The 72,089-nt window shown below is 36.2% G+C and overlaps 1 protein-coding gene and 1 pseudogene across 1 annotated transcript; both read left to right on the top strand.

The window, feature by feature from the left end:
• The first annotated feature begins 26,342 nt into the window (after window positions 1–26,342).
• Window positions 26,343–49,606, top strand: LOC111919384 (formate dehydrogenase, mitochondrial-like; annotated as a pseudogene).
• A 2,256-nt stretch (window positions 49,607–51,862) lies between these two features.
• Window positions 51,863–52,525, top strand: LOC111919383 (uncharacterized). The gene has a single exon (XM_023914973.1). It carries the CDS (start codon window positions 51,863–51,865, stop codon window positions 52,523–52,525), a length of 663 nt encoding a protein of 220 aa, XP_023770741.1.
• Window positions 52,526–72,089: the final 19,564 nt, after the last annotated feature.

Here is a 72,089-nt window from a genome sequence, read left to right on the forward strand (position 1 = left end):
CCTTAAAGGAGGATCACCAAAAGAGTGAGCGCATAGTGGGTCATGTGTCCTATATTGATTATGATAGTCTAGGATTGGTCACTATGAATCAGAGGCTTTGAGTTCCATAATTCAGTGGTACTCGGCAGATTCTGATGGAGGAGGCATATAAGTCAATGTTTTCTATCCATCCAGGAGCGATGAAGATGTACAAAGACCTTCGACTTGATTATTGGTGGCCTTGCACGAAGCGGGATGTGGCTTGGTATGTGGAGATGTTCCTGACTTGTAGGAAATTCAAGGCCGAGCATCAGTGACCTGACGACAAGATGAAGTTGTTGGCTATCCCTGTTTGGAAATGGGAAGAGATCATGATGGACTTCATCATGAAGTTACCACAGACAACGCAAGGGGTGGATTGCACTTGGGTCATCATGGATTGATTGACCAAGAGTGCGCATTTTATCCCTATTCAGGAGATCATCTTGGCAAAGAAGTTAGCAGACATCCATATCTGTAAGGTAGTCGCACGTCACAGAGTCCGGATATCAGTGGTTTTAGACCGGGATGTGCGTTTCACTTCCCGATTCTGCAAGAGATTTCATGAGGATTTGGGTACTCATTTATACCTCAACATAACTTTTCATCCGTAGAGGATAATCATAGTGAGTAGACTAGTCAGACTTTATATGATATGTTTCGGGCGTGTGTTTTGGACTTCGAGGTAGTTGGGATTCGTATCTCCCATTGGTTGAGTTCTCATACAACAACAGCTACCAAGTCAGGATCGGTCGACCTCCTTTCAAGAGGCTCTATGGGAAGAAGTGTCGGACCCCGATTTGTTGGGGCGAGGTCGGCCAGCGAGTCATGGGTAGCATGGAGTTAGTGTTCCGGACTACCGAGTTGATACAACAGGTGTATAGGAGATTGGAGAGTGGATAGAGTCAACAGAAGAGCTATGCGGATCGACGACGATTCGATCTCGAGTTTCAGGTTGGTAACATGGTAATTTTGAATGTGTCATGTTGGAAAGGTGTCATCCGATTTCGGAAGCTAGGCCCTATATATATTATGTTCAAGGTTGTTGCCAGGGTGGGGCAGATTGTGTACCGTTTGGAGTTACCCAATGAGATCAGTCAGAATTATAACACGTTCCATGTCTCAGCTGCGGAAATGCTTGGTTGATGATTCCACAGTAGTGCCATTGGAGGATATTTAGATTGATGAGGGCCCAAACTATATAAAGGGACTAGTTGCGATCGTCAATAGGAACCTGAAGGCCTTACGAAATAAGGAAGTGGGTTTGGTGAAGGTGCAGTGGCAGCACGGTAAGGGTTCATGGTGGAAATGGGAAGCCGAGGAAGAGATGAGTGAGAGTTATCCAGAGTTATTTGCACCAGAGGACTTCAAGGATGAAGTATGATTCATGTGGGGAAGGGGTGTAACACCCGTTTCAGGTATGAGCTGATCCATTATATTTTAAGTCTTCATTTAGGGTGGCCACGACATGGTGGAGCCTTACCATGACCTAGCGATATTTTCAAGGATCGCGTGATTTAAAGAATCGCCACGGCGTGGCCATATGTGCTATGAGGTGGCATCTTATTTTAATGAAACACTAATTTATGGGCTTTTCACCCTATTTAAAGGTATGAGGAGGCTAGGTTTTATTCATCCTCAGCCCCCATGACCCTCAAGCTTCAGAAACCCTAACCCTAATTCCTTCTTGTGAGTTGTGAGCCTTTTTTGGTGATTTTGGTTTCTTTAGAAGGAATAAGAGGCGTTGGAAAAGATTGTGGTGCTTCTTGGTTGGAGTGAAGATCTCTATTGGGCATCTATGGACTTTTGTAAGTGTCTAAGATCTTGCTTTATGCTTCTATGATGATAGATCTAAGGTTTTGTCCTATTTTCTTCTTGTGTGACCAAGTTAGAATGGAAGGATTCTGTAAAGTTGGCGACTTTATGGATCCTAGAGGTCCCTTTGAGATCATATATTGTAGATCGAATGTTCCATGGTGTATGTTACCCTATGCATGAGTTTGAAGCCTCTTTATCACTCTTATTGACCTAAAATAGAGGAGATATGCATTGGACATGCATGTCCATAAAACAACCTATTTATGGATCTTAGGGTAAAGGAAAATCCTTCTGGAAGGTTTGGGCTTATGTCTTTTGTGATTAAGGACTTAATGGTTGAGTTGTACTTCTTGATTACCTTTAGAACGTAGGTTTAGAGATCTAGTCTTAATGGAGTGTATTAATGGATAAAGTTTTAACTTTATCCATCAATGTGTTGGGAAGAAGTAAATTTGGGTTTTTAGGCGCTTGAAAACGAGTTAAAAGCAGCTTAACTCGAATAAGCCATTCAGACTGGTTGCCACCGCGTGGCACTAGGCCGCCACGAGGTGTCAACCAATGATTAGTCGTCTGTTTTGTCATTTTTTGCCCACAGCATGACCAAAGGAAGGCCACAACATGGAAGGGTGTTAATGGCATTTTAACTTCCTTGACTTGGATCCAAATCGGGTTTAGACCCATGGGTCATGACGTGGTCAAAGATGGCCATGATGTGGAGGTCAACTAAATTTGACTCTGTCTTGCACCGTTCACTCTTTGACCTAAATTGACTTTTGTTCAACTCTTAGTTTTTGGAAGTTGGACTAAGGGTTTACCTTATATGAATGTATAGGTGGGGTATAACACCTGTATTTCGGCAGCGAGAGTAGTAGCAGTTGATTATCGTCTGAGATGTGAGTCTCTTCACTGTACTTGTGGGTCAAAGGCACCAATGTCGGCCCAATGCATTATACTTGTAGGATGTTAGATGTCTTTGTGACTCCTACATGTGTTATATGTATGTCGGGTGGGGCCCATTATATAATACCAAGCAGGGCCTAATAAATATCGGGCTGCCCCGATACATGTATGGTATGTGGTATCTTAGGGAACTTACTAAGCTTTGTACTTATGGCTTATGTTTATGTTTCTGGTACTTCTGGTTCTAAGGGGAAGAGTTCGACGTGATTGCATCGCATCCACCGGTGTTCTGCATTTTATGACTTTGTTTTGTACCATGGTGAATACCGGATACTTTTCTATACATTAATGGGCTTTTGGAGTAAATGAATGGTTGATTTGGTTGACTTAAAACCAAAATTTTTACTTAGTATTTTTTGGATGTTACAGATTAATTATTAATCAGAATTAATCTAGAATTAATTTGGGATTAATTGGAATTAATTAAAAGTATAAGGGATGAATTGTAATTATTCAATATTTGAACAATAGAGACAATTCTAGACTGTTTCTAGGATTGGACAATTTCTTTGGGCCTTTTAGGGTTTTTGGAATATTCCAGATTACTGATATGGATAAGAATTTGAATAGATTAAAATATTATTATTTTAAAATTCAAATAAAGGTTTAGCCTTGTGATTCCCTAGCTATAAATATTACCCACCAACTTTCAAATTGTGTTCACTCGACATTACCTAAACACATGAATGAAAATTCTCTCATATCTCCTCTATCCTCCTCATTCTAGGGTTTCTGGTTTTAGGTGTGAGCCGTTAGAGACATTATCCTTTTGGTTCTAGCTTTCCAAGACCAACAAACACAAGAGATTGGAGTGGTTTGTTAACTACAACAAATCAAAGGTATGTAACCCTAATTCTTGTATTTCGATTATGCTAGGGTTTCATTAGGGTTCTTGATATTCATTATATGTTTCTATCAATTAGAGAAAACATTGATCATTATAGGTTTCATGTGAACTTAAGTGTTAAGATTTTTAGCTTTACATGTTTTTTTGATAACCTATAAAACCTGAGTGGTATCAGAGTCATTGGTTTCTATTGATTTGTGCATGAAATGAATTGATCTTGATTACGGTTTATCAAAATTAAACCCTTTCCCTTGAAAATTTCTACTTTTCTTGGGTTTCTTGAAACCCAAGCCTCTAAGCCTTATTTTTGAAAATTGCCTACGGTTTCCCAGGGTTTCTAGTTTCCTTATCTTTTTATTTTAAATGCCTTAGAATTTGAACAGTTAAAACTAGGTAACCCTTAACCCTAATTTTCGATAATTAGAAGGATAGGATTAAATGTGAATTATTTAATTAATGTTTTAATTAAGATAATTATTTAATTCCTAAATGATTTAATTAATTTAAGTACTTGTTTAATTAAAGGATAAAGATTAAATCCTAATTGGTTTAAATTGACTAATTAACTATATGATTAATTTTGATAAGTAATATTTAAACCTTGTATTTTGAAAAGTGTTACAACACACCTTATATATTATTAAAAGTCTAATTACTATATGTATAAGAAAAGTCAGTCGAATGAGTAGTACGCCTCATTTACGAAGCCATGCTATAAAGGGGGTATACGTAAGTTCTTCTCACTATATTATGTACTTCAATATATATCCTGTGTATGTTAGGATATAGTTACCCTGTAGGACAAAATTAGGCCACTAGACTAGCTTAGTTAGTTTCCTATCGTGTTGAATTGTTTGCATGCTGTATAAGTATTAATATATATTTGAGAGCTGAGGGCGGACTAGCTTTTTGCTGAAGGCCAATAGATTCGGGCAAGCCAGCGTTACGCTGAAGGCCAATTTGCGGACCGGATCTGTAATGCCCCATGTCAGGTAAATGTTAATTAATTAAACTCATTCATTTCGAATCTTGGACCCGAGTATGCTGGGCGTACATAGGGTACGCCGGGCGTACTCCAATACATGCATGAGGCAAGGTGTCCCCCTCGTACGCTGGGCATACCCATGCGTACACAGGGTGTACGTCAGTCAGGGGCAAACCCTAATTTTCAGGGTTTGCACCCTATTCAAACACATTAAGTCCCTCAAATCATCACTTTATCATCCTCCGTTGCCTCATTGAGCTATACCTCGAAACCTTAATCCACTTTTCAAGAGATTGACCATTGAGTGTGTGTTTTGGTGTGTGTGGTGCATATTGAAGAAGAATGAGACTTGTAAAGAAGCATTGGACAAGAGGGAGCTTGTAGATCCAGAGACTAATCCCTCTTTCCAGCTTTTTTGAGGTATAAAACTCCTACCTTGATGACTCTATGTGTTAGATCTAGTTTAGGGCTTTCTTTTATTATTTTATGGCCCCTTGAGTCATCCCTATGAGTATGAGCTATTGTAGGAGCTTAAAATTTTATATCTTATCGTTTTTCATGGTGTTGATGCATAAAAATGTCATCTTGATGGATTATGATGAACCATGTAAAGGTTGGTGTCCATTCTTTGAGTATAAAGTGTTTAAGTTGGTTCTAGAACCTTTTAAGGCATGCAAAAGCATAAAGTTTGAAACTTTATGACTTAATACATTTTATTGAGCTTAGATCTGAAGTTGGACGTTAGGTCTTAAGGCATTAAGACCTTAATAAAAAGATTCGGTCTTGGACGTGTACGCCTAGCGTAAGTCTTGGTAAGCTGCACATACTGTGTCTTGGCCATGAAGCCTTCCCCTATGAAAATTAGTGGTATACAGGGCGTAGAAGAGAGTACGTAGGGCATACTCTATCAGACCACCCGTTCTGGCCTTTTGCTTGGATTGTTGTGGGCTTTAGGGTTTTGGGCCCTTGTTGGGCCACAAGCCTTCCGTGTTGGGCCTTTATGGACTTGGGGCCATATTAGGCATCAAGTTTCTTTTAGACATTGGGCTAGTCTTGATTTGGGCCTTGGTATGTTAGGCCCACTAAGCCTTTTTCCCTTAAAGTCGGGGTTTTGGATTTGGACTCTCAGGTAGGGTTAATGACCTAATTGCTGATTATGTTTCTATTATTTGTGATTTAGTGAGAGGACTTCACGGTTCAATAGACCGAGTGTGATTTGTTTACTTTTAGACTGAGGTGAGTTTCCTTCACTATACCCGTGGGTCGAAGGCACCAATGTCGGCCTGCTGAATTATGTTTAGAGGTGTATAGTTTTCCTTGTGACAATTTCTTGCTATGTTTGTATCTGCATGTTGTCTTTCTGACTCTTGCTGTTATGAATATATGCTAGTTGTAGGGGGTGAAATAGACCTGATATAGGTTGAAAGAGATTGAAGGGGTTGAAACTATACCTGATAACAGTTGAAAGAGACCGAAGGGGGTGAAATAGACCCAGTACTGGTTGAAAGAGACCGAAGGGGGTGAAATATACACAATACCGGTTGAAAGATACTGGATGGGGTGAAATAAACCTAATTATGTTTTAACTGTTATGCATGTATGGTATGGGGTATTTTGTGGGGAGCTCACTAAGTTTTGTGCTTACGGTTTCCAGTTTATGTTTCAGGTACTTCCACCTCGAATGGGATGGCTGACTTGATCGCACCACATCTGCCATGTTTTCCGTATTATGTGATTTTGGGATTTTTTTTACTCTGTTGTTATTACACTATGATACACTCTTGGTTGTTTTTACATGATTATTGGATATTTTGGGATTAACTAAAAATGAAAATTTTATCTAAAATTTTGGGATGTTACAAGCTCTACGCTAAAGGCAAACTGGGGCGGACCAACCTTATTTTGTAGGTCATTATGTGTATGCATTGTCTATGTATTGTGGCATATGGTATCTTGATGGAATTCACTAAGCCTCGACTTACAATTGTTGAATAACTTCTTTTCAGTTTGTTCTTCAGATCGAGGAAATGCTCACACATGACTGTACTTGCATTGATGGTATTAATAATATTTTAAAACTTCCACTAAAATGCTCTCTTTTATAAGTAGATATGTAATAAAATGATTTGTAAGACTTATGATTTAATTAAATAAAACAAAAAAAAAATATCTTGAAATTCGTGACGTTACATTAGAATTGGGAATAATAATCAAAAGCGATTAGTGGAACATGAAGGTGGATCAAGTATAGGGGTGAGCATTTGGACCGGTCGACCGGACCGGACCGTTTTTTGTGGACCCCAGGGCCGGTTCTCGGTTCTAAGATTTCATCAAAACCGGCCCGGTTTTTTCCCCGGTTCGGTCCGGTTTTTACTGGGTTTAGAACTGGTTAGACACAATTAAAAAAATTAATTTACTCAGATTTGTTGCTTTGAGTCTTCGACGCCTTAGAGTTGACAGTCCCTTTCCCATAACTACGTAGCCGCTACCAATTACAGACGCAAAGAAAGATCACTTTGATCATCGAAATCCTAGCGTGAACTCGGACGTAACCCTTCTCTCAAGTCTCAACATCGCAAGTCACAAGTCTTGATTTTTCAGGTTTTTTCCTTCTCAGTTCTCTCAACGATCTCAACCTTCTCAGATTCTCCCACTCTAGAGTTTCGATTCAAGTGAAAATCGATTTCTGTGAAACTCAAGTGTCGATTCAGAAGTAATGGAATCAAAAATCTGGAATGCTAATTGGATTGGAGATGATGATGATGAAACTCAAGTAAGGGTTACGATTTTTGGTTGTTTTTTTGTTAATTTTTGTTGAATTAACAAAGAATGTTGTTATATTTAGTTGAATTCTTGTCAAAAAAAATTTATTGTTATTATATGTAAACTAGGGTTATGATTTTTGTTGATTTTTGTTAATTTTTGTTGAATGTCATAAAGTATTTTGTTATATTTAGGTTATTTGTTGTCAAAAAGTTTTTTTTTGTGATTGTATGTAAACTAGGATTACGATTTTTGGTTGAATTTTGTTAATTTTTGTTGAAAGTTATAAAGTATGTTGCTATATTTTGTTGATTAATTGTGAAAAAGTTTTTGTTGTGACTATATGTAAACTATGGTTACCATTTTTTGTTACTTTTTGTTGAATATCATAAAGTATGTTGTTATATTTAGGTTATTTGTTGTAAAAAAGTTTTTTTTTTTTTTTTTTTTTTTTTTTGTGATTGTATGTAAACTAGGGTTACGATTTTTAGTTGAATTTTGTTAATTTTTGCTGAAAGTTATAATGCATGTTGCTATATTTTGTTAATTAATTGTGAAAATATTTTTGTTGTAACTATATGTAAACTAGGTTACGAATGTTGACGAAGAGGAATTTAATAAGAATACACCACAAATTAATTTAGTTGACGATTCGGCAAAAGATGATCAATCAAATTTTAACAAACGAGAAAGAAAAAATAAGAAAACGAAAACAATTCGCAAAAAAAAAAAAACAAGTGGCAAAGAAACATCCTCTTGTTGGGACACATCTGATAAAGTTATGATAGAAGAGGATGATAGTGTCAAAAGAAGATATGAAAAAAAGTCATTGGTGTGAAAGACTACTAAAGGCGGATGTGGAAAGAAACGAGACTTCTAGTTTACTCAAACACGTAGGTAGGTGTCAAAAAACCCGGATAAGCTACAAGAGCAAACTCAAACCAAATTGAATCTAAAGAAGGAGTCAAATGGGGAGACTAGTGTTAAAACATGGAAACACGACGACGCTAGGATCAAAAAATCATTACTTAACCTTTTTGTGGTAGGCGAGCTACCTTTCAAGTTCGTTGAAAATGAGGCTTTTGTGGAATACAGCAACGCACTTAATGCTAAGGTCGTGTTGCCATTTAGACATACAATATCCTAGAATGTTTACAAGTTTTACATAGAAGAAAGAACCAAAAATGCTTCAATTTTTAAGTAACCCAAACACCACTATACATTTGACAACGGACACTTGGACATCTTCTTGTTAAATGACTACTTACATGGTGGTCACGACTCACTTCATAGATGAGAATTGCATAATGCACAAGAGCGTTATAAAATTTAGGGAGATAGATAGCCATAAGGGAGAGGATATGGGCCGAGAATTACTCGATTGTATTCGCGGATGGGGAATGAAAAATGTCATGACCATTACCTTGGACAACGCCACTACAAACGGCAAGGCAATTGACTTTTTGGTCAAAAAGTTGCCCAATCTTTACGATGGTGGAAAACATTTCAAGTTAGGTGTATGGCCCACATTTTAAACCTTATCGTAAAGGATGGACTAAAATACCAAAACTATCATGTTGAGTGTGTCCAAAAGGCGGTACGGTATATTATATCGTCACCACAAAGAATAAACAAGTTCAAGAAGGCGATGAAAGATTGTGACTTACAAACGAAGAAGTTTCTGTGTGGTGACACCCCTACCCGATGGAACTCGACTTTTGAGTTATTGAAGTCCGCATACCAGTTACGAGAGGCATTTATGGAATTTGGCGTAAGAGGTAATATTTATTTTTAAGTTATATTTCATCTTTTCAACAATATTTTAAAATTTTTGTAATGTGTGGAATTTTTTAAACAACCATAACTGATTCGTTTTAAGTCGGATTGACACGCAGTTTTTTCCAACATTGAATTTACAGTTTGTAGATGAATTTAGACTATAATTTTGTTGATTTTGGTATTATATTCAATGAGTTGTTTTATTTCAAAGTTGAGCTATCAAAGCTGAAAATTTTCAGCTTTTCAGCAACATTTTAAAAATTTTGTAATTTGTGGAATTTTTTAAACAACCATAACTCATTTGTTTTAACTCGGATTGACACACAGTTTTTCCCAACGTTTAATTTATAGTTTGTATATGAATTTAGACTATAATTTTGTTGATTTTTGTATTATATTCAATGATTTATAGTCTTTTAAAGTTGAGCTATCAAAGCTGAAAAATTTCAGCTTTTCAGCAACATTTTTAAAATTTTGTAATCTATGAAAATTTTTAAACAACTATAAATCATTCGTTTTAAGTCGGATTGACCTGCGGTTTTTTCCGAAATTTAGTTTACAATTTGTAGATGAAATTAGACTTTAATTTTGTTGATTTTGGTATTATATTCGGTGAGTTACAATCCTTCAAAGTTGAATTATCAAAGTTGAAATATTTCAGCTTTTTAGCTATTATTTTAGACTATAATTCTGAATTTTATTTATCTTCGACAGATAAATCATATGAAAGGGATCTCAGTAGAGTACCGTAATATTATGACTTTGAAGTTTAACCGAAATGGTGAAGTTCTTTGAAAAATTCATGATAAAAACAAAGCTTGTTTCGGCTACGTCAAAACCTTTGGTAAATCTTTTTATCCATGAAGTCTTAGATGTGGACATACATTTAAGAAAGTGGTCAACCAAACAAATGTTTCTCGAAATGGTAAAAGACATGAAGACGAAATACGACAAGTATTGGGGTGCATACAAAAAGATGAACGATTTTATGTACTTTGCGGTTTTACTTGATCCTATCACCAAATCACCTTTTTTGTTACATGCTTTTAAAAAAATGATTGGGTACATGGAAGTGATGGAACCACCATTGACCCCCGCGGACATAGACATAAAAACACGTCAAATGGTCCGAGATATTGAGAATAGAATGTAGAATTTATTTATGGCCTACTTGAAACGATTTGACAACGGTGGATTATCTCAACAAGAAGCGAGTAAAAAAGTCATTGATGTTGATGATGATAACGATTTTTTCGGTGATTTTCTTTGTACGGGAGGTAGCAACTCGGATCCAACAGATAACGAGTTTCAAACTTATTTGAAAGATAATATAGTTAATTATAAAAAAGATTTTTCAATTCTCGGGTGGTGGAGAGTAAATGCGATTAGGTTCCCGACAGTTGCTCGGATGGCGAAAGATGATTACTTTTTTTAGTATTTCATAGTTTCTTTATAAATTAATGTTGTTACAATTTAATTCTTTTTTGTTAGATATATTGGCGATACAAATCTCAAGTGTGGCGTCCGAGTCCGCGTTTAGCACATGTGGTAGTGTTGTAAGTAAGTATCAGACTAGTTCATCGACTTTGATAGTTGAAGCTTTGTTATGCACCCAAGATTTGGTGAGAAAATCTACAAATCCGATAATTGACAATGTTGATGACATCTTGAACGATGATGATATAGCTTTGGGTAAAAAAATTACAATCTTTGTTCTTTTTTTTTTTACAATTATTACTTTTTATTAAATAGTAACAACATTTTCATTTGTGTTTATGTAGAGATTGCACAAGCTTTAAACATGTTAGATATGGATGGAAATGATATGGGGAAGAGGCCAATGGAAGATTAGATTATGAGTTAATGAAGTTTGTTAGTTTGATTGATTTTAAAGTTTAAACTATGATTTTTGGTGTTATGGTAATACTTTTGTATGTTTGTCTTATGATTGTTAACTTTTGTTGGTAAACTTGATTTATATGTTAGTTGCTTTTATTTGGAAAATTAATTTTGCAAGTTATGCATGAAACATAAACATAATCATTTTTACAAGTTGTATCATATCAAACTCAACAACATATTTGTTTTAACGAGTTCTATCAAACCCAAAACCTTATTTTAACGACTTGTACTCTATGAAATTAAAGTTGTACCGGTCCAAACGGGTCCAAGAACCAGAAAACCTGGACCTGGACCCAGACACGGACACGGACACAACTCATACGGTCTAGTTCATGGTCCATAAAATTCTCCATAACCGGTCCGGTCCAAGAGCCGGTCCGGTTCGGTCCGATCCTAATGCTCACCCCTAATCAAGAGTAAGTAATAACTGAAATAAAGCCAACAACAAAGCAGTGGAAGATTTAACAGTTTCATACTATATCACCAATTTTCTAAGGAGTTAGATGAGGAGGAGTTGTGGAAAGTATGTAACAAGTATGGGAAGGTAGTGGATGTTTACATAGCCCATAAGTTATCTAAGCTATGTAAGAGATTCATGTTTGTTTGGTGCTCGAAGGTGGAGGATCATAAAGAATTGGAGAGGCGTTGGGCTCCAATTTGGATGGAACACTTTCATCTTTTTGCATCGACTGCATAGTTTTCACAATTAAGTAGTTCCATTAATTTTAACAATTTGATTGAAATAATTCAACAAGTTTCAATAATATTTTGTAGTTTCAAATATATAGTTAAATTCTTTTTCAAAAAAAGTAATGCATATGCTTATATTCCCATTTCTATGTCAATCTTGCGTCCAATCTCATAATGATAGTTCTAATAGGCACATGCACGATATCCATTCTACATATTGCAATTTGTATGATCGTTTAGATATACAAGATTAGGCTCGCGTAGAGTTAGCATAAAGCACCCTACACACTTTCTATGGCCGCTCGATTTATAAATTCAGTACATTGTGAACCATCACACAAAATAAGTTATGCATATACTTCTTTTACAATTCCTAGGCCAATCTTGAGTCCAATATCATAATGATAGTTATAATTAGGGCTCATGCACAATAGTCATTCTACATAATACACTTTCTATGATCGTTAAAATTTACAAGATTACGCTCATGTAGAGTTAGCATAAAGCACCCTACACACTTTCTATGACCACTAAAGTTATAAACCTGGTACATTGTGAACCATCACACAATGCCCATACAAAGGGTAGTTATTACCTTATGCATGTTAGTTATGGATAGAATTTCACCACTACAACAAAAAGTTCCAAATTAAGCATCCATAAGTGTCACACTGATCCACGATCCTAAGTGAATGCACATGTAAATATGAAAAAAAAAATTCAAAACAACATAATAGGATTTAGTAAGAAAAAAATATTTGAACATGTTTTTCATGAATGCAATTATACATATAGTATCCAAGTAGCATAGATTATCAAAAAATACAACAAATCAAATTCATTAAAGTATAATACCAACATGTATTCTTGGTATATTCCACCTTAGCAAATGTAGTTATAGGACTTTACTCCTAATATGGTTTAAACTCTTAGTATTAACCTATAGTTAACATTAATTCAATTACTTAATGATTAATTACATTTAAAATATCTAATTCAAAGTCAACACCCCTAAACAGGGATGTAAATGGGTCGGGGATGGGGGCGGGGTTGGCCTTCCCTATTCCCGTCCCCGAGTGTCTTACCTTGTCCCCATCCATATCTACAACAGATGCAGGTAATTGAATCCCTACCCCTTTGTATTTTGAGCCTATCCTCGGTTCTTCTCAGATCTATCCCGGCCTAACCCCAATTTATCGACATAAACAAACTCAAATTATGGCTAGACTTGAATTAGATAGATTTCTGAAATTATATATATATATATATATATATATATATATATATATATATATATATATATATATATATATATATATCTGTAAAAAATTTAAAATATATGAATAATAACTTTGAATTTTTTTTTATCAATAATCTAAATCATGTTTCAAACATAGAGTAAATAAAATTCCTATACTTAATAAACAACAGAAAATAATAATCAAGATTCATATAGATCGATTTAATACGCAAACCGTTGAAAGAATACAAGAATTATATTTGATATTCATGGAGTGGTGATGGTTATGATAAGACTCAATGACATAATGAAATTAACTTGAACTTCGAACCAAATATTTAACAATAATTAAACTCATACACAAACAAGTTCATATGTTGTTGGTAGAATCGCTAATACATATGTTGTTACATCAATATAACTCCCAACTCTGGTAACCGATTTAGCTAGGAATACTCGATCTCAGTCGAGGCGGGTTAACCGGGTTCCCCAATGGGTTAGATCAAATTTCCAAGCGTACCCCTAAAATACTCGTCTTTCTTCACACTTAAGCTTAAGGAAGGTAATGGAAGTAAATGTTTTTGAACTGAAAAAAAAAATGATGTTTGTACAAATGCATAGACTTATGCAGTCGAGTGGATTTATGCCTAAAAGTTCACTCGGTTTAGTGGGTCATTAGACATATACAATTACACGATTTTTCCACTTTAAGCTTCTAAAACATGTCTAAATCACCTATAATCCTTTCCATTCCACTTATATTGATGTAACACCCCAACTTTTACGAATCAAATTACTATGGTTTAAAATATTTTCTAACCTTGATATCATATTTATCATAAATGGTCCCAAATTTTATACAATTTATGAAATCATGTTATAATGATTTATCAATTACATAAATTGGGTGTTACAACAACCTAAATCATGTTTCAATCATAGAGTAATAAAATTCCAATACTTAATAAACAACATATAACAATAATCAAGATTCATATACAACGATTTAATACACAAAACGTTGAAAGAATACAAATTATGATTGATATTCAATGATTGGTGATGGCTATGATAAGAATCAATGACATACAAATGAAATTATCTTGAACTTCTAACTAAATATGTAATAATAATTAAACTCATACAAAAACAAGTTCATACGTTGTTGCTAGAATCGCTACTAATGCATATGTAGTTACATCAATATAACTTTCGGTTCTGGTACCCTATTTAGCGTGGAATACTCAACCCCAGTCGAGGTTGGTTAACCGGGTTCCCCAACAGGTTAGATCAAATTTCCAAGCCTATCCCTAAAATACTTGTTTTTCTTCACTCTTAAGCTTAAATAAGGTAATGGGAATAAATGTTGTTGAAATAGACAAAAAATGATGTTTGTACAAATGCATAGACTTATGTAGTTGAGTGGATTTCTACCTAAAAGTCCACTCGGTTGAGTGGGTCATTAGACGTGTACAACTACACGCTTTTTGCACTTTAAGCTTCTAATACATGTCTAAATCACTCAAAATTCTTTCCATTCCACTTATATTTGATGTAACACCCCAACTTTTACAAATCAAATTACTATGGTATTAAAACGTTTCCAAACCTTCATATCGTATTTATCAAAAAATGGTCCTAAATTTTATATTATTTATAAAATCATGTTACAATGATTTATCACTTACATAAGTAAAGTGGGTGTTACAATCAATACAGACAAACCATAGAAAATCAATGGATATACTGTCTCTATTGAAACTATGTAAAACTTTGTACTTTAACACTTCACTACTATCAATATTGGCATAATCCTCTAATGCTTTGTACATGTATTTGGAATATATGAAATTCAACATAATATATATTCAAATTGCCAAATCCTAAATATATAAGATTTATATAAAATCCTTCCAACCCAAAGTCAATCAGTTCCACATTAAACATTTAAATTAATGTTTAAACATTCTATTCATTTCGAGTAATATATCTTATACATTTATTGTGACATCCTCAATTTTCATGGTCCCAAAAGACCTTTTTATTTATGCTTATTTTAAATTAGAGCGATCTTTATAAATGAGGAATTTTTCCAATATATAGTATTTCTGAAGAAAATGTTTATCATTGATTATTAAAACTCAAGATTTCATAACTGATACAAAACATAAGCCTAAATGTTACAGACCTTACATTAACTTATTGAACTAAACGCATAAACACCTCGACTCTATCAATGGATTGTACTTTCGTAGCGGTACCTGTGATACAAAGAAACTAAGTGGGTCAGGCTTGGGAGCTTGGTTAGTACATAGGGTTTTCAACCTATAATATTGTAAATTTATATTTTTCACAATAAACAAATTATCTCGATTACCTATTCCCGTCATTCTTACTCTCTAATACCTAATGCTAATCTCAAGACACCTACCCTAAAGGATCTTTATGAGTAGAGAATACCGCTTTGGGGGAATTCGTAGCAATATGTTTCAACAAGTCAACCCTGAGGGGGATAGAGTACCCAAACGAACAACTTTCTTTTTCCCTGAAAAGTTTGATCGTTAACACCTATAGGTGGCGAACCTGGTAGTGTTCGACTAGGCTGCCTAGAATAGTCAATGGTCGTCACCTATATTTTGTTAGATGACTAGTCCCAGTAATATAATGTGTGACCTCTTACCATTACCTTATTTTCCCAAATATCCTTTACTACCCAACCATTATTTTATTTTTCCCAAAACCCTTCACTACCTAATGTGAATATGATAAAGTAATTTATATAAGTAAAATTATATCATATTATAGCAAAAATATCAAGTACATAGATAACAGGCATATATAACATTTAATAGATACGTCATATCAATGTGTAAGTTGAAAGTAACTATGCACTCTCCTGATTAAGTGGATGACTGTTGATTTGGGCAGAGCTTCGCCTAACACCTTGAATTTTACCCTTGACATGACCTATGTATGATTATTACTAAGTGTTAGTTTGATATTCCATATAATTAATGATAGTCTAGATTCCTCAATAGTCCCAATGTCTACATCAAGATCTATCAAGTATGGAGTAACCAGTTAGGATCATATTGGAGGTAGGGCCCGTTTGGTATACATATTATACTTTTTGGAAATCCCACTTTAAAAACCTCACTCAATATAGCCTTAACATCACTCTCGTAAGTAGATCAATCATTATAATTACTTGGAATTACTAATAAATCTTATTTATAATAAAACTTATAAATATAAGTTACACTTAAATTAGGACAAATGAAACTTAACTTACAGAGATTTCTAACGAGAATAGGTAATAATGCGGGAAGAACTTTGGCCCGGGAACTTCTATTTCTCTAGCTCCCTGATGCCACAGGGCCTTGCTAAAGTAGTCAGGAAGTATAAAGTAAAAGGGTCTAAAGGTTTGACTGAGTTCCACAATGGATCTGGAGAAAATGTATGAGGAATGATCTGGGGAATGCTCCTATATATAAGTTGGTACATAAGGAGCACCGTGCCTTTTGAGACGCGTGCCACACACTTGTTCGGGGAAGGGTAATGTGGCTTGCTCTGGATGGTGACACTTGGCAGAAATTTGGTGGAGTGTCAGATGCGCATCGCGTGCCCTTGTGCATGTGAAATATTATATTTTCAAAAGTTTATATCATTTTCAAACGAACTCCATATTTTTATGTTCTTTATATCCACGCATATCTGTCGATGAGTGCTAGAACTATCGTTTAGACTCCGTCGGCTAGTTCGCAATTCATTTTTAATGCTATATTTTTAAGAGGCTTAGATTGTCAAAGTTTGTATAAAAATCATAACTTTCTGAAACGATAATCGTTCTCGACCGTGCATATAGGGAACATCCAGATCCGACTTCACTTTGCACTTTTCACACCACCTTGTTTCACTTTTATCCTCAGACTTCCTATTGTTGGGGTCAAATTTCGAGAATTTGATCTTCTTATTCGAGTTTGAAGACCCTTCAGACTTCCTCTTTTCTCTAAATTCAGTCCTATCAGTGATCCTCCTCTTGATCATATTTTCCACAAATCTTGCAAGATAAATGGATGCCTCAAAAGTTGGTGCCTGCTTAACTGATAGAGAATACTCCCACAATAGTGTCCCTTGGAGTACCTATCAATTTTGACAATTTATCCGGAACAACACGTAAGGCGAACTCTAATTTGTCAGTGAAAGCATTTGTATAATCATTAAGAAACATGCTTCCCTTCTTCAATGTTAAGAGTTGATTTTCTAACTCCAACAAATTTTTTGTTGAGCAGAACTTGTGCTTGAAGTGGGTCAAGAATTCTTCCCATGTTAATTGTAGAGGCTTGTTAGGACTTAAATGTTTTCCCGATGTATCTTTGTACCCTTGAATTGCCTTACAACGTAGGTGGCCTGCAACTTGCCCGTGCATCCATAGGTTGTGAAGCCTAGATCCATTTCTGAAATCCAGTCCAGGACTCCTACTCGATCCTATTTCCCACTAAAAAATGACTGCTTGCAACTTGTGAAGTCCTTATACTTGCAGTAGCCTCTAGGCTCATTATTCCTTCAGATCTCTGAGTCTTCTAGAGGAGGGAGTGGTCCTTGATGACTTTCCGAGTCAGTTTTCCCTTCCTAGACCATTGTTGGACAATAGGGAACCGGTCCATTTTTGATTCGTTCAACAACTATCAGTTTGTTGATCACTAGCACTTCGCCTTTAATAGTTGCTAGCCCCTGAGTTAGGAGATCCATAAACTCGCGCCTTTTCCGATCTAGCATGTTTTGCATCATCAATCGAACTTCCTCCATCAGTAATTGAGCAACTCTTGCTTCACCATTCTAGGGTGCTGGACCTCCTTCATTATTAATGACTCTATCGCTCCTCGTGATCGTCATGTCGTTCTATACACGTAAGTTGGCATAGTGACACTTTACTATATATATATATATATATATATATATATATATATATATATATATATATATATATATATATTCATTTAGCACATATTAGTAATTAAGGCATCTCCTTATAGTATGCTAGTGCTCATTCGTATAGAAATTTAGGCATCTATCCTAAAGCATGCTATCATATAAATCATTTAGGACATAATAACAATTAATGTGCATTCCCTAAAGTATTCTAGTGTTGGTGTCAATTCATGTATACTACCTAAAATAAAATAGACACTCACCTCACATTCATTTCTTAGCATTCTAAGTTTAAGTCTAGAAATCCTCAAAATTCCTAGTTCGCTTAAACTAATGCTCTGATACCAACTGTGACATCCCCAATTTTCATGGTCCGAAAAGACTTTCTTGTTTATGCTTATTTTAAACCAGAGTGATCTTTATATATGCAAAATTTATCCCATAAAAATTATTTCCGAAGAAAATGTTTTTCATTGATTATGAAAACTTGGGATGTCATAACTGATATAAAACATAAGCATAAACATTACAAGACTTACATTAAATTATTGTACTAAAAACCTAAACTCCTCTAATCTCTCGATGTATTGTACTTTCATACCGCTACCTTTGACAAAAGGAAACTGAGTGGGTCAGACTTGGGAGTCTGGTGAGCACATAGGGTTTTCTACCTACAATATTGTAATTATATATTTTTCAGAATAAACAAATTATCCCGATTACCCATTCTTGTTATTCTTACTCTCTAGTCCCTAATGCTAATCTCAAGATACCTACCTTAAATGATCTTTGTGACTAGACAATATCGCTTTGGGAAATCTGTAGCAATATGTGTCAACAAGTCAACCTGGAGGGTAATAGTGTAACCAAACTAACAACTTTCTTTTTCCCTGAAAAGTATGATCATCAACACCTACATGTGGAGAACCTGGTAGCGTTCCACCGGACTACCTAGAATAGTCAGTGGTTGTCACTTATACTTTTTAAGATAACTGGTCCTGGTATTGCAATGCGTGACCTCTCAACATTATCTTATTTTCCCACATACCCTTTACTACCCAACCTATTATTTTATTTTTCCCAAAACCCTTCACTACCCAATGCGAATATGATAAAGCAATATATATATATATATATATATATATATATATATATATATATATATATATATATAAAAGGAAAATTATATCATATTATGTCACAAATATCAAGTACATATATAGCATGCACATATAACATTTAAAAGATACTTCATATATATATATATATATATATATATATATATATATATATATATATATATATATATATAAATATATATATATATATATATATGTGTGTGTGTGTGTGTGTGTGTAAGTTGAAAGTAACTATGCACTCACTAAATAAAGTGGATGACTGGTGATTTGGGCAGAGCTTCGTCTAACACCATGACTTATCCCTTTGAGGTGACCTAGGTATGATTATTACTAAGTTTTAGTTTGATATTGTTTATGACTAATGATAGTATAAATTCCTTAACAATCCCAATGTTTACATCAAGATTTATCAAGTAAGGAATGACCAGGTAGGATCATAACGGAGGTAGGGTCCGTTTGGTATATAGAGTATACTATTTGGATATCCCACTTTAAACAACTCACTCAATCCAGCCTAGACATCACTCTCATAAGTAGATCAATCAGTATAATGAATTAGAATTACTAATAAATATTATTTATAATAACAATTATAAATATAAGTTACACTTAAATTAGGACAGGTGCATCTTAACTTACAAAGATTTCTAACGAGAATCGGCAATAACGCAAGCATAACTCTGGCCCGAGAACTTCTATTTCTCCAGTTCTCTGATGGCACAGGGCTAATGGTTTAACAGAGTTCCACATAGATTCTACAAAATGTGTGAGAAATGAGATGAGGAACGCTCCTGTATATAGGTTGGGACATAAGACGCATTGCGCCTTTTGAGACGCACAACGTACACTTGGTCGGGGAAGGGTGATGTGTCTTGCTCTAGGTGGTGACACGTGGCGGAAATCTGCTGGAGTGTCAGACGCGTGCCATGTGCTTTCTCGGTGTGTGTTGATGCGCGTGCAGAATATCATATTTTAAAAAGTTCATATTTATTTCATAGGATTTCTGTTTTCGATTTTCTTTATATCCATGTGTAGCTATTGATGAGTACTACAACTTTTGTTTAGACTCCGTCGGCTAGTTCTCAATTTATTTTTGAAGCTATATTTTTAACAGGCTTAGACTATTAAAGTCCATATAAAAATCATAACTTTCTCATATGATATCCGTTCTCGACTGTCTTTATATCGATGTACAGATATTAACAAGATCTTCAACTCTCGCTTAGATTGTTTTTCCTAACAATCGACCAATTTTAATTTTGGTTCCTATATTAACATAGTTGTGCTGAATACTTTGAAAAATCATAACTTTCTCTTATGAAGTCAGATTTGGATGTTCCCTAGATACACGGGTTCGCTTTAACAACTACAATGACTTTTGTTTAGATTAATTTCCCTAAATAATCTTCTACTGAAAACATCTATTTATCGTCATGACGAATAATTATCCTATTATTCTTTAATCATCTAGCCCTATTTTGCGAATATTACATTTATAAATATATTAGTATGATCACAAACCAATAACTATACAAGCCTTCTTATATCAACAAGGGAATTGATAGTTTCACTTTATTTACTTCTTTTTATAGTTTATTTTTGCATGTTTTATTTTATTTTTAGTTAATCCTCATGAATATTTTTTCCTTTTTGTTATTTTTTATCTATATCGGGCACTTTCGAGTTTTTGAGCTTTATTGCAGATATTTGGAAAAAGGGAGTGGAGCAGGGAAGGAGATTCGGAAGACTAACGAAGTTCGAGCGAATGGTCGGGATTGTTGAAGGTTATCAAAGAGAGTAGGGGTGCAAACGAGCCGAGCTGAGCCCGAGCCTAGCCAGGCTCGGCTCGATTCGAGCTTTCTTTTACTAAGATCGGCTCGAGCTCGTAAAGAGTTATACAAGCTCGGCTCGGGCTCGACTCGTTTTTATCGGACGTGCCTAAATAAGCTCAAGCTTGGCTCAAGCTCGTTAAAAAGCTCGTTTACTAATACCCGAAATTCATAATTCCCTAATATGTTTTTATTTTAATATATATAAATAATAATAAATAATATTATATAAAGGCTCGTTTAGGCTCGTGAGCCTAATCGAGCTTTGTGACATAGGCTTGAGCTCGAGCTCGTTTAATAAACAAGCTTAATCTTAAGCTCGAGCTCGGCTCGAGCTCGTTTAAAATCGGTTTCGAGTCGAGCTTTTAACGATCCGATCTCGAGTATCTCGTGATTAGCTTGGCTCGTTTGCACCCCTAAAAGAGAGTTGGATTGAAGATTGATGTCTTTGGAGATTACTTTGAAAATTTTATAGAAGAAACTTGAGCTTGGTGGATTGGAAGATGGGGTCAAATGGGTTTGATCAAGAATAGATGGAAGAAGGTTAGGCTTGATTAATTGTGGAATAATTAATGATATTTGGGCTATGGAGTCTTTGGACCTATATTCATTAATTTTGGGCTAAATGATGTGGTATATGATGGGTTTTGAGCACGATAACAATCCTATGGTGCACATACAACCCTAATGCTTTGGATCTAAGTTTTCTTAAGTTATACATGCAATTTTCTTTTATCGAAAGCATGAACCCTAACTAGCATGCAATTTTGAGATTTGCAACATAAAACAAGTTAGATGAATACCTCTTTGTTGTAGCTTGTAGAACTTGGCCTTTCAAGAGCTTAGTACCTCAAATGTGATACCTCAAATAAGTCACAAACACCAAGAACAATGGAGGATTATGAGAGAGAGATAGAGAGAGGCTAGGAGGCACAAAAAAACAGCTAGGGTTTTTTTCTTGGAAGTCTTGGCCGATTTTGGTACTGTTATGGGTTACATTTATAGTGTGGAATTCTTATTTTACCTTGTAAACCCTAATTCATTTACTTAGGCCTTTAAGCACTCCAATAACCCATATGATAGGCCCTTTGGACTAAATCCTCATGGACTCTCATATAGATTTAGTCCATCCCTAATCAACATGGATCATTAGCCCAAACTATATGTATTTCTGATTTACCTAACTAGTCTCCGTTAATTAAATCAGTCTCATTTGATCACTAAATTAATTCCAATTTAATTCCTGATCAATACCAATTAAATAATATGATTTCTCAATTAATATATAATTCTTATAATATATTAATAAATCACAAATAACCTCTTCTCAAATATCCATCTTATCAAATTGCTCCGGTGAAGGCAACCCAAAAGGAAGATGCTACTATTGGGTCAAGTACATACAAATTATAGTTATGGGCTTAGACACCTAATCCAACAGTATATTGGCTATTATAATCAGTCAAAGCTAGAGGACTAAACTGTACCAAAGAGGAAAGGGGGACAACAAACTTTCCTTGATCAACACATCTCACAAGACCGCGTGAAATTTTACTCTGCAAGTCATGAGGCAGTGTGGCTTCTGTAAGGAACGTTTCAGGTTTTCAAATTTTATGGCTATTTGAAGGTAGTTTGGTGGGAGCTTTTAGGAGAAATTCGGATAAGATTTTGGGGCATTTCTCTTGGAGTTTTTGGACCTTTGAAGATCCTTGATGAACACTAAAATATTAGGGTTTTTCATCTTGTTTTCTTGGAGTAATGTGTTGTATTTCTAAACTCTTTTTTACTTTTCTTAAACTTAGCTATGTTAGGCTAAGTTAATCTTGGTTGATATTGGAAATGTTTGGTTTATTTTGAAGAACTTCAAGAACTTATGATGAATCTATATGGAAGTATTTGCTATTATAACATCCTTATGCGCTTGTGTATATTTAATCATGGGTTTAGATGTGTAAATTTTTTGCTAGTTGGTTAATTTATTGATTAAGTAATAGATATTCAAATTAACAAGAAACAATTGATTTAAGTGTTTGTGTTCATTTCACTTGAGTCAAGAAAGTATTTCCTCCATAATGTTAACGAAAGCATATAGATTTTCTTTTGTATTTGGTGACGCTTAAACCTTAATGCTAGTTTAATTTCTCAAATTATATGCTTCATTGATTTGTGACTTTAACTTAGAAAATGTGTTATGAGCTTCTCTAGCCATTGTATTAACAAAGAAGAGTCCAAGTAATTACAAGCTTCTTGGATTACTATAGCCAAATTAGAAATTCACTACAAGTATTGCACCTTGAGTTCTAATGATTTATTAACCAAATGCTCAAGTGCTGAAATTCCAATGTCAACCATCTTTTTCTCATTGATTTTAATCAAACTCTTTACTTGTTTTCTTGCAATTTCTACATTCTAGCATAATTTTAATTTTCTCAAAACAACCAAAAACATTTAAATCCCCCTTTTTCTACTTTTGTTTTTGTTTCATAAGTGCTTGAACAAAGAGGTTTATATAGAGTTTTAAATTTAACCAATCTCCGTAGATACGATCGCTTTACAATTATACATTATTTTTGTGTAAATATTAAGGGTATTTTTGGGTTCGACAACCACCAAATTTTGGCTCCGTTGTTGGTGATTGGTTTATTTTTAATCAATTTCTTTCTCTATGCCCAGATCTCAACGTAAATGTGCTTTGATGTATAATCCGAAAATTAAAAAAAAAAAGCAAGGCGTTTGGAAAAGGAGATGAGAATAGAACGAGGTAAAACTTCAAACCCTAACGGGGACCCTAAGGTTGAAACCGCTTCCTCTAGTGACACCGAACCAGAAGTAGAAATCGATTCTTGCCCCGACCCTCGCCATGAAATTCCCGAAACACCACCCCTACAACAAAATCCACCCATCATAAATAAATTTTCAGTGGCGCAAGGAGAAGAAGCTCCTGAAGGATCCTTGAGACAAATGATGGAAACTGATGTCACACAAACTCCAACCGGTATCAACTACCCATTTCTGGAAGGAGGTTCAGCTTTGAAGTTAAGCCTAATACATCACCTTCAAACTTACCATGGATTGGAAAATGAGGATCCTCACAAGCACTGGAAGATGGTCCACATCATTTGCACTAGCATGAAGCTACAAGTTTCAACCGATAACAAAATCAAATTAAGGGCATTCCCTTTCTCATTGGCCGATAGAGCAAAAGATTGGTTATTTTATCTTCCACCAGGCTCAATCAACTCATGGAACGATATGGTAAAAGCTTTCCTTGATAAGTTCTATCCCGTATCAAGAGTCTCAAGTCTTAGAAATGAGATTTATGGAATACTCCAAGGTCAAAATGAGACTTTCCATGACAAATTAGGAGAGATTCAATAACTTTTGTTATAGTTGCTCACAACACCAACTTCCAGAACAACTCCTCATTCAACACTTTTATAAGGGATTGTTACCAATGGAGTGAACACATGTTGATGCTTCTAGTGGCAGAGATATCTTTGGGAAAAAATCCTTAACAAACAAGACAACTCTGCAACACCATAGCCTCCAATTCCCAACACTTTGGCCCCCACTAAGACATGAATAGGGACACATATCAAAAATAGTCAATGAAGCGGTGACATCAAGACTCGAATCTCAACTTAAAGACTTGGCATCTGTTATCCAAAAGCTATCCATTTGAAAAACTCCACAAGTGATGGTTTGTGGAATATGTGCAACAATGGGATATCTCACGGATGTGTTCCATTCTTTAAGAAGATGCGAAACATGTAAATGCCACGAGAGAATTCCAAAACTACCACAACAAACCATCCAGTTATCAAAATGAATACAATTCTAGTTGAAAACCAAATCCCAATATGAGCTACAACCTAAGACCATTGCCTCAATATGCATTAGTTATACCTTTTTACCCACCACAAAAACCTCATTACCCACATCCAAAACCCCATTATCAACCCAAACCACACCTCCGCATCATCACCAACAACCTACTCAATCCCAACCTAATAGCTCTGGAATGTCTCTTGAATACATTGTCAAGTCTCTTGCCACTAGCACCCAACAATTCCAAAAAGAGACAAGAACTAGCATTTCCAACCTTGAAGCACAAGTGAGAGATACAATTACATCCTTAAGCAAGTTGGAGTCCTGTGAAAAACTACCTTCTCAAACTAAAAAGAACCCAAATGTCAATGTGGTAACCTTGAAAATTGGTAAAAGACCAGAGAGAGTAGCTCAAAGAAAAAGTCAAGGGAAGATCAGAAAGATATAGAGAACACTCCTATTGAAGATCCAATTGTCAAGAATGATGCACAAAATGGAGTACCAAAAATACTACCCCTCTAGTGACTCCAGTAGCCACTCAACCACCATTTCCCTCTCGACTTGCAACTTCAAAGAAGAATGCGGAGGAGAAAGAGATCTTTGACACCTTCCAAAAGGTGGAAGTAAATATTCCTTTTCTTGATGCAATAAAATAAATCCCTAGATATGAATTTTTTTTATAGAACTTTGCATAAAAAAAAAGAAAATTGAAAGGGAATGAAAAGATTTCAATGAATGAAAATACATCCGCAGTCTTGCAAAGAAAACTTCCAACTAAATACAAAGACCGTGGAATGTTTATGATTCCTTGCAAAATAGGCGATATTACTTTTAGTAGTCCCATGCTTGATCTTGGTGCTTCTATTAATGTCATGCCCTATGTGGTATATGAATCGCTAAATGTTGGTTCTTTAAATGAAATGAGTGTCATAATTTCACTTGCGGATAAATCAAGTGTTTTTCCTAGAGGTGTCTTAGGAGATGTTTTGGTGTAAGTGAATCAATTTGTCTTTCCGGCGGATTTCTATGTGATTGATTTAGAGGAACAAGTTTCCTCCAAATCAGCTCTAATATTGCTTGGAAGACCATTTTAGAAAATGGCTAGGACAAATATTGATGTGCATGCGGGTAACTTAACAATGGAATTTGATGATGAAACAATAAGCTTTAATATTTATGATGCTATGAGATCTCCTAGTGATGTACCATCTTTATATTTTGTTGACGTTGTTGAACCACTAACACAAGATTTGTTTGAGTTGACAAATGGTGACATGTTGGAGATGATTCTAAACAAAGGGTTCGATTGCAGGAAGCTGACCAAGAAATTGAAGCTCTATTCTCTAGATCCGAAATTTGAAAAGTTGGTTATCAATTTGGAGGTCAAGAAAACTACACAATTCAATTTCAAGCAAACTGAGTTGCCTCAAACTCACACAAAGTTGCACCTTCCCTCGTTTAACCACCAGAATTGGAATCGAACGTCCTACCTCAACACTTGAAATATGCTTATTTGGGAAAGGATGAGACTCTTCGGGTTATAATTTCTACTCACTTATCCAAATATGAAGTAGAGAAACTCCTCAAAGTGTTGAGGGAACACAAAGAATCTATGGTTTGGACGATTGCAGATATTAAAGGATTGAGCCCCTCCATTTGTATGCATAAAAATTTGATGGAGGATGAATGCAAACCAAGCTGGGATGCACAAAGAAGCTTGAATCCACCTATGATGGAAGCTGTGAAGAAAGAAATATTGAAGCTTCTTGATGCGGGGATGATCTATCCAATCTCGGATAGCAAGTGGTACCAAAGAAGACGGGAATCACGGTGGTCGAGAACAACAAAGATATTATGGTTCCCACCCATGTGCAAAACGGGTGGAGGGTATGTATTGAATACCAAAAGTTTAATGCAAGCACGAGAAAAGACCATTTCCCATTGTTTATCATTGACCAAATCTTAGAAACATTGGTTGGGACATCTCATTATTGTTGTCTATACGGGTATTCTGGTTTTCACCAAATCCCGATGGCACCGAAAGACCAAGAAAAGAAAACCTCTACATGTACATTTGACACTTTTGCATACCATAGAATGCCATTTGGATTGTGTAATGCCCCTGCTACTTTACAACGTTGTATGGTTAGTATGTTCTCTAAATGTGCTAAAAACATAATTGAAGTTTTTATGGATGATTTATAGTATATGGAAACTCCTTTCAAAAATGTTTGACTAATCTCACAAAGATTTTGAAAAGATGCATTGAAACAAATTTGATTTTGAATTTTGAAAAAGGCCACATTGTGTCAAAGAAATGAAACGAGGTAGATAAAGCTAAAATTGATGTTAATCAAAGCTTACCTTACCCGACTTGTGTTCGAGAAGTTTGTTCTTGTTTAGGCCATGCGGGTTTCTACCAAAGGTTCATCAAAGACTTTTCGAAGATAACATGACCAATGTGCCAAATCTTTCAAAAGGAGGATGATTTTGAGTTCAATGAGGCGAGAAAAGAGGCTTTTTACAAGCTCAAGGAGTTTCTTACATCCACTCCCATCATACAAGCACCAAATTGGGATCTCCCCTTTGAGATCATGTGTGATGCAAGTAACTATGATATAGGCGGCGTTTTGGGTCAAAAGAATGGAAGAGCCTCTCATGTCATCTATTATGCATCAAGAACATTATAAGATGCTCAAAGCAACTACTCTACCACAGAGAAGGAGCTATTGGCCATAGTATTCGCTTTGGAGAAGTTTACACAATATCTACTCGGTACTAAAGTCGATGTATATTCGGATCATACGACTCTCAATTACTTGATGAAAATGAAAGATGCAAAACCAAGACTTAACCGATGGATCTTACTATTGCAAAAATTTGAATTGGAGATTCGGGACAAGAGCGGGTGTGAAAACCTTGTTGACGACCACCTAAGCCGGATCATTTCAAATAAAACTCCCCTCCCATTGTGAGACGAGTTTCCGGATGAGAATCTATTTTCCCTTACTCAATCTATTCCTTGGTATGCCGATATCATTAACTTTTTTTTGTCACAAAAAGGTATCTCGACACGTTTATACGTGCTCAAAAAGATAAATTGAAAAGTGATGCAAAATACTATGTGTGGGATGAACCTTATTTATGGAAACGTTGTCCTGATCAAATCATTAGGAGATGTGTACCTCAACAAGAGCATCAATCCATTTTGCAATTTTGTCACAAACTTGCTTCTGGGGGACACTTCAGACCTAATCGAACATTGATAAAAGTTCTTGAATGTGGATTATTTTGGTCAACCATGACACGTGATTGCTATTTGTTTTTGTATAAGTTGTAAATGATGCCAAATAATGATGAATATTTCTCAAAAAAATCAAAAGGAACAAAATCCAATCCTCATTTGTGAAGATATTGATTTTATGGTCCCATTTCCCATTTCATTTGGTAATGTTTACATCTTACTCGTGGTTTATTATGTTTCTAAATAGGTTGAGGCCAAAGCCACAAGTTCGGATGATGCCAAAACGATTATCGAGTTTTTAAAGTCTAATATTTTTGTGAGATTTGGTGTGCCTAGGGCCTTAATTTGCAATAGAGGGATACATTTTTTTAATAAAATGATGGAGGCTTTATTGAAGAAATATAATATGACCCATCGTGTCTCTACCGCCTATCACCAACAAACAAATTGTCAAGTGAAGGTTTTGAATCGGGAAGTCAAGTCCATCCTTGAGAAAATAGTGAATCCAATGAGAAAGGATTGGAGTTTAAGGTTTGATGATGCCTTTTGGGCCTACCGAACCGCTTACAAGATCCTCATAGGCATGTCCCATTTAGATTGGTTTTTGGAAAGCCATGTCATCTTCCCGTGAAACTAGATCACCGTGCATTTTGAGTGGTCAAGTAATGCAATTTCAAAATAGATGAAGCAGGAAGGCATAGAAAGATTCAACTTAGAAAAGTTAAGGAATGATTCTTATGAGAATACAAGATAATACAAGGAGAAAACCAAGGCCTTCAATGAGAAGTCCATTGCCCGAAAACATTTCAAGCCAGGACACGAAGTCTTACTCTACCATTCCCGTTTGATTTTATTTCCTGGGAAATTAAGGTCAAGATGGATGGGTCCATTCATTTTGCTAAAAGTCTTTGAGCACGGAGCGATAGAGATCCAAAGCGAAGAAACGGGACAATTTTTCAAAGTCAACGGGCACCGACTAAGCCTTTCTATGAAGATTTTGAAGCAAATTTCCTAGACATCATCCATTTGGATGTCCCGAGATAATAAAGAAAAAGTTGGAAGCCGTCTCTTCAAAGACGTTAAAGAAGGGCATTTTTGGAAAGCAGTGTGCTTTCGTGTCTTTTAAAACCAAATAAAAATGATTATATATATATATATATATATATATATATATATATATTTGAAGCTTTTGAAAGTAATTGCTTTTTTTTGAAAAATCAAGTTTTTCTCGTGTTCGGGGTCCCCTTTTTGTTGAAAATTTTCAAACTGGGACTTGCCTGGATTCATCCTGGGATTAAAATAATTTTTGAAAATCTAGTTTTTTGAGTTTGTGTGTTCAGTTCACGAGGCCACACCTCAATTGTTCCTTGAACCCGCATGAAACAAACAGGGAGTCGAGGAGAAAAAAAATCTTAGCTATTTAGCCCTCGTCGAAGACCATCGATACGACATGGGGTCCCAGCGAGGTCGTGCCTCAAATTCTTATTTAGCCTACATAAATCATACAGAAGCCCAACAAATCCTTCAACCTGGTTCACGTGGCTACGCAGAATCTTACACTAAGCTCGATGAGACCGCGTAGCTCCCGACGAGACCACATGTTGCTCGATGAGACCGCGTGGAGATTCACGTTACCAAGTCCCGACCCTCGAACCCGTGTTGTCCATCTGCTTGACTCATTATTGTTCCTGTTGACTCCTTGACTTGTTGTTTACTTAATCTATCCTCAAGAACTCGAACCTACATGCAACTGACCCTACCCTTCTTCCGCATTCTCTCTCACAGCTCCAACCTCCTCAACCCAACTTCACCATAAAAATGTGTATTTCCAGAGTTCTACCGGTCGGCTTTTTGACGAAACCACCGCCAATCTTCTCCTCTGCAAACCCCATTAAAAAAATCCCCCGATCTATGGTTGGAGCTGCCATCACCGGCCACCACCCTTCTCCGCCTTCTCGTCCATTTTTTGGCTAACTCTGACCACCATTTTCAATTATGAAATCGGCTTTGTGCTCAACTCACCTTCCTCTATGAGCCTTGCTGAAAAGTTCTCCGAAAACTCACCAAAATTTTTACCTGAAAACGAAAGCGCCACCGAAAATCTAGACTTTTCATGGAGAAAGCGTTGTGTTGTGCCCTTAGGAAAGACTCAAGCTTGGGGTTGTCGATTTCAAAGCATTTTTCGGATTTCGAGTGACCCAACAGTTCCCACCATTTCCAGTTTCGAATTTGTGCTCACAATGGATTTGGTATATTCATTCCCATTCATGCTCTTATCTTGAATATGCGGTTAATTGTTTAAACACTTAGGAATTTGGTGTACCATGTCTATTGCATTGTCAGTTTGTGAATTAATTGTCTTGAATCGTACATATGCTTGTATTGGTTTGTATAAATCGCTTTTTTTGTAACATTTAGTTTAGGACGTTAGCATTCATGCAGTTTTGTTATCTATTTATTCTCATCCCCAAACATCTTTACGTGAAAGACTCAACACACCTTAACTACAAAATTTGTTTGGAAACTCGCATAACAAATAAGAATCACTCATAGGAACCTTTATTTGTTACATCTTCTTTTATATATACGTGAGGAAAGAGTGAATGTAGTTATGTCGATGAATCGACTTATGGCAAGTGTGGCATAAGTACGGGGACAACTTAGCCTCATGCCGAATAGTTCCTCACTTGCGTGCTCCTTAGAAGCCACAATCAAACCCCAAAGAAAGGAGTAAGAACTAGATTTTTCTATTTTGAGATCCTTAGTGTCTATCCATTGCATTTCATATCATATCTCATCATCTTATGATTTAGACACATTTTTCCATTTGATCTCAAATTAGCCTTAGTTTAGTTATGCTGAACTTTGGCACTTAGCTTTACTCGATTTATTCGTTTGGCTTCTTATTTGGGTTGGATTTATATGTCGCTTATAGTTTGTATATAGTTGTGCTTTGTATTTTTCTTCACGTGATGCAACCTATGTAAAACTCCTTTGGTAAACCAAAAAAACGAGCAAAAAAAAAAATTAAAAATAAAACAATTAAAAAAACATATACCCCTTTCTAATATTGTTCCTTTTGTAGTTATTTGGTGTCTCATAAATCATAGGATTTTTTTTAAAGTGTCGTTCGAAAAGTTTTTTACAAATTTTTAACAATTCTTGGTAATATGTTTATTCCTATCCATGATTGTCTCTTCTTGAAGATCCACTTATACCTAATGTTTAAACCCAAGTGCTTGATCTACCAAGTTTTCACATACATGGACTGAATCTTGCTCTCCATTTCCTCCTTCCATGTTATAGCCTTTAGGGTCAACCATAACTTCCGATAGCTGGTATACTCTGATTGCTCCATACCAGTGCCTCATTTACCTTAGTAATATAAACTCCTATATAACTTGGCGTATGACGTCCTCTATCATATCTATAAGGAAGAGGTGGAAATATTTCATTTTCCTCAGTAGCTCATTCAATCTTGAATTGAATGCTAGGTCCAACTTTAGGATCTTCGTTGGTTGAATCGAATCTTATTAATATCAATGTGGCTCCCACTAGCCCTTTTGGAAATCATCTCCCTCTCTTGCAAGACTACCCTTCGAGAAACATACACTTTGTTATAAAAAGGATTGTTAAACAATTATACACAATTCTTGATAGGTTCTCCAACGAGATAACATATCTCTATTCTAAGCTCTAGATTATTGATCGCTTCACGACGAGCGTAAGCCTCACAATTGTAGACTTCCATATGTGCCAGTGACGACTGAATCCCACTTCACATATCATAGAGTGTTTCATGATCCTACTTAGTGTTGTATTTGGTGTCTAAGCCCATAACTATTACTGGGATGTACTTGACCCGATTGTAGCATGGACCTTTTGGGTTGCCTTCATCAGTGCAATTTGATAGGATGGACTTTTGAGAATAAGCTTATTTGTGATTTATTAATATATTATAAGTATAATATATTAACCGAGAAATCATATTATTTAAATTAGTATTGATCAAGAATTAATTTTGTGATCAAAAGAGACTAATTAAATATATGGGGATTAATTATGTAAATCAATTATTATTATAGTGTGGGGCAATGATCCATGATTGTTTAGATGGGCTAAACCAATGAGATAATCCATGGATAGTCCATGGAGATTTAATCCATGGAGCATAAGAATGTGAAATGCCATGGAGCATTAGGGTTTTCATGAATGTAACCCATGCTTAGTAAACACTATAAAAGCATACCTCTAGTCCCAAAATCGGTTACCCCATTCATTCTAAGAGATTGAAGTTGATTTTGTGCTAAGTAACTTATTCTCTCAAGCCTCCTCTTGCATTTGGTGTTTATGAACCATTAGAGGCATCACACTTGAGGTGCTCAAGCTTTTGAAGGCCAAGAACTACAAGTCCTACTAAGAGGTAAGTTATCTAACTAGTTGTATTGTTCAATTATTCAATTGTATGCTAGTTAGGGAGAATGCTTTGGAAAATTGAAAAATACATGTATAATTAGAGAAAACATATATCCAAAGCATTTAGGGTTGCATGTGCACCATAGGAGTGTTATAGTGCTCAAAACCCAACAATGGTATCAGAGCCTAAGATTGTTTTATGTTATAGTTGATGCTTATTGCTTTTCAAAGTTGAAAAAAGTTGATTTCTGGCTTCTGACTAATGACCAAATCGACGAGTCCAGTTTATGCACTTGTCGAGTTGATGGCTCTGGGTGTAGGATTTCGTGTTTTTGGCCAGAATTGGATTAGGATCATTTCCACAAACTGTTTTTTTTAAACATATAATCTTTTTTCTTGATATGGTAATGATCATGCTCATCCAATTAAATGATAATTGTCAAAATTTCAAGATGTATATTAGTTTATATGCTTAGGCTAATTTCTTAAATTGTTGATGTGAATTATCTTGACCTCTGAGTTTAACTAGATCATAGATAAATTACTTGATAATTTTTTGTTAGTTAAAATGATGATCTTAATGCTTTTAATGACCTCCATAACTTTTCCTCAAGTTATGGAAAATGAAAGGTCTAATCCATTAAAACGCAATTAAACTCATAAGTTATGAATACCAAGAGTTTTGACATGTTTCAAAACTTGCCCTCATGTTTTGGAATTAGTAAAGTCTCACTAATGTAACTTTAATTCCAAACCCTAGAGTTTTGAAAGTTAAAATTCAACCCATATATATATATATATATATATATATATATATATATATATATATATACACACACACACACACATGTATAAGACAAGTCAGTCTTACCGTTAGTAGGCCTCAATCACGAAGTCGGTCTATAAGGGGGGTATAAGGCTACTGCCTATAAAATGGCAGTTTAATGGGTGTCCACTCTCACCTACTGCTTCCTTGACTGGTGGAGGGTCGTTAGTCGAATGGGTAGGATAGGACATTAATTCTCGTTAAAAGTATAATGATAAATATAAAGTGACTAAACTTTTATTAAATTCTCAATCTTAGTTACTTTAGGAAAATGTGAAAATGGTGCTAATCCATGAAATTACACTTTGCACCTTGTTAAGTCGTTAGTGGAGCATGTGTGGTTAACCGACACACTAATTTGGGACTGACAATGTGTGGCAAAGGGTAGCTTGATGTTAATTATAGATTAGTGGAGCGTGTGTGGTTAACCAACACATTGATTAGGTGATTTTTAACATTGAGTGTACCAAGCTAGTTTGCATGGTTATTCACACCTTATTTGTGATCCTTGGCATCACAGTCACAAACTTGAAGGGCACAATCAAGATTTAAACATGCCATTGAAAAGTTCAATGAATCTCAAAGGATCTAGGAATTTCAATCCAATTAAAACTTAATAATCTATTTCGTTTTTCATGGTGGAAATTGGTAAGTCATCATTTACCTACCTTCAAATATTTTACAATTGGATTACAGCATCCCTTTTCACAATTGTAGAATATTGTGTTGGGTCCTAGCCTTAATATTTCATTTGGGTGTATTATTAAGGGTTATCATCTAATCTAAAATTTCTTCTTCTTCTTTTAGAGTTGTCTATCCCTGACAATACTTCCAACCCAATCCTTTCAGGATCTTTCTCCCTCATGAACCTATGTGGGAGGGTCATTTTCGAGGGCTCGAACTTCAATGACTGGATTCGAAACATCCGAAGGGCTATTCGATATGAGGATAAACAATATGTCCTAGATAAAGAGCTTAAGGAGATTGATGTCACCACTGCTACCCCCGAACAGATCGTTGAACATACTAATCATGAGAGGGATGCGACGAAGGTGTAGTGTCTAATGATTGCTACCATGACTGCTGAGCAGCAGAAGTCCGATGATGACTATTATCCTTTTGAAATGTATCAAGATTTGATGGAAAGATACCATAAAAGTGCTCATCAGGACCCACTTGCAAAATGAAGGATGATGAACCCATCACGACCCACTTGCAAAAGATGCAGAGATTTATGGACCACTTGCTTAAATTGAATGTCATTTTTGATGAAGAGTTGGCCATATATATTATTCTACACTCTTTACCTTCTTGTTATGATCAATTTCGTATGACCTATCATATGAACAAGGAGGAGGTCACTCTTAGCAAGCTTCAAGGCCTTCTAAGAACTACAGAAAGCAACCTGAAAGGCAAGTCGGTTGTGTCTACTTCTACTACTACTACTACTTCTGCCCCTGTTCTGGAAAATGGACATGGGAAGGGAAAGAAGAGGAAGGCTCCCTACAAGAGCTGCAAGGGAAAGTATCTTGATGGATCCTCTTCCAGTGGGAACAAATTTGCTTATGCTAATCCTTCTTCTAATCCAAAGGATGTAGAGTGCTTCCACTGTTATGAAAAAGGGCACTGGAAACGAAGATGCCCCAAGTACTTGCTAGATATAAAGCATGGCAAGATCAAGCCCTTATTTGTAGGTATTTACACTATTCAGTCGAATAACTCATCACATGCTAATTCTTGGGCCCTTGATACAGGTTGTGGTATTCACATTTTTTCTGATTTGCAGGGACTAACATGAAGTAGGGATGTAGAGCACAGGAAGATAAACTTAATCATGGGAAATAGGAAAGTCTTGCCTGTGACCAAGATTGGAGTTTATTCTTTATTGCTTAATAATGGTTTAAATTTAGATTTGAATAATTGTTGTTACTCGGCCGATACGACGAGAAATATTATTTCCTTTCATAGTTTGTATAAACAAGGTTTTACCTTTTCTTTTAATAACGAAAATGGTGGTATTTATGCTTATTGTAATGGTGTTTTTTATTTTGAAGCGTTACCTTGTAATGGTATATTTGAAACTGTGATGGTTGTAGATAACCTAGGAAATAATGTGTTGAATATTGATTCGTCCAATATTTTGGACAAGGCATGCTTGTGGCATTGTCGTCTTGGACATGTCAACAAGAAGCGTATAGCCCAACTCCAAAATGCTAGAGTCTTGGATTCATTCTACTTGAAGTCGGATGACACATGCGAGTCTTGTTTACTTGGAAAGATTACCAAATCACCCTTCACTGGTACTTGTGAAAGGGGTGAAGGTTTATTGGATCTCATACACACCGATGTGTGTGGACCCTTCAGAACCGCCACAAGGGATGCTAACCGCTTCTATGTGACTTTTACTAATGATTACAGTAGATATGGCTATATCTACTTAATCAAGCATAAGTCAGAAACTTTTGAAAAGTTTAAAGACTTTAAGAAGGAAGTTGAGAATCAATTGGGCAGGAAGATAAAGATTCTACGATCAGATTGAGTAGATGCCAGCTTGATCGTGGGGTTTTAGTGGACTACTCTACGAGTCGGGAATAGACTCAGCAAGTAGGTCCATCAGGAGGAAACCCTAATCCTTAGGGTTTGCACCCTATTTAAGCAACATTATGGGTCTCCACCCCAGCCCCCATCACCTCCACTGCCTATTCTCGAAACCCTACTTAGTTTTGGTGAAATATTGAGCTAGTTCTTTCCATTTTGAAATCTTAAGCTTGAAGAAGGAAGCAAAAGCTTGGAGTTGTAGAAGGAAGGTTGGAGATCCAGAGCTAAGGACTCATTTTTGTCTTCATAAAGGTATAAAGCTTATACCTTGGCTATTATTCAATTAGATCTCTCCTCTAGCTTGAATGTTGTGAGTTTTGGGGCCATTTCCAAGGATATTTTGGGATTTGAACTCTTGGGGATGTAGAGAATTCAGATCTGAGCTCTATTGAGCTCTAGAGGCTCAAAGTTGCCACCTTTATGCAACCATAGTCTATGTAATGACTTAGATCTCCATTTCTAGCTTCTAATGAGTGTTTTGGTCTTATATCTTCATACAAACACGTAAAGTTAACAACTTTACATGTTATGTTAGCCTTAGGAGCCCAGATTTATGAGTTAGAAGCATTGGAATCAATTAGAATCGACTGTATGGTTTTAGCATTCAAGGAACTCGCCGAGTTGTTCTTATGACTTGGCAAGCTGGGTCGAATTTCCCAAACCTTTTCTGGTTGTAAGTGAAACCATGGAGTGGGGAGGGGTGACTCAGTGAGTTGGACAAGATTAGGGCTCAGGAGCTAAAGGGATCGACGAGTCCAAGGAGGGACTCGGTGAGTAGAGTCGAGATGTCCCGATTATTACTACAGAAAGAACTCGATGATTCAGAAGAAGGACTCAATGAGGTGACTCAGGAGACCACGAGTTGGGTTGACTGAGATTGACTTTGACTTGACTTTGTTCAGGACATTGACTTTGACCAGGGGTAAAATGGTCATTTTACCCTAAGAAGGATTATCAGTTTTTGATTAAGTGTTGTGATGGAATTTATAGCCGGAGAGTCGCCGAAGAAGCATATTAGGATCCCTGACTCAGCATTTCAACAGTCAGTCATACGTGGTGAGTTTCCTTCCAGTAGGAACGGGTCAACGGCCACAATGCCGGCCCGTTTAGATGATAGTAGTTCCGGACTTCGGTCTGATGTCGGGGTGGTCCCGAGAAGTAGTATGTATGCTTGATGTCTTCGTGATTCATGCATGTTTATGATATGTGTTATATGTTCCGGACTTCTGTCTGATGCCAGGCAAGCCCGATGCAGTATATGTGACTATGTTATATGTTCACGTTATGTGTAATTTATGATGGACTTCGGTCTGATGTCGGGCGGGGCCCGATGCAGTGGGTTGGGCCCAATTTATGCCGGAATTTGGTCAGATGTCGGGCGAGGCCCGATGCAGTGGGCAAGGCTCAGTATGTGTTATATGTGTTATTGTATGGTATGTGGTAGTTTGGGGGAGCTCACTAAGCTTCGTGCTTACAGTTTTCAATTTTGGTTTCAGGTACTTCCACTAGCAAAGGGAAGGGCTCGAGTTGATCGCATGGCACACACCACAGTCACAGCCTGGGAGTTTACTCTGATGATTTGCTATGAGATTTTGATTTGAGATAGACACTATGATGTTTTATGATAGATGATTTATGATTTTACTTATGACTTTTGATGGTTTATGATTTTAATAATGATTTGAAAACAAAATTTTTGGTTCATATTTTTAGGATGTTTCACTAGGACACCACATCTTAATGGTGTGGCTGAGAGGCGCAACCGAACCTTGCTAGACATGGTCCGTTCCATGATGAGTCGAGTTTCGTTACCTATCTCATTCTGGGGGTATGCCTCGGAGACTGTCGCCCATATCCTTAATCTATTTCCTACCAAAAAGGTTGCTAAACACACCTCACGAGATATGGACAGGGAAAGTTCCCACATTAGACCACATCAAAGTTTGGGGTTGCGAGGCTTTTGTGAATAAAGAAACTCACGACACGCTCGAACCTTGGAGTGAGTGATGTATTTTCATCGGCTACCCATAAAAATGTTTTGGATATCTTTTCTATAGACCGAGTGACAATGTTTTCTTTGTTGCGAGGAGATGAGTCTTTCGATAGAGAGAACTCATAGGCGAAGGAAACAGTGGGAGGGAAATTGACCTAGAAGAGCTTCAAGAGTCAAGAAGTGAAGGAACCTCAAACACTAGCAATCAACCTGAGGAGGAAACTCTTGTTGATCCAGTTGACAAGTCCGTACCTCTGAGTGCTCTAGTAGAGTTAGTGTTCCACCTGTGTTATATGGTCTCTATATAACATCTGAGGGTGATACATTTATTAGTGATAGAACACTGATAAATTTGGAAGAACCTAACAATTTCAAGGAAGCCATGGTAGGCCCCGAGTCTACAAAGTGGAGAGAGGATATGGACAGTGAGATTCAGTCCATGTATGGCAATCAAGTTTGGAACTTGGTTGACAATGTACCTGGTCGTAAGACAGTTGGGTGTAAATGGATCTTCAAGAAGAAGACCGGCATGGATGGGAAAGTACACACATATAAGGCGCGACTGGTTGCGAATGGCTTTACTCAAACTCATGGAGTTAACTATGATGAGACCTTCTCACCAGTAGCGAAGATTAAATCTATAAGGGTTATGCTGGCCATAACTGCATTTCATGATTATGAAATATGGCAAATGGATGTCAAAACCGCTTTCCTTAATGGAAAGTTGGCTGAAGATGTTTACATGAGTCAGCCAGAGGGTTTTGTCAATGCAAAGTACCCTAATAGAGTGCGTGAGCTTAAAAAATCCATTTATGCATTGAAACAAGCATCTCGCAGATGGACTCTTTGTTTCGATGAGAAAGTCAAAGAGTTTGGATTTTCGAGAAGCGAGGATGAGTCCTGTGTGTATGTCAAGGCTAGTGAGAGTCCTGGCTTGGGAAGTGTTTTGCTATGAAGGACCTTGGAGAAGCTGCTTACATCCTAGGGATAAGGATATTAAGAAGTAGGGGTAAAAGACTAATAGGACTTAGTCAAAGTACATACTTGGACAAGGTGTTGAAGTGTTTCAACATGGAGAACTCTAAGAAAGGTGACTCACCTATCCAATGCAATACCAAACTGAGTAACACTCAGAGTCCAAGTACAGAGACTTAGACTGCAGAGATGAATCACATACCATATGCCTCCGTAGTTGGTTCGATCATGTATGCTATGACTTGTACTTGCCCTGATGTGGCCTTTGCTTTAAGCATGGTCAGCAAATATCAAGGGAATCCTGGTAAAGCTCATTGGACAACAGTTAAGAACATTTTTAAGTACCTGCGGAGGACTAAGGATTGGGTCCTTACCCTCGGTGGGAGTGATGAAATGAGAGTGCTAGGGTATAGTGAATTCAACTTTCAAATTGACAGAGATAATTTCTGCTCTCAGTCGGGCTGGGTGTTTACCATGAATGGAGGAGCAGTAACATGGAAAAATTCCAAGCAGGAGACTATAGTTGATTCAACGTGCGAATCAGAGTACATAGCACCAAGCGAAGCATCGAAGGAAGCGATATGGTTGAAAAACTTCATCGGAGACCTTGGAGTCATACCATCCATAAAGGAGCCTGTGGAGATTTTCTGCGATAATGAAGGGGCGGTTGCCTTAACCAAGGAACCGAGAGATCATAGTATATCCAGGCATATCGACAGAATGTACCACTTCATAAGACATCAAGTAGAAGAAGTATACCTCGTGGTGAAGAGGATATCATCAGAGGACAACCCGACAGATCCCCCTACAAAGGGACTGAATATAATTAAGCACTTGCAGCATGAAAGGAGCATCGGGATAACGGACGATATTAGTTTTAGTGATTAGATAAATAGAAACTTGTAATAGCTAAATTGTAATTGACATTTGTTGATTAAATAAAATGAGTTTTATTTATAAGTAAAGTTATTGTCTTGTGTCAATTATTTACTATTGTTTCACTTTGCATGTTTTGACTTCCAGAATAATAAAATTATTCAAACTATCCACAGTCGATCATACGTTGGAAGTAAGTATGAAAGAAGACTATCCTGAGTTGGCTTGTAGATTGTCTAAGGCGTTTCACATAGCAAAAGTTTTCTACACCATTCATGAGAGCTGCTGAAATAAGATTTGAGTATTGGATTCAACTCGCGCTCACCTGAATTACTTCATGGAATTTATCACGAGTAATTATGAGATGATAATACCATATAATCTTCAAACCAAGATATATGAGTTGTTGACTACAAGTTGGTTTTGCATTGATAGCATGAAAACGCATCAGTAACTTGATGTTATAAAACGTGTTGTTGTGCATGATTTGATGAGTAGTTAGTAGAAGCATATAATGTCGAAGTTTATCTGTTCCTTTTATTGTAAGAGGATTAAAAGCGATATCTTGGGCCCCTCGATGATTCTGTTTTGAATATGTGTCGGACCCAGTTACAACTAAATTGATGTGTTCAGTTATGTTCTATGCCAGATGAATCGGAAATCAGGAAACAAAACTACAGGACCATAAGTATGACTATCTTCCATGTATTTGTGCTTATTGATATCTTGAGAATAGAGGAATATACGATCCCTTATCTAAAGGACAAGTCACTGAGTCGGTCAGAGTTCGACAGCGGCTTTTGAAAGCTTACGATTGCTAATCGGATCCTGAAGTTGCATTGGCAGTTACAGTTATTAGACTTATCCAAGTGGGAGACTATTGGATTTGGTGTCTAAGCCCATAACTATAACTGGGATGTACTTGACCCGATTGTAGCATGGTACTTTTGGATTGCCTTCATCAATGCAATTTGATAGGATGGACTTTTGAGAATAAGGTTATTTGTGATTTATTAATATATTATAAGTATAGTATATTAACTAAAAAATCATATTATTTAAATTAGTATTGATCAAGAATTAATTTGGAATTAATTTTGTGATCAAAAGAGACTAATCAAATATATGGGGATTAATTATGTAAATCAATGATTATTATAGTGTGGGTCAGTGATCCATGATTGTTTAGATGGGCTAAACCAATTAGATAATCCATGGATAGTCCATGGAGATTTAATCCATGGAGCATAAGAATGTGAAATGCCATGGATCATTAGGGTTTGCATGAATTTAACCCTATCTTAATAAACTCTATAAAAGCATACCCCAAGTCCCAAAATTGGTTACCTCATTCATTCTGAGAGATTGAAGTTGATTTTGTGCTAATTAAATTATTCTCTCAAGCCTCCTCTTGCATTTGGTGTTTGTGAACCATTAGAGGCATCACACTTGAGGTGCTCAAGATTTTGAAGGCTAAGAACTACAAGTCCTACTAAGAGGTAAGATATCTAACTAGTTGTATTGCTCAATTGTTCAATTGTTCAATTGTATGCTAGTTAGGGAGAATGCCTTGGAAAATTGAAAAATGAATGTATAATTAGAGAAAACATAGATCCAAAGCATTTAGGGCTGCATGTGCACCATAGGAGTGTTATAGTGCTCATAACACAACACTTAGTTGGTACAAGACCAATGGACATCTCGTAACACTATTTATGGTACAATCCACAAATTGTTAGTAAGCATAATGTGACTCATCCAGTACAAAATCAATTAATGATTTGTGTCTCTATCCAACTAACACTTCCTAGTGGTAGTGTTCTGCATGCAGATAGAACGTAAAACTATTTCACAATTCCTCAGATGAATGATAAAGTTCGGACTGAGATTCTCATTATGAGTGTCTCATCCTATTGCCTATTTGGTTCTTTACTTTACTTTATTAGAGCTTTAAACACCTGAAAGGTTCCATACTCATGTTCATACGAAGTCTGTCTTACCATGAATCTTGGTTAATCTAACCGGTCCATTAGTGCTAACTAATTCCAAAAGATATTCCCATCACCATGTGATGTATTCATCATCTATCTTGATAAACAAGATTTGCATTTATCAAGAGATTTGAGGCCAAATGATATCCAAAATCCGATCCAACTGTATACTTGGTGATGTGTCTCTCATTTATGTATCCAAGACTACGATTCCAAAAAATACACTTCACCCAAACCTTTTAGATGTATTTGAATCTATGGTCAATCTGAACGATCCATTAGGTAAACTAATATCAGAAAATATTTCTACCATAATAATACATCTTATCCAAATATTCGAATCAGCTTTGAACTATTGTTACTATAATCGTTTCTTAGATTTCATGAATTTCTTTTAACATGTTAGAATGCTCTACATTTAAATAAGTTAGAACTATCTCATGAATCATAGTATAAACAATTTCATTTATAAGACCATAGACTAACATTTGGGAGAGTTGTATTTTGATCCCATGAATAGTAGCAAGTGCTTGACATTAATGATCAAATTATCTTCTCCATGTTTCAGTTTTCTTACTTTATTTTAGTCACTGCACATTCTTGTAAATGTTAGTACTTAATCCTTAGTAAAATACGCAGGCTTAGAAGTAATGTTCTGATGGCATTATGAATCCATATATTTGATTGAACACGAAACATGGGATAATTAGTTATCTTTTGATCCAATGGAAAGTAGCAAGGGCTCGTGATCCATGATCAAATTTAACTTCTTCATGTTTCAGTACTTTAACCTCAAATATATATTTTGGGCATGTGTGCCTTCTAAGTCTTTTTTTTATGGGAACGAATAGCTATCAGACATGTCTCAGAATAAGCCTTCCTTTGTCCTAGATATTTAGGCCTAGATTAGGTATACCAACACTAATCACTTTTTATCTCATGGACAATTGTCTTCCTTCATCTTGATATTTCTATTCATGATAGTAAAACATGGGAGTGTTTTGAAGTTTGAGTTTTGATGATTGGCCATGTTAGTTTCAAAAGGAAATCTTAATATGCTACACAATTCTTTCATGGAGATTCCAAGTTGTTCATATCAAAATAAGAATGAACTGATTATATGTACATGTCACCTAGTTGATTTACCCTAGTCAACTTCTAACTCAAGGAAATTCCATTTTACTTCAATATGTCAACATACATTGATAACTACTCTGTCTAATAGTTTAGAATGCAATCTTTGGAGTAACCTAGGAAGAGATTTATCAAAGGCATGATCTTTCTTTTAATTTATGATAACTATTCCCAAACTACGAATTTGACAAGATTGATCATCCTCATAGCTAATCCTTTCAAATGTTTTATAGCAGTACATGTAAGTGGATAAGGTTATATACATGATTCAATATCAATTCCTATTATAGTTTGTTTTACTTATCCTTAGAAAATAGCCACCCTAAATAAAATTATTTAAGAAGGCTAAGATCCATATTTGGATCCATGATGTGTAAAGGGATGTCGTAAACACACCATAAAGTTATTTAGGTAGGAAAAACCCTTTGCTAATTTCGATCACCACGAAAATCCTAGATCTTTGAGATTTATTGACTATCAATGACATGTATTCTCGGATTATGTTCATCTCAGATTCAATGACAGGGTCGTTGCAGATCACTGAACAAATGGTGAATCGACCATACAAAATCGCATGGTCCCAGACTCAAGTTACATTTGAAATTCGCGAGTTCCACATCATTCTCTGCCTATACTCTCAAATTGACGTGCCGGTTAACCACACGAGATCCATCAACAAGTTATAAAGAGAATGTGAAACTTTTATAGATAACATAAGATATACATTAAATAGATTCGAATTAACCTTGCAAAATCGCATGATCCACAGCTCAAGTTACACTTGAGATTCACGGGTTCCATGTCATTCTCAACTATACTCTAGATTGATGTGTCGGTTAACCACATGAGCTCCACCAACAAAATATAAAGAGAACGTGCAATTTTCATGGATAAACATGAACTTCACATTCTATTAATAAAACGAGATTTTGTTTTATACTTGTATTTAGAATACTTTTAGATTGACCATTATCACTATCAAACCCTTTCGGTAACTACATTCTCAAAATGCAATGGGGTGGTGAGGGTGGTAAGCGTGAAACATATTAAAAACCGACCTCATTAGGAATCATAGAGACCTCCTTAGACCCCTACATCAGAATGGGTTAGCGTAGTCATGGTAAGACAGATAATGTCAATATTTAAAACACTTGAGAGCGCATGTTGTAACTTTCTTATACATATAATAGATACAATTCTAATATATATATATATATATATATATATATATATATATATATATATATATATATATATATATATATATATATATATAAGGGGTAAATTTAAAGCTCTTTAAATTTAGTTGTCTATTATTAATTTTAATTAATTATGAGAACATAATGTAACAATTAATAAATCACGATGAGTTAATATTCAAATTTATAAATCTCTATTATAAATAATATTAAATATTTAAATTCACTATTGAAATAATGAATAAATAAATATTCAAATTTAAATCTCTATATAATAATATTTATTATTTTTCAGATTTAAAACAATTTAAATTTGGTAATTATCCATATTTAATAAATCTTCAAATTTGAAAAATGAAAAAAAAAATAGGGAAACCTTAATCTGTGTTGCTCACGTCGTGAGAAAGAAGACCTCACGTTCTAAGCAGCGACAATGGTTTTTTCAGTTACGATATTTTCAATCATTCTTCTTCCATTCAATTTCAAACAAACATTTACAGAAAATATGGATCTAGGGTGAATGTAATCATGGACCAATGGCTCTGATACCACTGTTCGAATTTCTACACATCAAATACACCCTAAACTAGGTAGCAAAAAAATCGAAACTACGATATACCTAAGTGTACATGTAACCTATGAATATATGGTTTCATGCTAATTACATCTACGCTAGAAAACATAAAACAAATAAGAAAACATACCTCTTATGTATCCCTTGATCTCCATGCTTGAGACCTTGATCCTCCATGAAGTTGCTTGGATGAGAGGACCCAAACTAGAATCCCTCTAATGATATCACACCTAATCACACCAAAGAGTGGAATAAAATAACTAGGAAAAGGGTTAGTTTCTCAAACCCTAATAGGGTTAGAAATTGTCCCTAAGAGGGGGAGGAAGAAGGGTTAGCAAAGCTTCAAGCCAAGGTGCAAGGAAAAATTAAATCCCTAAGTCTTGGATGCCTTCTTAGGTTTTGCACTCCTTCTCATATGGGATAGGAGGCCAACAACGAAATTCACTCATTTTCCCATATGGTATGGAGTGATTTTCATCTAACTCTAATCTCATAAGGGTTTTGGAACTTTCCTGATTAACCAACTATCGATTAATGAATATTCAACCCTTTAATTAATTAAATTGTTAATTAATTCTCAAAATATATTTCCAGTTAGTTTCTAATTAAGTATTAACCATAATAATTAATAAACCAATTTCTCTTTTATTAATTCTACTCAATTTACGTCTTGAGGGCAACCTAAAAGGACCCTGTTATTATTAGAAATATTACCAATAGTTAATGACCTTGGACACTCTTTCCAACAGATACTACATTCCAAGTATGAGACACCAATTCACATTTTACAGATATATGATCAAAATCTTATAAATGATCGATCTAGTATGTCATCAGTTCATCAAGAGTCTCGACACATGAATTTTTACCTTCCTTGGAACATATCGATTCCAACTAGTAACATGAGTCCCAAATGGAAGCATTAAATCATCAATACATCTTCTAGTGTCATTAGCCTTAAACAAGTTAGAACCATCTAAATCCTACAACCACTCATTACTTTAGTCTCGAGGTTGGAAACCCTCAAGTAACTAAAACATATCTATAAGTTAAGCTTGTTCCATGCCATATCTAATATTTCTTCACTAGCTCAAAGTCCAAGTATTCCTAAGAGCATCAACAACTCAATTCAGAAGCTTAGTGTTACCCCCAATAAATAACATTTTCACTTTCTTTTTGGAAAGTTTCTTCTCAAAACTATCTATTATATTATATCAATTTAAGCACTCAACATATTCAAATCATCTAGAATTCGTAGATAAATGAAAAGGAAGTTTCCATGCTTTACACAATGTGAACATCACAAACTCCTCTACCTCGTGGAAATTAATCCTAACACCATAGAAAGTGTACTTATAAAGCTTCAGTTTGAGATCCAAAACCAAAAAGAAGCAACACATAATACAAAACACATTCAAATTGTGCATATATTTGGTCGTTTGGATGGTTTTTAAGATTTAATACATATCACATGGGAAGCTGAGTTCGAATGCTGAGCAACAACCTTAACTTTAAAAATAAGTTGAAAAAACTAAAGAATGTAATCAGAAGTTGGTATAAGAAGTTCATGAATCAAAAAGAAGCATTATAAAAGGAATTTATGATAAACCAATTGATATTTAAAAAACTATAGATGCTGGAAACGATGATCTATATGTAGCTTCAAATAAATGTATAATTTTTTTCTTAAACTATGAGAGATTTAAAATATGTAATTATAATTTGTTATTCAAAAGGTGAATATTAAATGGGGAGTGGGAGAGGATGAGAATTCCAATTTCTTTCACGATCTTCTCAATCATAAGCGTAAGAAATTAACAATTTTAAGTGTCAAGGTGGAAGCAGACCGGGTGATTGAACCTATGAAAGTTAAGTAGACATTCTTTGATTTTTATAAATAAAATGTAGCCAATTATTTGGTGTTCGGTTGCAAAGTCGAAGCTATGGATTCAAAGGTCTGAGGTCACTCCTCAAAAAGTGAAACAAGTAGTTTGGTTGTGTGGTGGTGAAAAGACGTTTCACCCTAAGGTAATCTCTAATGCATTGAACTCATATGAGCTCAATTGATTGTCACATCAACATTTCTCTAACTATATAATTTTACCTATTTAACTCTACATTCCATTAAACTTCATATAATTCAATGGATTGTCATGGCGCCATATATTATGTTCTTTTTACTTATTATTATTTTGTAAATAATTACTTTCCATAAAATTACATTTGAAAACTACAATTAAAAATAAGAGTAATTAAAAATTAAAAATTACAAATTTAAAATATAAAATAATATTAATACCAATATTATATATATATATATATATATATATATATATATATATATATATATATAGGGCTAGGTTATAATGTGGATGGACAAGTATTGTGCAGACGTGTGGATAGTGCTATTCTATGAGAATTACTAAGAGAATAAGTTGTCTAGTAATGCAAATACGTTCAACCTTACATAAATATCATCATTTTCATGCATTCTCACTAATTCTTATTCATTTTTGTTCTTCCACATCGTTTTTCACTCATTTTCATTCTGACAGAATACGACTGAATAAAAATTCTGACAACATTCTGACAGAATGAGAATAATAATAAAAAGTCTATAATAATTTTATAGATGATTTAATTAGTGAAAATGTGTGTTAGTGACAATAGTTATGTAAGATTGAATGTATTTATATTATCAAACAACATATTTTCTTTGTCATTCTCATAAAATAGCACCGTCCACACATTCGCACAATATATGTCAATCCACATTTGAACCTAACTTAGTTCTATATATATATATATATATATATATATATATATATATATATATATATATATATATTATTAAACATATTGCCTCTTTCTTGAAAATTAAGAGGTACAATATGTATTACCTCATGTACAATAATATTACGCATATAACCAATCATATACATATTACATACACTACAATGTATTACCTTACCCTAATCTCCTAAACACACAACACAACAGCCGCCATCAAACCAATTCTCATCCGTCTCCACCAAAGATGTAGTCCACCTTTTCCGTCACACACAAGTATCCCTAACCCTAGAAAACTTAGATCAACCACGATCAACCAAGATTCTCGGGGAAGTTAAGGAAGATCATCAATAACGAAAAGAGAAAATCCCAGATAAGAAAATTGAAACCCTCTTCTTTCTGTCTCCTTAATTGCTTCAGAATCGACCCATACTCACCAAATCAAACCAAATCTCTACAGTCTCTCTCATCTTTATTGTCTCTCTCTTGGCGTCGTTGCTGAATTTCGCAGTGCCTCCACCGTCGCCACCAGATCTCTGTTGGTACGCCACAGGATCTTCGAAGGAGCACGAAAGTAAATGGGAACATTATACGGCTTGATGTTCATACGCTTACGGAGAGACATATATCTTCAGTGCACACGGTGGCGAGCGTCCACCACTACCTCCTTTGCGCAAACACCTGATCCACATTACCTGCCAAGCTTCCGCCTATGTCGTCGGAGTAGCTGGATGGGCCACCGGACAGAAACATAGCAGTGATTCCGTCGGAATCGAATATAACACACCGCAACATCAGAATCACACTTTATTCCCTAGGAACCATTCAGGTATGCAAAAATCGATCACATTTTTCATAATTTCTTGTCGATCTTCTGTAAAATTCAAACTGATGTTAACAATTGCAAACCAAGACATTTGTGTTTACCAGATTGATTACACATGTTAATCCGATGGACTTGTAGGCTAAAGATCCATCCGTTAAACATGTATAACATGTGCAAGTGTGTATCCATTGTAGCCGATAGACTTGCACACGAGAGTACGGACACATTACTGAGAACTAATCACATAACAGGTTTTGGAATAGGGAATGTTTTGTCTTTTTGTAGGCATTAAATATGGTAAAATTATGTGGCAGTAACTGTGATCCTTACATATACCGATTTACATGTTCTCATTACCACCCCATTCCATCTAGCCTATGTGACTGCTGAAAGGATAAAAAAGGCAAAGAATTTACAACTCTTTCTTATAGCTGGAATTGGATCCGATCATGTTGATCTCAAGGCTGTTGCTGCTGTTGGATTCACTGTTGCAGAAGTTACTGGAAGCAATGTTGTTTCTGTTGCAGAAGATGAACTTATGAGGATCCTTATTCTTGTTCGTAATTTCTTAGCTGGACACCATCAGGTTATTTCTGGTGATTGGGATGTTGCAGCTATTACTCACAAAGCTTATGATCTTGAAGGAGAAACTGTAGGAACAGTTGGTTGTGGGAGAATTGGAAGGCTTTTACTTCAACGATCGAAACCTTTTGGGTGTAATCTTCTTTACCATGATTAAATTCAGATGGATTCGGAATTGGAGAATCAAATTGGTGTAACATTTGAGGAAGATCTCGATAAGATGCTTCCTAAGTGTGACATTATTGTTGTCAATACCCTTTTAACAGAAAAAAAAGTGAGTATTTTCTTTTGTCAAAGTTGAGATGTTTTTATACTAATTTGGGGTATTGATGTGTATGTTTGAGAAGAATGTTTGATAAAGAAAGGATTGGTAAATTGAAGAAGAGGGTTTCGACTGTTAACAATGCTTGAGGTGCTATTATGGATACACAAGCTGTTGTTGATGGGTGTAATAGTGGACACATTGGAGGTATGTTTTAACATTAATTCATGTACCATGAATTCAAGACCCTCAACTGATGATTTATTTTTGGTGTGTTTTAGGGTATAGTGGAGATGTTTGGTATCCTCAACCAACTCCAAAGGATCATCCATGGAGATACATGCTAAATCAAGCAATGACATCTCACATTTCTAGAACAACCATTAATGCACAAGTTTGTTTCTTCTCATTCGATTCTTGTGTGTATAATTGATATGATATGATATGATTATTAAGTGATTTATAATATGTTTGCAGTTGCGATATGCTGCTGGAGTGAAGGATATGTTGGATAATTATTTCAAGGGAGAAGAGTTCCACCCTAACATTACATTGTGAAGGAGGGTGAGTTGGCAAGCCAGTACAAGTGAGCAGCAAGAGAAAAAGAAATTTGCGTAGGTAATCGTTTATGCCTGAACTTAGTTTTTGTAGTAAATAAATAAATAAATTATATTGCTATTTTTGCATCTAGAAAAAAATGACGTTTATATAAAATCGATATGTTGCATGTTCTTTAGAATACAGTATATTTCCAAAAATAAAGTCGACAATTATTATATTCATTTTTAAATTTTGTTAGTATATTTGTTATGTTTTGTATGATTTTAAATATTTATGGTATGGATTTCGACAATTATTATATTTATTTTTAAATTTTTGAGTATATTTGTTAAGTTTTGTATGATTTTAAATATTTTTGGTAGGGATTTTGACAGTTATTATATTCATTTTTAAATTTTCAAGTATATTTGTCAATGTTAGTATTCATGGTAAGATTTTAATTTGATTAATTTTGGAATGATTATCAATATCCAAAAATACATCATTTTCTATTCTAAAATAGATTATTCCACTTATAAATTTAATATATGCTCTTAATTTCTAACTCTCACAACACAATTTGACAGTTAGGGTTTTGGAACAATTCGATCATTGATTTGGAATCGGGAATACTGCTTCATTGCATTGCATTTCTTGACACGAATTCAAGTTCTTCACTTCATCTATCTTTTGTAAATTCAAGTGTCTATAATATTTTATTTCTTACTTCTGTTTGAAGTGATATACTTCTTTTGTTTCAAATGATAATCTTATTGTGTCTTCTATCTAAAGTGATAATCTTCTTATTGTTCTGTCTCAAATAATACATGTATATAATATGTATATATGTGTGTATGTATTTGTTTGTGAAATTGTATATATGTGTGGTTTGTATATGTATATGTATATGTTGGGAGATTGTGTGCTTCTGTTTTTGAGTTTGAGTGAATCATACATTCAATTGGAAAAGAAAATCAATACATAGGACCTTTTTTTTCTGATATTAACCATCAACTTTATTTTATATCTAAATTTTTTGTTAATATAATAAATGACCATATGTATAAAGTTTTTTCCATTAATTTATATTTCACCCAGTCAAATATGATTAAGACAATACAGACAAAATTAAGCCACCTTAGAGCATGGCGTTTTTATTGTGGATATGAATAAGATACTACTTACGCCTGCTTTTATGCCATATTACTAGGCCTACCTGCTTTGAAGATTTATACACAGCCAATGATGTATTACACCCTACATTTCGAAACACATCTCTTGAAAGAGGTTTAATAGAGACCGATGATAATTTATCACAATGTATTGTAGAGGCTTCCTTATTTCAATTTCCCAGCACACTTAGAATGTTATTTGTGATGATGTTGATTTTTTGTGAACCAGGAAATGATCGCAAGTTATGGGACGACCACTATGATTCTCTTTCTGAAGATTATATGAAACAATATGGATGTGTCGAACGAGTGCAAAATATCCCTCATCGATATTAGAGTCTTCCAAGAATCTATGAGTAAAAATCTTAGTGATTACAACCTTCCAAATGTCAATGAACACATCGACTTACAATCAAGAGGCTATCGTAACGTGCAAGAAGAATACTCTATAAATGTGGAAAATGAAGACTTACATGTGCGTGACTCTCTCAATCCAGACCAGAAGTTTACATATGATGAGATACTGAGGCATGTGGATGAAAATATTCCGGGTGTGTTTTTCATAGATGGTCCCGGTGGAACTAGAAAGACATTTTTGTACAAAGCTTTGTTGGCCAATATTCGTGCCTATGGTCTTATTGCACTTGCAACTGCCACATCAGGTGTTGCGGCTAACAACATGCCAGGAGGGAGAACAACTCATTCACGATTTGGAATTCCCCTCATTCTTGATAATAACTCGATGTGCAAGATCACTAAACAAAGTGGGAAGGTTCAGCTAGTTCGTGAGGCAAAGGTAATCATATGGGATGAAGCAACAATGGCTAAGAGGCAGGCGGTATAAGCATTTGATCGGATAATGCAAGACATCACAGATGAGAAGGTCCTTTTCGGTGGATAGATAATGGCTATGGGAGGTGACTTTAGACAAGTGTTGCCGGTCGTGAGACGTGGCACTCGAGAAAAAATTATGGATTCTAGCTTACAAATGTCACCTCTATGGGCTTCAGTTAAAAGACTTCGATTAAATATCAACATGAGAGTGGTAAATGATGGTTTTCTGTTTTTTTATTACGAGTCGGTGATGGAAAGGAGGAAACATTGGACGAGTCCTTTATTCGTATACCTGATAACATGTCCATTCTATACACTGATAAACCTAATTCAGTGGATGCTCCGATTGATGCAATATTTCCTTCTTTGCAATCCAACAACGCCGATTCAAAATTTATCATTTCGAGGGCGATATTGTCAATTAAAAATGAAAGTGTTGATGAGATTAATAATAAGTTGATCGAACGATTTTCTAGCGAGCAAAAAGTTTGCTACAGTTTTGATGAAGCGGAAGACGACAAAAATAACTTATATCCGATGGAATATTTGAACTCGCTAAATGTTAGTGGTGTACCCCCTCATTATCTTTGGTTAAAAATTGGGTGCCCAGTAATACTTTTGCGAAATATCAATCCTTCAAATGGGTTATGTAATGGCACCATATTGATATGTCGAGCTTTCCAACAAAATGTCATTGATGTAGAGATAACTGTTGGTCAATATGCTGGAAAAAGAGTGTTTTTACCAAGAATTCCTTTATGTCCATCTAACGATGAGATGTTCCTATTCAAACTAAAGAGAAAGCAGTTTCCAATTCAACTTAGTTTCTCTAGGACAATCAATAAAGCTCAAGGACAAACAATTCCAAGTGTAGGTGTTTATCTGCCAGAATCGGTATTCTCATATGGCCAACTTTATTTGGCGTTGTCCAGAGGAATATCACGTGTCAATACCAAGGTATGATAAAGCCGGAAAAAACGTTTGCTAATGATGGAATCTACACATCAAACATTGTGTACAAAGAAGTTTTATGTGATTAACAAGGTACAGTCAACAACTTATTATTTTACAATTTCTTCAAATATGCATCTTAGATGCTCATTTGATGTTTAATGCAGGGCTAGCAGATGAAGCAACATGATTGCAGATTGGTGTAGTTTATATATTGGACATGTTATATATGTATAAAACTACATGATTGCAGATTGTTGTTATTTATATATATTGTAAAATCAAATATGAACTATTAGATGAAATTCCAAATGTAGACTCAACTTCTGTCGTATTGTATGACTATGCACCTAGCAAGAAACTATCCGTTGAAATGAACTATTCGACACAAAATAATCTACCAAAGGGCCGCAATGAATAGCTCATGTTTAAAGGAAACTAATCATCACATTAAAACTATCTTCCGAAAGAAACTCTTTGCCGATCGGCGCTTAGCACAGGTAAACAGCTAGTGTGTGTGTGTGTGTGTATATATATATATATATATATATATATATATATATATATATATATATGTGTGTGTGTGTGTGTGTGTGTGTGTGTGGAGAGAGAGAGAAAGTGGAGTTTAATGGGGATTGAACTCAGTCATCGACCATAATGATGATTATGAGCTTAATGAGATTCGATTCCCCGTTAAACTCCCATTGAAGATGGCTTAATGGATATACTTTCTCTTTAGTTTTCTCTTTAGTTACACGGTACTGAAAGGTTTTGAAAAAAGGGTATTATGGTTTATGTTTATGTGTTCTTTGTCGCTAACTAGCTATCGACAAACTGCGATTCTTTGTTTAGTAAAATTTGTTTAATTTATTAAACCGGCAAACTTTTTAAGAGTTGTTGAAAGAGTTTTTTTCGATCAAAACAAAAAATAAAAAAGCTATTGGAGAAGCTTTTGCAAGAAACTTGCTAATTAGCAAGCTTATTTCTTGAGTTTTTCAATGATACGGCCAGTTTCATAATTTTTTAACCAACCTTGATACTACCAAAAAATGAGATTCTTGCCGAATCCGAGTTTGCTGCTCCAACCATTACCAAACTAATAACTATTCCTTTTAGTACTTCAGGTGCTTCAATAACAAATAGACAATTATAAATATACTAACATAGATAATCAAATAAAAGACTTTATCATTTTAAACCTTTTTATAAAAAGCTCTAAAAAGTAGTTCTCATACTCGAAGAGATGTTATGCGTTTCTTATACTATTTATTACTCGTCAAGTCTCGTATACATTGGAATCGGTTTTCTTTTTCGGTTATTTAACATGTTTTTGATGATACTGAAATGTCAAATCTTTTTTATATATTAGTATTATTTCTTTTTTAAGTTTGTACGATCAAACCATGTGAATTAAATTGAACATCGAGACAAATACATTGATTCTATTACAATTTACAATTAACTGAACCAATTAATACAACTCTAACACCAATGAAAAAAAAAACAATGAAAAATATAAACCGAATAAAAGATTAAAGAGTCAAACAAAAACCTTAACCACAACTATTTAGCATCAATAACTAATAACTATCATTACTGTTGAAGAACATAAGACGCATGACCATTGTGCAAGCTTTAAAGAAACCGAAAACCTTAAAAATTCATTGCACACCTACGCAAAACCTTCAATTCAAACTTTAATGTAAAGAAGATTTGACTCTTTTAATGGACCTTAAACAAGAAGATTAATAATGATTCTGAATGTAGGAAAAAAAATCCATAGAAAACATTAATCTTTTTGTCTACTCATGTGCAGCTCCCGCCTTGGGCATGTGTATGGTCTAATAACGCATAAGGCCTACATTAATATTAGCGATGGTAGTGACGAATTAACGACAGATTACTAACATAAGTCATATCAGACATAATTTTTGTTTTAATTATTTGTATCACATTTATCGGCCTATCAATGATTTTCTATATATAAAAAAGTTATAAAACTTATATTTAATGATCATTTTTGTTGCACATGATTTTTAAAAGGGAAAATACCAGCAATAGTAAAAAAATGGGGGGTATTTTCATAAAAGATACACAAAAATTGACTTTTTCGGATATAGACATGCATTCCACGGAGCTCCGCGGAATGGCATAATCGTAAATAAATCAATTTATTAAAAAAAAACACTAAAGATTCATTTCGCAGAGCTACCTCCGAGGAATTAACTCATTCCGCAGAGGTAGCCCCGAAGAATCGATGTGAAAAAAAAAAACACCACACTAAAGATCCATTCCGCGGAGCTCCGCCAAACTACCTCCGCGGAATGCATGTCTACATCTGGAAATGTCTATTTTGAAAAAACCCTCCATTTTTTACTCTTGCCGGTATTTTCCATTTTTAAAATCATCGATCGCAGAAGTTGTGATGCAAGTGTTATTGTTTCTCATATTATGATAACATTGGATCAATGTCATAGGCCCCGTGTCAAAACGACATATAGTCATATACCCGTTATATTTTTTATCAATTTAGTAGCTGAATTATCCTAATAATGGCTAAAAATGGTGGGGCAAAAGGTGGACTTAAAAAACTAGATATGAGTCAATGTTGGATGAATACTCTCACATATCACACTTCACAAACCACTTGGCGTACTAGTCAAAGATATCATTTCCATTTTCCAAGTTGGAGTGACATGTGAAATGCTCCACCGGCATATATTTTAGATTAATTTTTAAACATATTATTTTAAATTTCAAACATTTTTGTTTGTTTCTATTAATATATTGATGACGGACTCTCAAAAACAAATATTTGTTCTTCAAGATTTACATTAATTTCTTTATATTAATTTTAATACTAATATTCATAAGTTGACTAACATGTAGGCAATCATCCTATTTATAATAACTAAAAACCTGAAAATTCCTCCATATACAAGGAAATAAATATTCCAATAAAACAAAATAAAACCTTATTTATGCTTCAAACTCGTAACCCAAAACACACAATCCATAAAGGGGTGTTGCTAGACCATCCCACGTAAGCCACATTATTGCACCGAGATGGCGAGACCGGTCACAGACTGGAGTAGACTATGGTGGTACGTGGTGTAGAGCGATATCTTGATCTGATCAATGTCATAACAATTGATGAGTTTCTGACAGAGCAGGCTGGCTAGTCAACTGGTTTGACCTAAGCGGTCTGCTAGGTTTGACGCTCAAACCGTCAAGAACATGAGGTACGAATTCGTTTTCTCAACGTTGTTTGGGTTGCCTACATCACCCCTTTGGGAGGTCTGGCCCTCAAGTGTGAAACCTTATTTTCATATGCGAATTCTTTTCCATTGGTGGTTCTCATGACCTTTACCCTTATTATCAAGTTGTAGGATCCGTTTCTATAGCTTATTATGTCAACTTTGAACCGGGTCGAATGGGTCTTCTTTATATTATTCCTCATGAATAACAACTACATTTTGTGAGTAGATAACGAGGGTCATTTTTTCATAATGGTTGCATGTGGAAGATGTTAATATTAATTTCTATAGCTTAATATTTTTTCATAATGGTTACAAGTAGATAGCGAGGATACTTTACGATAATATTAGTAACGGTTGCATGGGAAATATGTAAATATTAATTAGTTGTGAATAATAACTACAAATTCACTAATAGATATCGATGACGATAATATTAATTCTGTGTGAAACTACAACTTGTGAGTAGATAGCGGGGAGTTCTTTACTACTATGTCATAAGAGTACATGAGAAAGATGATAATATTCACAACGGTTATTTTGGGCTTTCTTTTATAAAAAAACATATATGCAAATGTGAGAGGAAAATTCGCGATGTGTGTGATTAATATTTTAAAAAGCCACAAAAATATATTATTATATAATATATAGTGATACACCTTCATTTATCATGGCTATTTTTGTGAATAGTTCTTAAAAATATTTATGCCAGACAATTTTAAAAAGATTAAATGCTATTTATTGATACATACGTAGTTAGATAAAGGACATCTCATTAGTCAAAATCAGTACTATAAATATCAATGGATTATCGATAATCGACAAGAAAATTAAATTGTGAAGATATGGACTTTCTGGATGATGTTGGTCCAATTTGGGTGTCATCGTGGATGTGGATATATAATTTATAAATATTATCAGGAAGACTCTTTTAAAAAAAAACCAAAAAGAGTATCAACAAATCTTAAAAATATGGTTATTCTATATAAAAATTGGTTTGATTTAATATTTAATTAAATAACAAATTACTAAAATCGTCCTTATGGTTTGGGTAAAATTATGCATTGGGTCCTAACATTTTTTTTTGCACTCGGACCGTCCCTAACATATCATTTTGTTGCGTTTACAGTCCCTTATAGAGATAAAAAGACTATATTGTCATTGATATTTTCTTTTTCAGTTTTTTTATTTATAAATTATTTATTAATTAAAAGAAATATAAGTAATTTATAAATAAGTTGGTCCAACTACCATTCTCCCTTCCCCTCCACCTTCCACCTCCACCATCCACCTCCGGCAACCACCGTTTAACCTCCATAGTTCACCTCTGACATCATCTTCGTTCAACCATGGCTTATCTCCAGCTCACTTCTGACAACCACCATCAACTACTACCCCACCACTTTTTTACAAAATCAAACCTGCAACGACCCCCACCACTGTTTATGAAATTAAAACTTCCAATCTATTAAGTAAACCAAACCAAAATCAAAACCAAATCCTATAAAAAAATGATTGATGCTCTACAACTACAGATTTGGAACATTAATTGAGGGGAGGCAGTGAAAGGTACAAAGCAACCACCAACATGAAATCGTCTCCTTTATCATCTCAGAAAAGCACAAAGCTCCGACGAAAACTCACCGGAGATAACATCACTCAAATCGATTTGCACCATTAACCACTGATATGTACCACCGGAGGCCGCTAGAAGCCTTTAAGGACTAATACCATCACATTCTCCACCGCCGGAAGGGGATCTGAAGTAGTGTAGGAAGAAGATATGGCTCATCGGTCCACTGAGAGGTTCGGTCAACAACTATATCTGCTCCCTCCTCGTTCCCCCCTCTTCGACATCTAACTGAATAGATATTTATGAGATCGTCCCTACGACGATGGTGAAGGTGACCGCCGCCACCATCGATTTGTAAAAGGGTTTAGGGGTATTGATAATTCTCTCTACTTTGTTTTCCTCCCTTCTTGTCACTGTGACATTGTGGTGGATCTGGTGGTGATGGTTTCATGGTACTGTGGCGGTGGTGGCTTCAGGGTGGCAGTGGAAAGCATATCTGGAAGATTTTGGTGTTTAGTATCGATTTTCAGGCGACCGGGGAGAGGTGGTTTCAGGGGAGGCGGTGTTTCCGATGGGAGTGGCTTTAAGGCGGTGGTGATGTTCTTCAAATGAACTGAAACGAGAGAGGACACGAGGAGTGTGGGGTGTAGGGTTTTAGGTGGGTCTTTTTTCAAGCTTATTTAATAATTTATATTATTTAATAATAAACGAATAATAAATAACTGAAAATGAAAAAACAAAGGGCAATATAGTCTTTTTATCTTTACGAGGGATGACAAACGTAATAAAATCAAAACATAGGGACTGTCCGAGTGCAGAAAAAAAAATATAGGGACCGAACGCGCAATTTTCAACAAACCACAAGGACGATTTCAGTAATTTTTTCTTAATTAAATCAATCTATCATAATATGGAGAGATGTACGATTCACTATTTATAACAAATACAAGATTACAATATATGAATTTGAATTACAACAAAATCATATAAGCTAGGTAGTGATAACTTTAGGTTGTTGTAGTTTATCCTTAATACCCCCCTCAAGTGAGAGGGTGGTAAACTAACACAGAGCTTCGATGTATATTGTTCAAACAACGGACGCGGGAGACTTGTGGTAAAAATATCTGCCACCATCTGAGTTGTAGGAATGAACCAAGTAAGTAAACGTCCTAAAGTAACCAACTCTCTACCAAAATGATAGTCTATATCAATATGTTTGACTCGTTTGTGAGAAAGTGGATTTTGGCTTAGGAATATGGCACTTTTGTTGTCAGTATACAAACACGGTGTGGTAGAGATGGGAATATGTAGCTCATGTAACAAATGACTGAGCCAAACGATCTCAGAAGCAGTGTTTTCCATCGCTCTATATTCTAACTCAGAACTAGAACGAGAAACAGAGGGTTGCTTTTTGGCACTCCAAGAGATAATATTTCCACCAAGAAAGATTGAGTAGCCATATGTATATCGACGTGTTTCAATACACCTAGCCCAGTTGGCATCAGAATATGCGACAAGCGGGATGTTTATGGAGCGGCAATAGGCGAGACCATAAGAAACAGTGCCCTTAACAACATGAAGAATCTGTTTCACAGCTTGAAAATGAGTGGTGGTAGGTGAATGCAAGAACTGGCTCACTTGATTTACTACATATGATAAGTCATGGCGTGTAATAGTAAGATATTGCAAAGCTCCTACTAAAGACGGAAAGGGAGTTGGATCGGAGAAGGGTTCACCATGACTAGTAAGTTGGGCAGATGTGGTAAGTGGTGTAAACACATGTTTGCTATCTAGTAAACCTGCACAGGACAAAATGACAAGAGCATATTTGGTTTGAGTAAGAAACTAACCATCAGAAGTTTAAAGAACCTCAAGTCCATGAAAGTAGCTTAGTTTTCCAGGTCTTTGATGGAAAATTCTTGATGTAATCTTGCAATAAACTTGGCAATAGCTTCATTGTTGTTACCTACCAGAATTATGTCATCTATATAAACAAGAAGGTATAAGATGCATGTATCATGTTTGTACATGAACAATGATGCATCGGGTCTACTACAAGTGAAACCAAGTTTTAACAAAAAGAACTTAGTCGTTGAAACCAAGCTCTTAGAGCTTGCTTTAAGCCGCAAAGAGCCTTTTTTAGACAACATACATGAGTTGGGTAACGTGCATCAATGAATCTGAGTGGTTACTCCATAAAAACGGTCTCATTGAGATGTCCATTTAAGAATGCATTGTTTACATCTAGCTAATGTAATGCCCGATTTTAATGAACACCAATTGAAAAAATGAGACGAAAGGTGGAGGCTTTAACTATAGGACTAAAGGTGCGGGAGTAGTCTAGTCCAAGAATTTTAATGAAGCCTTGAGCCACTTAATGGCTTTGTAATGTTTGATTTACCCGTCAGATCGATACTTGGTGCGAAAAAACCCATTTGGAGCCAACCACGTTTGATGCCAATGGTCGAGGAACTAAGTCCCATGTTTGGTTGTTGGGCAGGGCGTTGATTTCAACGTGCATGGCATCAAGCCGCTTGGAATGTTTAGCTGCACTTTTGAACCTTTGGGGTCTTTGTGAGCAACAAGGGTTGTATGTAAGCTACTGGAGGTGAGGGCAGCTAAATCAGCAAATCAACGAGGCCGAAATATACCTGCTTTAGCACGTGTTGTAATCGGGTGGCGATTTGAAGGCAGGTTTGTATTTGTCGGTGGTGATGTACTAGCAAAACAAGGTGATGGTGGTTCATTCACAGGTTCGTCGGTGGGATTTGGTAAGGGAGTGCCAATGTGAGGAGTATCGAAACATAGCATGTAAGAGCTCATAGGAAGTGATGTTGTGGGAACATTTGGTGAGAGTGCGACACTGGCCTTTGATTGGGTCAGCAGTGTCACAATGGCTTCCTCAAAGTTTGTGAATAAAATTTTGGTGAGATCAAATGGTGGAGTTTGTCCTGTGAAAGGGAATGTGTTCTCTTCAAACTTTGCATGTCTGCTGGTATAAATTCAAGATGTAGTCATATCGAGACACCAATACCCCTTGTATTGAGTGCTATACCCATGAAAGATACATGAAACACTGCGAGGAGCAAGTTTATGATCAGAATAATTCCTTAAATAAGGAAAAACTCGACACTCAAAGGTACAAAAGACATCGAAATTTGGTTGATTAAGGAACACTTGTCTTCTAAAATGGTTATAGACAGCTTGTTAATAATGTATACAACGAATGAAAAAGCATCAATCCTAAAGGAGGCAGGAGTATTTGCATTTAAAAGCATGGATAAAGCGGTTTCAGTAATGTGACGGTGTTTGCGCTCAACACGCCTTTTTTCCTTAAGCGTATAAGGACACGGAATACAATGACGAGTACCGCTTTCAGTAAACAAGCTTTTAAACTGACAATTTAAAAATTCTATACTACCATCGCTTTGAAATACTTTCACCTTGCAGGAGAATTGTGTTTATACAAAAGCCAAGAATGTTTGAGAACTGTGGCAAAATCTGATTTTCTTTTTAATGGATAAAACCAGGTAAAATGCGAAAAATCATCAACAAATATAGCATAGTAATCATAACCATTAGTAGATAAGATTGGTGTAGGTCCCTATAAATCATAGTGAATCATATCCAGAACATGCAAAGATCATTTATCATTAATAGAGAATGGTAGTTTATGACTTTTAGATGATAAAATCCCTGGTTTAGGTAAAAGAGAAGTAATAAACCAATAACCAAGTTTGTGTAGTAATGAAATAATAGAAAACGACATGTGTCCTAAATGATTATGCAAAACCTCATATGATGCATGCAACCTATTTGAGTTTTGTTGATCAACTAACGCCTTATGACTATGCTCGAGCACATAGAGGCCATTGCCAACCCTGCATGTTGCTAGCACCTCCTTGGTTAGTCGTTTCTGAATAGGAAATGTGTGATTAGAGAATAAGACATCAAGTGGTGAATCAGATGTTATCTTGCTAACGTAGAGAAGATTTTTTTTGTTAATTTTGGTACAACAAGAACATCTACGAAATCAATATATGTAGTGAGAGATGCATTACCAATAGAAATGATGTTTAGAATATTACCATTGCCAAAAGCGACATGCTTATTTCATGTGTATGGAGTGGAGGATGTTAAAGTAGAAGCAAATGGTTTCATGTGTGCGGAAGTGCCAGAATCGACATACCAATCTAAGGAAGAAGTGTCCTTGGTGTTACACTTGGAATGAAAGGCATGAGCGAGATTAGCATCAATAGAGGGTCATCGGTGAGAAAAAATGGTGAGATCCAGGCATTCAGTCACATAGTCACAATCTTTCTTACATAGTTGGCAGTGTGGGGATCGACGCCCACGACCACGAACTCCAGAACGACCACCACGACCACCACGGTAAGAACCTCTATTTGAGGAAGCAAGAGAGTCAGATGGATGAGCATTGAATGCAACAGGGGAAGAAGTGGACCCATGAACATATCTTAAAAATAGTTCATGAACTTCAGCTTGAGAAAGAAGGCCAGGAAAAGATGGTCGTGGTTTGACAACCCTTTGCGTTGTGGAGAAAGTCTCATATGAGGGGCCAAGACCACATAGAAAACAGTGGTAAGCTTGAAGAATCGTGACTGTATGCAGCTGCAAGAGTAGTCCAGACATCTCGAGCGATTTGTAGTCCAAGGATCTCTGCCATATCTTCTTCGGAAAGTGATGCTTGAAGAATTAAGATGGCCCATTGATCAGCTTCTTCCCAAACGGAGAAAGCTAGACTTGGGGAGGACTTGTCTTCAATGGTGATTGTGGCGAAGGGAGCCATTATAGAACCATTACCATAAATGAGAAGATTTTAATACTTAGGGAGAGGAACAATTTGATTCTTCCATAGCATGTAACTAGAAGAAGATAGCTTGATAGTCAGCAGATGTAAAATAGTGTTGAGGGAGAGAGAACTGTCGGCAGAAGATGAAGCATATGACATGATGAAGATCACGAAATAATGAATAGGGCTAGCTAGAAGGATCGTAGAAAGGCGGATACATATAATGATTTAATTAAATCAATCTCCCATAATATGGAGAGATGAACGATTCACTATTTATAACAAATACAAGACTACAAGATATGAATTTGAATTACAACAAGATCCTTAAGCTAAGTAGTGATAAGTTTAGGTTGTTGTAATTTATCGATAATACACATTCACAGATGATGTAAGAGGAGGATATGTTTTTACGAGAATTATTACAAATGGTATTATAACGTTTAAATTCGATCGTTTTTAGTATAAGAAGATGTTCTTGATATATGTTGTAATGTTATTTTGATTGATCTTGAGTATAAATAGTTTGATCATAGATAAATATTATTAAAATACGTTCATGTATACTATGATCCAATAATGTTTAAACTCTATGATTTGTGGCTTGAGTGCAGGGCCGGTCCAAGACAATTTAAGGTTCGGGAGAAAAAGAAAAATGGAGCCATTTGATATATATATATATATATATATATATATATATATATGTGTGTGTGTGTGTGTGTGTGTGTGTGTTTAATGGAGAACATTTTTTACTGCGAGAACATTTTAGAACAAATTTGTACCACAAATTTCTTAAATGAAAAAAAGAGCCACCTCATTTAAATTTTAATTAAGAAAGGTAATTTAACCCAAGTCTCTGTTCATTGCTTATGCATGCACAAAAGAGCGAAAAACCAGTCTAATCTTCCCTCCGCCAACACTGCCTCCTCCTGCTAATCGCATAGACACCATCAATCGCTAGCGGAGATTACCACCACTGGAATCGAGAAGTCGATATATGATGAAATCAAGAAGCTAATTAAAGTGTTGGATAGACCGAAATAGGAAAATTAGATGTTCATTGCTCTGATGGAAGGCGTTGAATCCCTCATTCTCAAACGCGAGCATATCAAATGAATCTACATGAAATACACTCACGTGTTGAAGCTAGATGTCCTAGATTCATTGTTGTTTAGATTTTGTCAGATTGATTTCAATTGTTGAATATTATGGGTATATTGGATCTACTGGTGGCGAAATTGAGAGTGCCTCCTCCTTCAACGATGCAAACCAGTCTCCAAGCTCCATATCAAGGTATAATCATCAACTACCATTCCTCTTTCTCGCAATCGCACTTTCCATTCACTTATCCCTCACTTGCATACACTACCCATTTGTAACTCCCTAAAATGCTTGTGTATCAATCAGATCCGTTTGATGGTGCGGAATCCCAATCAAACGGATGATGTCAGATCTAATAGAATAGAAGAAGAAGAAGAAGAAGAAGAATATGATGAATCTATGTATGATATGATTAGAATGAAGATCCAGATACAAAGATTCACACACATAAAACTTCTCTCTAGATCACCTTCAAATGCACACACTTAAGCTCCTCTAGTGTTCATCAATCTATTCCTCACACCCCTCACCCATATATATATACAAGGGGAACATGGGCATGAGAACATGGGCCGTAAATGGCTTTACGGTCGTAAACCCGTTTACGACCATAAACACTGACCTGTTTACGGTCCTTTACATAAAAAACTTTTTCCTAGAAAAGTAAAGTATAAACCATAATATTGACCCAACACCATTCATTTCCAAAACCCTAGTTTCCCTCGATTATTCACATAGTCATCTGAACTCGTTTTTGAATAAAATAAAGTCACAGATCAATCCATTATTACATCAACATTGATCTAACTATATTCAGATCCAGTCAAAACCAATGAAGATGTTATGCTCGAATTAAAGTCCAAACTCGACCTCGCTAGAAATGATTATGTTAACGAGCTTTTTAAAAATCACAGCTTGGAACCTGGAGCTGCTAAGGAGTTCTTTTATTGGGTTATGTTAAAGGAAAGTTACAATTTGAGCTCAAATTCATGTAATCGGTTGTTAGGTATGTTGAGGACAAATGGTTTGGTGGAAGTGTAACAACCCATATTTTTCAGAAAAATTTGAACTTTAATTTCATAAATATCAACCATAAGGAGTACAAAAAGCCCATTACATAGCCATATTATTTTAAAATTTAGATTACGAAAACTAAATGTGAAAACACTAGAGAATGCGCATCGCGCCATCAAGTCGGGTCCTTTCCCTTATCCATAGAAGTACCTGAAACATTCAATAAAATTGTAAGGACAAACTTAGTGAGTTTCCCAAAACACACGAATCATATAGTCACATAATACCACTCACACATATACACATATAATTTTGCCCGAACTCCCTCCATGGTCTTCATTTGGAATGCCATGGGCTACGCCCATGGTCTTGTATCCTCGAGCCATGGGCTCCTCCCATGGTCTTATCGCGTGCCATGGGCTCCTCCCATTCTATTCACATAAATTCACATATAGATCAAATAGCAACATTTCCATACTTCATTACTAATCATCTCATGTCAATTAATGGGTTGGCCTTGGTGCCTTCGACCCATGAGTGTAGTGAGAAGACTCACCTCAAATACTGAACGATAGTTGACTAGGTCCCGACTCCGAATATCAGCTCTACTCAACCTCTAAACATTAATAATTCCTTAAACACAACTCAAAATGCCCTAAAACATCTTTAAAGTCAAACATGGTCAAAGACTAAAGTCAAAGGTCAAAGTCAACAGTCCGAGTTGACCCAAATCGCCTAGTTGTCCTTCAACTCGCCGAGTTTCTCCATTAACTGCACAAATCGGGAAAACTCACATTAACCCGCCGATTTCACCTAATGAACTTGCCGAGTTAGCCAAGAATCCAACAGATTAATGCATTAAGCTGTTTCCATTGAATCTAGAGCTCTAATTCTCAGATCTCCTTCAAAATGATGTCTAGAAGGGTAAAGTTTCCAACTTTACCCTTAGGAACAATCCAAGTTGAGTCAAACCCAAATCCTAGACTCAATAAAGTGAGGCTTAACCCATTAAGCCCCCTTAAACTCTCAAAACAAAGTCCTAATATGCAGATCTTGTCCCCTAAGGTTGGGAAATCACGTAAAGTTTCCAACTTTACGTCCATGCATACTAAAAGGAACCATAGGACTCAAAATGGGTTTAATAAAGGACTTAATGCATTAATGGGACCTAAGACCAAGTAAAGTTTGTAACTTTAAGCCAAATGAGGCCATAACATGGCTATATCTAACATGACAACCCCTAGAGTGCTCAACTTCTTGGACAACTCAACCATGAGCCCAAAATGAAGATAAAACCCACAAACAATAGTTCCAGAACAATAATCAATCAAGGTATAAACTTTATACCTCCAAATGACTAAAATGGGTGGGGAGATTCTGGATCTTGGTCATCTCTCCAAGCTATGCACCTTCAATTCAAGGATCCTCCAAAAGTGTGCAAAATATCAACTCTTAAGGCCCTCCATAAGCTCACACACTCTCAAGGACGATGATACATTCTTTTAGGGTTTTCTGGACAGAGGAGGATGGTAAGGAGGCCATCCAATAGACTTAAGGCCTTTAAATAGGGTGCAACATCCTAAAAATAAGGGTTTCCTTTCCAGCCGCCAACTTGTCAAGTTGAGGAACTCCAACTCGTCGAATTGTTCCATTAATTCACACAACCAAATTCCACTCAACACGTCAAGTTGAAGCCTTCAACTCGCCGAGTTCAACAGAAAAAAATCAACAATTTAAAGAAATAAATTCATACCAGAGCTAAGCGTTACAAAAAGCGTTTTGGGATTTAGTTGATGTTATGAAGAAGAAGAAAGCATATGGAGTAAAGAAAGGTGTGTCTGTTAGAGCCATGGAAAAACTTGATGTTATGAAGAAGAAACTTCATTCTCATTCTTCAAATTTATAGTGTTGCATAGTGCACGCCAACTATTTGATGAAATTTCAAGGGTAAAATCAAGATCTTTTTTCTCTATTGTCTCACATATGATTATTTCACTTCATTTTCTTGTTTAATTCTAATAAATTTCTAATTTCATTCTTTTAATTGCAGGAAATTTGTTTTCATTTTTATCTCAAAATATTCACTTTACTATTTGAATTTAGATTTATTTGATGGAGCTTATGTTGTTTCACATGTTTTATTAAATAAGATAATACTTACCTTCATCCAACAGTGTGATTATTATTTTGTAGGCATATTCCAACAACATATAGCTTACCAAGTCCAAAACAAAATACTACATTTAGTATTCTACATTATTAAGGTTTAATCATTTATGGAATACTATAAAAAACATGGGGTCAAAATTAAATGAGTGAATGGATTCATGTGCAAGTAGCATAAAAACATATTAAAGGGTCATTGAACTAATGTTGGCTACTACAAGTTCAACCGTTAATGAACACTAATATTTTTTTATGTAGGGTTATTAACTCATTATATATTAAGTCATAAATTGAAGCATATTGGTCGTTTGCCCTTCGTCGGTATTTCATATGGTATGTATATTTTCATTATAAAGTTTTTTAAAAGTTCTTATAATTTTTAATTTATCATAGACAAAATTACATAAAAGTCCTTATGGTTGACAAAATCGACCAAATGCGGTTCTTATGACGATTTTTTACATAGATGATCCATATGCTTTCAAAATATTGCAATGACGGTCCTTTTGGCTAACTATGTTAACTCTTCTAGTTAAGTCCCATGTAAAATGAAACATTTTCCCTTCTTTCCATTGGGATCATTTATGTAATTTATTCCTATCACATGGATCATTTATGTAATTTTTTCTATTGTTTAATAACAATTTTATTTAATTTATTTAGATTTTTTAGATTTTAGATTTTTTTGACATTTTGTTCGAATATATTGTGTAATGTTTTTTATTTTTTTCGCTTACATGTTTTCGATTCGATAGTGTTTCTCATTTATTTAATCATATATGTAACACCCGACTCTCAGGTATAAACTTACAGCTTTATATCCATTTTAAAGGGTCTACTCGACAAGTCGGATGCCCTGACTCGTCAAGTAGGAACGAAATCAGCCGCGTGTTTCAAGTGACCAACTCGACGAGTTGAAGCTGGTGATGAAACCCTAATTTCCAGGGTATTGCACCCTATTTAAAGGGTCGTTAGCCTCCCTTACATCCCCCTTGAGCTCATAAACCCTAATTCGTGTTTACTCTTTATATTTGTGTGTTTTAAGCTTGGAAGGTGGATCTTGGTGAGAAGGACTTGAAGTTCAAGAAGCTTGGAACAAGGAGGAGTTGTAGATCTGAACTCTATTCTATATTAGCATCTCATTGAAGGTAACAAGTCGTTACCTTGGCTCTCCATTAATTAGATCTCTTCACTCATGGTTTAGAGCCTTTTTGGAGAATTGTGGTGGTATTTCCGGACTTGGGGAGAGATTTGAGGTTGCAACTTTAGATCTGGACCCCATTAGCACCTTAGTGTCATAAAGTCTCAGCCTTTGTCAAGCTATGGACTTCCCATTGCCTTAAGCCTCTTCTTTAGCTTGGTTTTGGCTCTTAAGACCTTGCATGCACGTAAAGTTTGCAACTTTCCATGATAAACATGCCTTGGTAAGCTTGATCTTCAACATGGAGCTTTGTAGTAGCTTAAAATCATTTGAAAGAGTATTGGACTGAAGGGAATCGACGAGTTGATTGGCCAACTCGAAGAGTCCGATGAAGATTGTCATGCAAGGGTTTCTGCATGGACTCGGTGAGTCAGTAGGACGACTCGGCGGGTCAAATAGGGTTTTCCCGACATTTGGACATGCATGAACTCGATGAGTCAACTGGGGATTTCACGACTTCTCGAGTTCTGGAAGGACTCGACGAGTCAGTGAACTGCACTCGACAAGTCAGGTCAACATGGACTATTGACCTTGACCATTGACTTAGACTTTGACCAAGGGTTAACTAGTTGACTTCTGGGATATTTTGGTAAATTGGAAATTTGTGAATATGGTCCTATAGTAAATATAGGTGGTAGAGTACGTGGCGGTCATTTGAGAGTTTGAGCTTATCACTTCAGTTCGACAGTTGTGAGGTGAGTTTTCCTCACTATACTCAAGGGTCTAAGGCACCAAGGCTGGCCCTTTTGGATTGTTATCCTGATGTGTTATATGCTCGAGCATTGTATGATCTGTTAGATTAGTATCCTGGTAAATTGGATGTTAAATGCTGCTATGATCCGTTAGATCAGTATCCTAGTAGATAGGATGTTATATACGGTTATGATTTGTTAAATCGGTTCGTTTGTCTATAGACTGTTATGTGGTTATCTGTTATATGTGCACATGTTTGATTGGTGGTTAAGGCTTATCTACTTTGTGCGAAAGCCAATAGACATGGGCATTCCAACACGATGGTTGTGGGCCGTGAGTATTCCATCCCGAGGATGCTTGGACTCGTAGTATATGGGCATTCCAACCTGTTGGTTATGGGCCTGGGGTATTCCATCCTGAGGATGATTGGACCCATAGTATGTTTTCCAACTGGATGGTTGAGGGCCTGGGGTATTCCAACCGGATGGATGACTAGACCCATAGTATGTTGTTCATGATTATATGTATATTGTTGTGTGTATGAGTATTTTGGGGGAACTCACTAAGCTTTGGGCTTATAGTTTCAGTTTTGGTTTTAGGTACCTCAGATGATCGCGGGAAGGCAAAGGCGTGATCGTGCAACTCCTCACATTTGTGACTTTTGTTCTGGGATACTCTGATATTATTCTATTTTGAAAACAAGTTTTGTAATGATCAACCATTTTGGAATGTTTTTAAAAGTTTAAATTTGGCTTGATTTTTATGGATGTTGCAAGTTGGTATCAGAGCCTTGGTTTGAGTGAATTGGAGGAACACTCGTGTGAATCCAGTCTCAAATCAAGGAAAAGATTTTTGAAATTGATTTTCGAATGGTTTTCAAAATAATAAAGGAGGATGGAAGTGTACGATCAGTCGGAGCCAGTAAGTAGACCCCAAAATACCATACGGTTATTTGATATTGTGATATGTTAGAACAACATGCTAGTACTAGGCTAGGGATATTTAGGAATTTCGTGATAGAATTGCATGATTTTATGATGCCTGATAGCCTAGGGTTTTCCTTATATGAGATTGACATCATTACTGTAGTTGCTTAGTATACGCATCACGATTGTACATAATTAAGATCTTATAGCCTGAGAATATTTGGTTCAACTTGATTTCTTGTTCCTTTGTTGTTGTGGGCTTAGAGGAGGACCGAGTATTCGAATGTCTATGGGTTCCAACGTTATGTATGGCTAGCATCCACTAGTGTTGCAGGGTTGGTGGAAGTTTCAAGGATGGGTGGGTTGTGTGAGGCCGGTATGTCAGTTATGAGACAGTTAGCCTTCATCTAGGAGTTAGGATTGAGCGACCACCATGTATATGTATATTGTTAGGGTGTTGTGGTAATACTTGAGACAAATATAGGTAGGTGTGGAAGGTAGTATGGGCCGTACTACTGAAAGCACAGGACCCATACGCGTAGCAAGGAATTCACAACCCCTAAGGTTTAGTTAGGAGTTGGTTCCCTGTTATTTATGCGGAATATCTGATATCTTCCCGGTATATTTTCAATAAGGTGGTTACGAGGCGTTTTGTGACTGGATGCGGATAAGGATCAGGGCAGGGGGATCAGAAGGCCCCGAAAGCGCCCGAGATTATCGGCCAGGGTGGGCCAGTGTTGACCGAGGATCATGTCAAGGAGATTATCCGCGAGGAGGTGGTCGACATTGTACAGGGTCAGATTCCAGAGATGTTTTGGTCTATTAAGACCGCTATGATGGAGTATTTTGATGACAGATATGCAGCCTTTGCTGAGACGGTTGCCGCAACAGCTACAACGGCTGTAATAGGGGCATGGGGAGGAGCTGGTCAAGCTTCTTAGTACTGGGACTTCGATAAAACGAAGCCCCTGACCTTCGATGGGACTCTGGATCCGATCATAGCCATGAGGTAGTTGTCTGACGTGGAGGGATGTTTCTTCACGTTCTCATTTCCTACTGACCAGAAGGTCAGATGTACCCTGAACTTGCTAACATCTGGGGCAAAGGACTGGTGGAGATTGATGATAGGGTCGTATACGGATGGCCAGAGAGCTGTTCTTATTTGGGAGCAGTTCAAAGATATGTTATGCGCTCGCTATATCGAGCGCGAGCGGTTGTCACGGGAGTTCTTGGATCTTAGATAGAGTATGGAGTCGATGACAGAGATCACTTGCATGTTTACCGAGAGGGTGATGTTTTGCCTGGATTTTGCTTCTGATCAGGCTCAGATGAGACAATATTTGAGCATGCTCAAGACAAACATTCATCAGTTTGTTGCGACCCAACGATGTGATACATTGTTGGAGTTACAGGAGGTCACTAGGCGGCGTGAGTTCGGGATTGAGTTGCAGTTGAGGGAGTAGCAGCACCCGACACAGTCATAACCGGCGCCGAAGCGGTCAAAAATCGTTGATACCAGATCTGGGGGACAACCAAGCCTCACTTGTGGGAAGTGCGGAAATGCTCATTCAGGGATTTTCCGATCAGGGAGCGGGTGCCACAAATGTGGAAAGCAGGGTCATCTGGCAAGGGATTGTAGGCAACAGACTCCAGCTCCCGGAGTCAGACTTTGTTACCATTGTGAGCTGGTGGGCTATATGAAGGCCCAGTGTCCCCTACTAGCCACCAAGTCGGCACAGGCTCCCGTGCCGGCTACACTGAGGATTACTGACAGGAGGCAGGGTAGAGCGGAGCCCCCGAGGGCTCAGGGACGTGCCTTCCCACTCACAGCAGAGGATGCCAGGGCAGCACTAGATGTGGTTGCTGGTATGTTTCTATCCCTTATCCTACTGATTATATATGTTTTATGTTGATCTGTTCGTACCTGTGATTAGGTACCTTTTTAGTGAAGTCTTTGCCTGCTTTGGTTTTATTTGACTCGGGAGCGAGTCGGTTGTTTGTATCTCAGACGTTTAGTAGGGAGTTCAGTGTGCTAGATGGAGAACTAGAGTGTCCGTTGCGAGTTTCTATCGCCAACGAACACAGGGTTTCTGCTTCTTCAGTCTATCGAGGATGTGAGTTGGAGATCTTCGGGGTGTCTTTCCCGATCGACTTGATTCCGATCCCCATGGGGGATGTGTGCGTGATCGTGGGTATGGACTGGATTAGTCGCTTCAGTGCCATGATCGACTGCGAGAGTCAGCGATTGGTTGTTCGGAGAACTGATTGTCTGTGGCGAGGGTACCAGGATGGGATCAGGGTTTTGTTCAGCTGCCAGGGCTCGGCAGTACATTCAGCACGGTTGCGTAGGTTATCTAGCATATGTGGTGGATACGCGGGTCAGAGATCAGATTTTAGTATCAGAGGTTCCAGTGGTCAGGGAGTTTGCTGATGTATTCCTGGAGGAGTTTCCCGGAGTGCCTCTGAAGAGGCAGGTCGAGTTTAGGATCGAGCTAGTGCAAGGTGCGGCTCCCATCGCCAAGGGGCCATACCATTTGGCACCAACAAAGATGCAGGAGCTGTCATCACAGCTGCAAGAACTGTTGGGCAAGCAATTCATCCGTCTGAGCAGTTCTTCGTAGGGAGCGCCGATATTCTTCGTTAGGAAGAAGGATGGTTCACACCGGATGTGCATCGACTACCGGGAGTTGAGCAAGTTGATAGTGAAGAACCACTATCCGCTCCTGAGGATAGATAATTTATTTGATCAGTTGCATGGTTCATCTTGGTTCTCCAAGATAGACCTGAGGTTCGGGTACCATTAGGTCAGGGTTAGGGAGGAGGACATGGAGA

The sequence above is a fragment of the Lactuca sativa genome, chromosome 3 (assembly GCF_002870075.4).
Source record: "Lactuca sativa cultivar Salinas chromosome 3, Lsat_Salinas_v11, whole genome shotgun sequence".
Classification (NCBI taxonomy): Eukaryota; Viridiplantae; Streptophyta; class Magnoliopsida; order Asterales; family Asteraceae; genus Lactuca; species Lactuca sativa.

Bases quoted from the DNA above. Each gene is read 5' to 3' on its own strand.
- LOC111919383 (XM_023914973.1), top strand. From the start codon at position 51,863: ATGTCCATTCTATACACTGATAAACCTAATTCAGTGGATGCTCCGATT.